General features: G+C 28.9%; 4 protein-coding genes and 1 pseudogene across 7 annotated transcripts; 1 reads left to right on the forward strand and 4 right to left on the reverse strand.

Annotated features, from left to right (window-relative positions):
* Positions 1-651: 651 nt before the first annotated feature.
* Positions 652-5,802, reverse strand: LOC149060625 (uncharacterized; annotated as a pseudogene). The gene is made up of 4 exons (XR_016192204.1): positions 5,663-5,802; positions 2,804-2,920; positions 2,424-2,693; positions 652-1,867 (listed from the first exon to the last, which is right to left on the reverse strand). The product of XR_016192204.1 is annotated as an uncharacterized LOC149060625 (transcript).
* Positions 5,803-7,891: 2,089 nt separating this feature from the next.
* Positions 7,892-8,899, reverse strand: LOC149060626 (uncharacterized). Its single transcript, XM_089229871.1, has 4 exons — positions 8,663-8,899; positions 8,335-8,532; positions 8,197-8,276; positions 7,892-8,120 (listed from the first exon to the last, which is right to left on the reverse strand). Exons 1-4 carry the CDS (start codon positions 8,897-8,899, stop codon positions 7,892-7,894), a joined length of 744 nt encoding a protein of 247 aa, XP_089085997.1.
* A 2,396-nt stretch (positions 8,900-11,295) lies between these two features.
* Positions 11,296-30,435, reverse strand: LOC107166751 (Nna1 carboxypeptidase). 3 transcript variants are annotated; one of them, XM_089216798.1, is made up of 13 exons: positions 30,283-30,435; positions 28,555-28,730; positions 27,769-27,930; positions 27,442-27,668; positions 23,059-23,205; positions 22,832-22,970; positions 22,257-22,370; positions 22,075-22,185; positions 21,000-21,169; positions 16,202-16,361; positions 15,906-16,133; positions 15,703-15,794; positions 11,296-15,139 (listed from the first exon to the last, which is right to left on the reverse strand). In XM_089216798.1, the coding sequence occupies exons 1-13, from the start codon at positions 30,359-30,361 to the stop codon at positions 14,956-14,958; spliced, it is 1,989 nt and encodes a 662-aa protein (XP_089072924.1). In that variant the 5' UTR covers positions 30,362-30,435; the 3' UTR covers positions 11,296-14,955. The 3 variants fall into 3 exon arrangements, with proteins under 3 accessions (XP_089072924.1, XP_089072925.1, XP_089072926.1); XM_089216799.1 differs by lacking the exon at positions 30,283-30,435 and adding an exon at positions 29,947-30,068; XM_089216800.1 differs by lacking the exon at positions 30,283-30,435 and adding an exon at positions 28,906-28,969.
* A 12,586-nt stretch (positions 30,436-43,021) lies between these two features.
* Dph5 (diphthine methyl ester synthase) lies at positions 43,022-50,885 on the reverse strand. Its single transcript, XM_015515551.2, has 5 exons — positions 50,629-50,885; positions 48,165-48,398; positions 47,080-47,200; positions 46,878-47,018; positions 43,022-46,817 (listed from the first exon to the last, which is right to left on the reverse strand). Exons 1-5 carry the CDS (start codon positions 50,761-50,763, stop codon positions 46,627-46,629), a joined length of 822 nt encoding a protein of 273 aa, XP_015371037.1. The 5' UTR covers positions 50,764-50,885; the 3' UTR covers positions 43,022-46,626.
* A 7,975-nt stretch (positions 50,886-58,860) lies between these two features.
* LOC149060627 (uncharacterized) lies at positions 58,861-60,777 on the forward strand. The gene is made up of 3 exons (XM_089229879.1): positions 58,861-58,939; positions 59,457-59,651; positions 60,366-60,777. The coding sequence occupies exons 1-3, from the start codon at positions 58,861-58,863 to the stop codon at positions 60,659-60,661; spliced, it is 570 nt and encodes a 189-aa protein (XP_089086005.1). The 3' UTR covers positions 60,662-60,777.
* The last annotated feature ends 3,992 nt before the right edge of the window (positions 60,778-64,769 follow it).

Here is a 64,769-nt window from a genome sequence, read left to right on the forward strand (position 1 = left end):
TACAAACAGTGTTGTGCTTAGATAATTTTTTTGTATCTAGATATAGATAAGATATCTGAACTCAAAATATATCTAAATAGAGATAGATAATGATAAATTAAAATATATCTAGATATAGATACAGATAGAAATCAATTTTATCTAGATGAAAATGAGATGATTTTTTATAAATGTTATTCTTAAAACATGATTTTGTTAAATTTTATTTTTTATATTAGGTTTGTAGAAAATATTAATACAATTATGAGTTATGACTATATATAATTTTAGTTTAAATTACTAATAACTATTTGTAAAATGTGTTAAATAATTAAAATGATCATTCCAACAACAATGTCAATACTTACTCCATTTTCTGAAAAGGAAGACTAGTTATAGTCTTGTGGATATAGAAGCCAAATGATGGCAGAATACATTATATAAACTATAAAGGTATATAATTATTATTTATTTAACTATTATGTGGAATTATACATACACATTTTCTTATGATACATATCAAATAGATTTCAAACTAAAAAGAAAAAAAAAACAATACTAAACATAAATTTGTTAACATTTGAAAATTAAAATAATCATAAGTAAATACAATTTTGATATTTAATATAATAACATAAATATTTGCCTTTATTCTTTAGTCTTTAGTCTTGTTAAACTTGTACATTTGATTCATTTTCTTGACTTAAGTCAATTTCATCACTATGGCATTCAGAAGAGTAATTTATTGAACAATGTGAGTATAAATTATCATAAAACTCTTTATCACTCGTACAATCACTTTCTTCATTTGCAGAGTCTGGATGTATAATAGAAGTGGACATAGAATTACATTCTTCAATAAATATTTTCTTGCATGAATCTTTGTATCGAACAGGCACCCAATCCAATTTAAATTTTGGATGACTAATAGAAGCAATTATAAAATCTTTGCTTTTTGGATCATTTAGAAAAAATTAAATCTCTTCTCTAGACTATTTATAATTGTAAGACTCAAAGGTTTACAATATATTAGCTGTTCAGATTGATTCAGTATCAATAACTTTCTTAAAACTAATATAGTGGGAGCCACATATCCCAAGAAACTTTTTGATTCACCTTGCAATTTGTCTAATGAAAAGGCCAATGGTTTCATAACCTTAAATATTCATTTATGAACCCCAACTCATTATTTTTCAATTTGGGCAAATGTAACTGTTCAAATATTATTGCTATGTCTAGTTTATGATCTAAAATTTTTTGGGTTGCATCATATAATGAATTTCACCGGGTCACTACTGGAACTGTAAACTTGCACTTACAAATATCATACACTTTATCAGATGCTGCGGTACTTCGACTTGCTAAATTCCAAAAATTTGACAATTTAGTAAAAGTAGATTTGGATATTTTGTTATAATTGTTATCAGAAATTTTTGAAATGTCACTAGCTGCAATTAAATTTAACGTGTGAGCACAACAAAGCATATGTTTTGGTAGACAAAATGTACCATCGTTCTTAGAGTTTGATTCAGAAGTTAAAAACAAGTTATTGAATTCTACATTTTCTAACTCCAAATTTGAACAGTCTGATCCACTATCAGTATTTGAAGTAACTGAACTGTTTTCATCAAAATTACCTAAATCTTCATTGTTTCTTTGTGAGCAATGTTTGGAGAAGTAGAGTACACCCTGAATACTTTTCCAAAGTTTGCAGCATTGTCCGTAACAATATGGGTTATTTTTGAATGTTCAATGTCATATATTTGTGTAATTTTTGATATAACTTCAGCAATGTTTTGGTAGTTGTGACTTCCTTTAATACGTCTACAACCGAGGACATATGAATGCCGAACATATGTGTTTTCATCAATGAAGTGGCATGTCATTCCTAGAAATAAATCAAAATAACATATTTAGTAATTTAAAAAATACTACCTAGAGAGATTGTCTCATTAGTTATAACAGAATAGGAACAAAGTCATTAAAACATAGTCATTTGAACTTTGGGATAATTGGAGAAAAAAAAAATATATAAATCAATAAATAAACAGATTTTCATTGAAATTTAAAATAGTACATTATTATAATAATATAATAGATCAATATCAAAATATATTAAGAAAAGTAGTTATGTTGGTTTATTTATATTTATAAATTATAAAACCATTGATATTATGTTTATAATACAAATAAAAAATATAGTATTCTATCATCTCGAACCTTACCAATTATTATTTATTATTATTTATTTTTTAATATTACATATTACCCAAAGACAAGTATTAACTAACCTATTGGCATATTATAATTTATAAGTGTTTCTCTAATATTAGTATAAAATGTTGATTATTTTTTAGTATAATAATACAAGATTTAGATTTAAATTTTTTTACTATTTCTACATTCAAATAGCTATGTTAAAGTGTCCTAAATCAAGTCATTACCCATGTAACTTCGGTTGTTTGTACTCCATATGTCAGCCGTTGTACAAACAAAACTACTTTTTGCCATCAAAATCATCAACATAGATACGTATGATTCATATTTGTAATCTAAATGTTTTGATAGCTGTCTTCTGTTGGGTATAATACCCAGGGTATTATTGATTCGTTTGATCCAGTAAGTCCAGTTATTAAACGTTTAAAACTTGGTTTCTCACATGTTCTTAGTGGACACATTTCGTTAACAATGTAATCAAATACTAATGTCTTAACCTGAAAATAAACAAAATAACAGAAATTAATATAATTATCATTATCATTATTATCAATTACTAGAACCTGGGATACAAAAAACATTTAAAAATTACACAAATAAATTTTACCATTTCCTTTGTTACTGTTTTTGACGGTCATTAAACATTTTTGTTTGAACAGAATTAGAATTATTTTTACTTCTTGTTCTGGCTATCTCAACTTTGGAGTAAGAATGAATGTTGACTCTATTAAAAAAAAAAATTGAATAATTATTTTAATGTTAATGGGTAGGTACGTAGGTTACTTTGTATACCTTATACAACAATTTCATAAGAAAAAGAAATTGATGACTTATGAGTACCAACAATTTGTCTAATATGTACCTACCTATGATACAGTTTATAAATTATTGGTGAAGTACCTACTAGATAGTGGATACCAAGGCTGGGCATTAATGAATTAAAAGTTAAAATTAAGTTAAAACGTTAAGTTAGTTAGCTCCTTACTTTTATTTCAAATTAACTTTTAACTTAATTAGTTACTTTTTTTTAAAGATTAATATATTAACTTCAAGTTAATTTTATTCAAAAATATCTAAATTAAGTTAATTTTTGTCCAAAGAATAATGAAAATTTTTTAATGAGGATTTTAGAAAAGTAGGTTTTTTGATAGGCAGCTAGTTAATACTTTGATGTATCATTTTAAATTTCCCCAGTAATTTTCTTGGGCGTAAATAAACATTATTAAGTATGTGTCTGGAGGTTTTTATTTCACAAATTAGAAAATTTTAACTTTAAACTAAGTTAAGTTACTTTTTTTTCTAAGTCAATGTTTAACTTAACAAGTTAACAAAAAAAAATATGAATAACTTTTAACTTAATTTTATTATTTTAAAGCAACTTAATTTAAAGAGTAAAAAAAAAAATCGTCAACTTGCCCAGCCTTGTTAAATACTAACTTGCAGTATAATATGACTAATACAATTAATTATAATGCACAATACGCACCTATTATACGTTAAGGTACTAGGAAAACATTAATTAACTTTGTAAGTATTCTACTTGATAAAATATTTAAAAATATAGATACTCGTTTTCTCATAAAAAAAAAATATTGGTATTTATTTCAATTTTCAAATTTGAATTTGGACAAGTATAATTTATTTAAAATGCTTCAATTATTAAGAGCTAGGGAACTAATTAGAATATTTTGTAAAAATACATTTTTCAAATTGTATTATGGTTAGGTACTTGGCTGTAATACATAAACAAAGTAATAGTAATAATAATAATTTAGGTGCCCATTAGGCAAACTAATAAATAATAATAGGATTTATAAAATTATTAATAGGTACAAAATATGAAACATTTTACTCTAAGATCTAGGTATGTTGTAATATGTTAAAAAAAATGAACTGAACACTATACGGCGTACGCGGACGGTTACGAATGAAGTCATTAGTCAATTATGATGTTATGATACTTTTTCCATAGGCAATGATATATTCATAACTTACAGTGGTTGTTGGCGAATGGCGAGTGGACTGTTTATTCTTATTAGTTGTTGGTATTTTTAAACTATTATAATACCAATATTACCAGTACTTTATTCTTAGACCTTCGACTTGAATTATTTAATATTAGGTACCTATTATATAAAGCTTATCTATTGTCGACGATCAACAATTATTATAATAAGCTATAATAATACAATTATTATAATTAATTTCATATTAGCGACAAATGACAATAATAATACTTAATATATTTACTAAATATATTTAGGTACCTAAATATATATTTATAATTCATTATGTAATTTAATATTATACAATTTTAAAAATAATATCGGAAAATTTGATGTTCGTATATTTTTTAGACTACGTCTCGTGAACAATCTAGATAAATTAATATAGATGACGAAGTTTTCTATCTTAGATAACTGGTAGATACCAATTGTGTAATTTATCTAGATAAGATAAAAGATACGATTGTTTTATCTAGATAAGGTATCTAGATAAATTTATCTAACTAAACAAGATTAATGTGGGTACACAATTTTAAAAAACCAATTCGCTTGAAAGATTAAAAAAAAAATTGCACTAAAATAATTACTTATATTGTGTTGCTTATATTTCTTAAGTCGACAACCATTCAGCAGTACTGCAAAGAATAATATGATAGTCAAAAATGAAAATCAAGGGTTAAAATAAAATTAATTTGGTCAAACTATAAATCAGTTATAATGACTGAAACCTAATGATTTGCACAACACAGGACTTCCAAAATTTTAAATTAAAATTCTGTTCGTGTTCGCCTATTTGCCTTACTTCGCACATAATACATTTTATAAATAAATATTAATTTTTGTACTTAACTTTTCCATAATAACTAATGATTTGAAATAGGTTGCCATATTTTCGATAGCAGTATTTATGTATAAAATCAATGACTAGCATGGAAAAAAAAATGACAAGCAAATACTCAAACATTTTTATCCAAATAAATATAGAAAGCTAGATGCCTTAGGCATGGGCCCTACTCATTTTGACCTACATTTGGCCTTGTTCTAATACAGTGGTTGACTTGGAAACAAAGTAGTAGAGGTACTCTAGCTACTTTTAAAATGTAGCGTCCCTAGCATTTTAATAAAACTTACATAATCATGGCGGTGGGGGGGTTAAAAGCTTACATAACAAGCCGTCCCAAACGTTCCCCTTTAAAAAAAAAGTAGGGGTACGCTAGCGTATCCAAAAAATTAGTTGAGGTACTCAGTCCCCCCACGTCCCCCCCCAAGTCAACCACTGGTTCTAAAGCGTGAAACGTCGGATATACGACTATACGGTGTCCATTGAACCATGTAATTGCCCTTCAACTGTGTTCAAGTATTTTGAAAACCATGTTCAGAGTTAGCAAGTGTGAATTATGGCAGTTATCGGAGGTAAGAAATATTGCAGGGCCAACTTCATGCAGCCATTAAATACTAACCCGGAAACTGTGATCGGGTATTCAGTTACTGATGAGACTGAAGACTTCACCAATACATTGATATAGAATGAATAGGATAACTGACGAGGATAAAATGTTACATCGTCCACAAATAATTTGAGCTCAACCACAGTCAGCATTCGTTCTCTGAATAAGTCATCGCAAAAGAGATTTTACAGGTCGAGTACAAAGACCGATTTCTATGGCACTCTAAAAGTAATTTCCCTTGTGTACTTGAAGCAAATGATGAGTTAGAAACCTCAGTAGAACTGAAAACAAGTTAACTTCAAGCAGCTGAAGTAGTTCAACGCCATATTTTTTTCTGATTGCTTCGAGAATAGCGCACTATGGAGCTGAGTTATAGACATTTTTAATGTCCAGGATGGGCATACTAGTCAGTAGGCAATTCTACACATGACCGAACGGTCCGAACGTTAAGTTCTAAGTGACATTCTTCAGGTGCCTAAGTGTGTTAGTGGTGGACCGACGAAAAGTGAGGACGAGCTTATCGTTAGGTTAAAAAAAAAGATTTGCTGCAGTCTGTCACTCATTATAGCTATAGCGTCAGGACCAGTTGCCAGAGATGAAATGATGAGAAAAGCGCGTTGATTGTAGGTACTAGCTTTCTTGAGAGGTGAATGACCAGGATAGAAGTATTATGTATAAATGTTTCGAAAGAAACATTCATGAGTATCTTGCCAATAAAAACGAACGCGGCGTTGTTTAACGAGTCAGAGTAACACTGTCAGTTTACGGATGGTTTTTGTTCTGTTTTCTGATGATGAGTATTTCCTAACTTCTTTTAATCGTGAAAACTTTATAGGAACTTGAAAATTTTGTGGAATCCTCATATACTTTCCATAATAGTAATGCAGACATACTTTTAATACCATTAAAAGAGTCGGCGAAAGAAAATAAAGGACTGACTGCATGGAGTGACAATTTCGCGCTTTTAAAGGCCGTCGAACCTTCTAGAGGCGGTGGCGGTGGCCATACAGAGTGTGTCGCACAGCATGACTTCTTGATGCTTGGGCGCACGAATGTTCCAGAACATTCGACTGCCACCCTCCCCCTGCGGAGTGGAATTAGCTGGCGTCAAAAAGTCTAGGAATCTTACTCAACGACTTAAACGAGCTGTTCGCTCTGGCAGTGTCGATGGATCGATTCTAGGCGATTGTTGTTGATTGGGCGTATGCGGAGATGTAGCTGGTAAATCATGATCCTGACTATCAGTTGTTTTTTCGTCTGCCGTGAGACAGGTGGGTTTTACTTTATCAATTGTAACTGTAACTGGTTTTGAACTTCTATTATGAAAGTCTTGTCATTTCGGTACAGTACATCGTAGGGGTCTTAATAGTTAAATAGTGTGGTTGAAATGCTGCACGGACACCTCCCACGCTGAGAAATACGTGTGAGCAGTCAAAAACAAATGAACGTGAACTTGAGTGATGAGATGCATGCACTGGACGAGTTTTATTTATAATAATACGAAGACGGTCGAGTAAACTAGTAGGATCTTTCATACTACTATTTTCTTGATTATTTACAAAATCACCAGGAAGATTAAGAGGCTCACCATAAACAAGTTCCGTAGACATGGCCTTTAAGCTTTCCTTAAATGAAGAACGTACTTCAAGAAGCACGATGAGCAGTGACTCAATCCATGAATCTTTGGCGTGGGTTATGATAGCTGCCTTAAGTTGTCTATGCATTCTTTTGATGAATTGGTTTGCAGCAGGATGTCCACTGGAAGTGAGGAAGAGCGTGAAACCAAATCGTTTTGCTAAAGTTTTCAAAGTGGCTGAAACAAACTGAGTACCATGGTCTTTTCAGCAATTAAGGAAACCCTTAGTTACGTCTTCTGCCGTTATACGTTTGAGTGAGTACATTGCCGACCTACGAGTGTGAGATGGCGACAATGGATCGATGATATCGAAATGAGCGTGTTCTAACGGGTGTGAAAGTATTTCAAAGTTTCCCAGTGGGACGGATACGTGTCAGCTTATTTTTGATCAATGGCAGTGAAGGCAGGCATGTATCCAAGAACGGCAATCCCTTTTCATTGCTGGCCATACAAATCGTTCAAAAACTAAGCGAGTTGTCACGCGTGAACTGGAATGACTAAGGTTGTGTAATTGATCAAATGCGTGACGCCGGAATCGTTGTGGCAAAATGGTCGTGGGCGTCCCGTTGACGTGTTGTAATAAATAAAGGTCGGAGATTCAGGCACTAGTACCTTCTACAAATGTAGAGATGAACTGTTATCAATAAAATGTTTGAGTTTATCATCTGCATCCTGGGTAAAATAAGACCTTGATAGGCCAGTGGGAGAGACATAGCTTCAATGCATGACATGGTATCAGCGACAATGTTTTGTTCACCTTTTACGTGTTGAATGTCAGTGGTGAACTTGGAGATGAATGTAAATTGGTTAAGTTGCGTAGGAGATATCTTTTCTCTGCGTTGAGTGAAAGCATATATCAGTGGTATAATGGTCGGTGAAAACGGTACATGATTGTGTTTTGACTATGTACCTGAAATACTTCACAGATTCATAGATGGCAAGCAATTCACAGAAATAAACAAGCCATGCACCTTGTTTTACCGGAAGTTTCTTCGAAAAAATGTTATAAGTTGCCAGTTGTCATTGACTAGTTGCTGCAGTCATGCACCGATAGTTTGACTAGACGCGTCGGTAAAAAGCCCGGATGAGAATGGGCTAAGACTGTAGCGGTCGCAAGACTGTCTTTGCATGTGGTAATCGCTACTTTCAACTCAGAAGTACATTTTATAGACAAAGATCCTTTTGCTAAATGGCCTTTGAGAGTGTCGTGAAGTAGTGTTTGTAGGTCGGTGGCTTTGGGAATAACCTAACCAACGTTAAAGTTTAACATTCCCAAAAACCTGCGTAGTCCCTGCATAGATTTTGGTGATGGATACTTCCGTAGGGCGTCAACGCGTTCCGGTGGCGGGGGGAGTGGAGGTGCCCTCAGAAGATACTAGGCATCCGAGAAACTTCACCTCAGGAGCATCTAAAACACATTTTTGCGGATTAACGATGACACCGTAGTCAGAAAGTTTTCCGAACAAGACGCGTAAATATTGTAATTGATTTTCTTCTGATTTAGTGAATACTAAAATGTCATCAATATATGCATAACAAAAGTCCAATCTGTTCGTAACTTCGTCTATGAAGCGTTGAATAGTTTGTCCAGCATTTCTCAATCCGAACGTCATAAAAGGAAATTCAATAAGTCGGATTAACAGGTATTTGATGGTAACCCTTTACCAGATCAATCGTAAATAATTCTGAGATAGACAAACTTTAAACCGGTTTTGTGTGCGAATGTTTGTAGCGTTCAGTAAACGTCGGATCAATAATAATATCTTCTACTTCGTCCGCGTAACGCGTATCAAGCTGAGCAACAAAGTAATTAAATTAAGTATCCTCTCTTGTTAATCCCGAGATTGTAAATTGTGAGTCCACCTGGGAAAACCATAAGCTCCGTCTTTCAGCCCAAAAAGATGGCAACTTAAATGCGATGCAGTTTACTGAAGCTGTTAAATTTTGCTGTGCCTGTAGTGCTAAAAGGTGAGCGTTTTCTTGGCGTAACACCTCCAACTCATTGCGTAGTTGTTCTTCAGCTATACTTATTTATCGTCGATGTCACCATGTAGCAAGATGTAATAGGTAGAAGGTAGATGTAAATAAATAAACACCTTTACTGATTACAACTATATTACATAAGCTAATAATTTACGTATGAAATTCATGTTAAATGAAACGCTGAGAGAAAATACAGAAATCAACTGCATGGAGCGACGATTTCACATTTCTAAAGCCTGTTGAATCTTCTAGAGTCAGCGAAGGGAGCAGTGTAAATCTTATATGTCATATGTGGCGGTGGCCATATAAAGCGTGCCACGCAGCACGACTCTTGATGTTTGGGTGCATGAATGTTTCAAAATATTCGACCACCACAGGTTAGGTGGACTTTAAGGCGACTTACTTTTCTGCATGGACATAAACGTATGGTTAGCGGCGTGGCAGTGATGGCACGAATGTATCTCTGATGGCCACGGTGATACAGTGATAGTCATGGATTTAATTGATTGGAAAAATCATTTAGTTCTGAATAAAGTGGGCTATCGTTCGAAGCGTAGGAACCGTGGATCTACGTGCTTGGATGTTATCCAGACGCCTAGAAACGTCCGGATGACGGACTGGTTTGATGTCCACGATCTTACATCGAGTGAAAAACTTTGGCATCATAGCGCAGGACGAAACACGGCCGTCTAACAGGGTGACGGTATCCAAGAAATATTACTTAAGGCAGATGAATTGGAATGAGTTCTGTAAGACCTTAAGGAGAGCGTGATTAGGTAAATCTAAGTGCTCAGACGTAGAGACTAGTGCAATTGCTCTTTTACAGCGGCGTTTGAGGCCCACATGAGACAGGTTATAGTCGGTAAACATAAGTCCTTCTCGTGGTGTAACACCAAACTGGAAAGAAAACTGAGTTCTCTCGGACACTGGAAAGTTAGGATCAGAAATTTGTCAAACGTACTGAGAAAAAGATCTATATCCGTACGATTTGCGCAAAACTGAAGGCCTCGCACAAACGGAACTACTAAAAAGCAAGTTGGGACACCTAGAAAAGTTATGTCATGGACACGGGTAACGGAGAACCGTGGGGTCCCTTACAAATGGATCAAAACTTTCGGCCAAGGCCTTCAGTGGACTTTCAGTGTTGATCCGCACTGCAGACGGATTATACATCAACTACCTGAGAGATATCGTAGGGTAGAAGATTAGGAGATGAATGTACTAGTTCCAGGTGAGAGCCTAGAACAGGCCACTATCTAAGGGAAAATTGGGGTCTCTGTGGGTACATTCAGGTCACCGTTCACACCTAGGCGTTACTCGAGACCAACTCACCTGCAATATACGACGCCAAAAAGGCACACGGGAATGGATGAGATCGCAGCCAGAATTCTCTAGCAAACCCGGGTTTCTAGCAGGAACCACCGAGCATTTGTTGAATAAATGCCCTATATTCAATGAAGATAGGAAAAATCTTATATTCGTAGTCCGAGCGTTTGGTTTGGTTATTCGAGTATTCTTGACTTAATCCGAGGTTGTATTTAGTGTGCTTCAGGTGTCGACACACGAGACTTTGAAGTGTACCGAAGAAGGGTGATCTCGTCAGACATGGCATGAGGTTATAAGTAAGAATCCGGTACAGAGTACTAACTAATTACGGTTCTTGAATCGAGAGTGACAGATCGGACTAGCTAGGGACCAGTTACATACGAGAGTAATCGCTCTAAGTGAGAAAACTAAATAGAAGACTTAATGTTACCTCAGAAAAACCAATGTCTGAGTGAATATTGAGAGAGGACCGGCCCAGGGAACCACGAACTGTGCTCCAGTCCTACCTATGGACCCCAAATAACACACCGGCAAATCAGCCCAGCCGGGATATAGGGAAGCCTTCTGGAGATTTGGAGTGTCCCCACAGAAAGCCCGATCAAGGATTCACAACAGGGTCAGCACCCCCATGAATGAACTATTGCAAGTATAAGGCTAGCTCAATGCTATTTAGTAAAAAAAGGCGTCACAAAATCGGCTATCCGATAAAAACAAAACTGTATTGCTTTATTTTCTATTTAAAAAAAAAAAATTATTTAACATCAAACGGCATAATAATAGATACATTGTAATTATTAGTTGATTAACAAGAAATGATAGTAATGAAATAATATATATTGAAAACAGTAGTTGTAATTAAAGACTTAAGCTTAGACTTATACTAAACAGTATTCAGTTAAAGTACATGTTAAAATAAAATAAAACTAAGGAAGAAAACATTCAGTAGAGATAAACATCAGCATAGTCTGCTATAGATGCAGCTATTGAGCAGACGGGAAATTTTATCTAACGGATCATTATGGGAGTAATAAGTATGGTGAGAGGAGACAAGGTATAGGAAGTGATTTCTAGTGAAGTGCACAGGTACGTGGAAGGAGATAGAAGACAGTAGGTTCGGGGCATCTATTGAGCCGTTTAAGAGAGAGGTTATGAAGGAAAGGTCAGTATCTACACGGTGAGAGGCGAGAGTAGGGATATTTAAGGAAGTTCTAACTGATTGGTAATCATGGGGTGGGTGATCAATATTGAATTTAAATGTGGAGTAGGAAAGAAAGAGGTTTTAGACTAGCTCTAAACGCAATTGGTCCTTAGCTAGATATGGGTTACATACACTTGAGCCACATTCTAGGTCAGAGCGAACAAGGGAAAAATAAAGCGAACAAAGACAGAAAGCGAATGTAAAAAGACTAGTTTTGCGCTTTAAGAACCCCAGAATTTTTAACGCTCTACCAACAGTAACATCAATATGGAGTTCAAAGGAAAGAGAAGGAGTAAGATAGAACCGAGATCTTTGATAGTGGAAACACGCTCGAGATTGGAGCCATTAAGAGAATAAGGATGGATTATGCAAGTTCGTTTCTTATGAAATTACATAATATGACACTTGTTGAGGTTGAGTGTTAGGCCTATATGCTGAGCTCAGATAGAGAAAGTATCGAGATCAGTTTGAAGTTGAAGACAGTCAGACGGAGATGTAATTTTTGAAAAAAAATTTATATCATCAGCGAACAGAAGGACTCTAGAGGACGAAATATACCTGTTAATTGAGTTGACGAAAAGGATGAACAGAAGAGGGATTGAGATGCCCTCCATGGGGCACCCCAGATGGAGTTATAAATAAGTCAGATACAACGCCATTGGACTTCCTTTGACTTAAATAAGATGGGATCTATGAAAGTAAAGGATTATCGATACCAAGTGAATCTAATTCAGAGATAAGGCGGCTTTGAATGGCCGTGTCTAAAGCTTTATTAAATTCCGTGAAAACAGCATCAACTTGACAATCAAATTCAAAGCTTTTTAATATGTATGATGTGAAAGATAGGTGACAGTAGATTTTCCACTACAGCAACCATGCTGCTTATCCATTAGAATATTATAGTTAAGACTTCTTTTGATAGAGGAGTAGACAAGGGGATAAAACAGTTTAAAAAAGTGTGGTATGATGGAAATAGGCCGGTAATTGGAAACAAGCGAGGGATCTCCAGATTTAAAAACAGGGGTGATAGAACATGTTTTCTAAGCAGCTGGAAAGATACCCCCTTCAAGAGATTGCCTAAAGAGTAGGAATTAAGGATAAAGAATAGAATCTTGACAATTAAAAAGTAAACGTGCTGAAATCTCGTCTGGGCCATTGGAATTGGTGTTTTTTAAGGAGTTGAGAGCAAGTTGTACATCGTCGAGGGTGAAGTCTAGAAGGAAGTTCAAACGAAATACTATTAATGTTAGAAATATTCCCAGGTGGAGAAATTGAGTTATTATACATAGAATAAATGTACTTAAAAAATAGGTTAGCCAAACCAAGAGGATTATCAATCGTATTACTGTTCCAGCGTAGAGTGGTGGGCACTATGCTTTTCTGTTTTAAATTTTTAATAGATTTCCAGAAGAGTGAAGGGGAGCATCATGACAGAATACCACTCATGGTCACTGTTCGCCACCTGGACACGATTATTGTGAGTACTGGGAATACGGATTCAAAAATCTCACACCATGGGGATAGAATACAGACACAGCTACTGGCCACTGGCACAAACGGTAGTGCACTCTGGTCAGCTATGGAGCACACATCCAATAATCGACTACGTCAAACGGTCGACCTCATTGTGTGATCCTGTACCGTGCCAAGGCTGTCACGTACCATTGATTATGGTAATGAATTCGATAGAGATTCGAGAACCACGATAAATTATAATATTTAAGTATGGTAACTTGGAAGAATTTTTCGTTTTTAATTAATGTTTTTAAAAAAAAAATTTAAATTTCCGTTTTTTTTTTATGAAACGCCAACAAATTAGCTCAGTCGGATTGTAAAAAGGTGTTTTATAATTAATCACATATAAATAATTCGTGTGCTACTTATTTATAATCAGTAATAACATGTACAAAATGCACATACAAATATTATGTTTAAATACAATTTTATCTTTCATAACTTTCGATAGTAAATGGACATTCTAAAATAAAAGAATACCTTTATAATTTGCTATATTTCGTTTGATAACCAAATATCAGATAACACACTACTTATTTAAGCACTGCTAACAAATTCATAGTCCTGAGTATATTTATTTTATTATTGGTACAGTATTGAGAATTATCTTGATTAATAGACAGAGGTCACTTTTTGTATTATCTAAAATAGACTATTATGTATCTCTTAAAATTTACAAAAAATCCAAATTAATTCATTTGGGTGGATAAACGTATGAATATTTGTATTATATAAAATTAAATATCAAATTGTACCTATGTTTTTTATTTTTTATTAGTATCTTGTGCCTTTAGATATGAAAAACATAGCTTTTCAATGGAAGTATTTACTTGCAAATGCAATAATGAATTTTATGCTTTAACTGTTCCCTTTAATTTTAAAATCATTATTTGATTTTATTTTTTGAAACGTACATAGGTATTAACTTTCAAAGAAAGTTTTTACACTGGATGATATTTTTAACGTCAGTCGTAACTATTTCAGGATGTTGATAAATTTAAAAAAAATAAATTTAAATTTTATAAAAAAATGTCTCACGATATTAATTGATTTGTACTTAAATGTAAGTAATTAAGTAATCGATATTTAGAATTTAGAATTCTAGTTAGTTTTTTGAAAATTTTCAACATAATATACTACTAAGTGAATTGTTATTAAACAAATAGATATCACTTATTAGTTGCAAATTTGTACAACCAATACCATTAGCATTTAAAATTTCTAATGATGTATAAATGGGCAGTATAGCGATTAGAAATATTTACATTTGAATGTCATTCCAGCTATTGGATTATTAAATAACTTTGTACAAACTGTATATTATATATTTACTTTAAATTAAGCATTAATGAATAGACATTTTCATAAAAAATTTTATGTTTAATATATTACAAATAAACGCCTCCGAAACTAAAAAAAATAAAAATAAATGAAAAATTACTTATTATTAAAAATTATTGCAATTTTCTTTGTTTCTACTATAACAATAAGGTATAATTTTATTGAAGATAAAGTATTTCACCTATATGAAAATATCATAGAAATATGCAAAATATCTAGATAAAAATTAGAGCATTAATTAGATGACCCTGTACATAAATGTTACTGATTAGAACGTTATGGGATTTATCAATAATGACAAAAGCATTAGGGCGTAATAATTTTCGTATTACAATCTTTTGATTTTCTTTTTTTTTTTCGTGATTTTCGTTTCGGCACAACTGGTGTGCTAGGAGGTACAATTATTGATAGTTGCGTCATTGATGAGGCGTCTTCTTCGAAGTTCAACTTGTCAACAATTTCTTCGCATACACTCGATGAACTTTCGTCGCTTAACATATAAACGTAAATTACATTAAATAAATAAGAAGACAGATAAATAATTAAACTAACAAGTTATCCTAAATAGTAACTTAAATTTTATGTAAGGTTATTTTTATATAAGCAAGTAAATATTAATATGTACTTCGGTTTGAATGTACCTAACCATAGTCCATACCCTATATAAGTATAGGACCAGTATCTTCGACCTCTATCTTTAGCGTATAGAAATAACTAACAATTGATAGATAAAATATAATGTAATATCAATTTACATATTTACATTAACTTTAATGATTAAAAGTAGTTAAAAATTATAAACCTATATGTAAATTTAGAATGAATAAGAGATTATCTTCATTTTTCACAATTGTTTTTATTATCTGCTGTTTTTACTACCTAATCGTACCTTATGATACATTTTGTACTTTGAACACTTAAAATATAAATAAACCACATTTTGGCAGTGACACAACACGGTAATATGGTTCCATGATTAAATATTTAATTGCTTATTTTAATTTAATATGCTCTTACGATATAATATTGGTTATATATATTTGTAATTTTTACCTCGAGTAATCGGATATGTCTATATTTTTTGGTTGTTCTGCATTGGATCCCTGTTCCATAAGTCGGCTGCATATTTTCAATTTCATTCTTTCCTATAAATGAAAAAGTCAGGCAATTATTATAGTTGTCAAAAAATAAATATTTAATAAATGAAAATATAATACGAGCATATTATGTAATATTGATATTTTAAAAACACAAACATTTCGGGGATCTTCATTATAGTAGTCCAACAGCGTTTCACAAAACGTCTGTCCGATATCTTCAAAGTCTTTGACGGTGAGATGAGTGTTTGCTCGAGAACCAAGAGATGAACCGCAAAATGATGCTTCCATTGTGTAACTGTTCTCGACACCCATCAACCACACGACTACGCGAGCCGTATTTTCCTTTGAACGCTGAATGTTGAAATTGCAATCTTCAAACGAAAACTGTGACATGAACACAATAAATTACGTTAGTTTCCATATTTTTTCTTTAAAATATGCAACTAATATACTTTTTCTGGAGCATTTTTGTGTAGCAAGAGTGGAAATATTTGCTCCTGCAGTTTTCTACCTTCGTGGCCTTTTCCTTCGCATCCATACATGAAAATGTTTGATTTCCTCGAATGTGCATGCAAATCGCAAAACATCACTACTTGGCGTTCTTCAATTAATCTTAAAATATTTCATTTATAACATAGGTACATTTCTAAAAGGTTTAATTATTTAATTCTTCATTCAAATTGTTGTATACGATTTTAAGTCTTCAGTTTTTAGAAGTTTTTTTTTTATTTCATAAAAATAAATATACGAACAAAATACTGATATATATATTTATAACTATAAGTCATGTTGTCTTAAATGAAAAATCATTAAAATGTAATTATGTACAATAATAATACATATAATATAATATTACATAATTAAAAAGTGGGTACCGCTCTACTGTACATTACTTGCCGTATGAGTCTCTGTTATGAAAGTTGTATAAAATTTGAATTCAATGTTATTAAATGATTGTATACGAAAAAAAATTCTGACCGAAGACGGTCTACTTGCATAAATTACCAAGTATATATTTATGTTAATAAACTAATTTATTTTACTATAAGTAAAAAAGTATGTAGAATTAATTTTCTCAGATATACTTTAAAAGTTTCAAGTACCTGCCTACAAATAATATTTTTAAATCATTATTTATTATTACTTTATTATGAATTTCTAAAACTTAGACAATTTCCTTGATTTTGACAATGTTTGTCAAAATTATAACTTCAGACATTAACATATTTGAAAGTATTATGTCAGTAGGATACCACTACTAAAACTGTCCTGGAAAAAATTCAATAAATATTTCCATAATATGCACATATGTACCAACTGAATTTTCTATGAAGGTAGACGCTTTTTATTAGGATTTTGCCCGAACTTAGGATAAGCTACCAGATAATGAAATTAAAGATGTGTTGGGGTACTTAGGTGATTTAAATATCAAATGTAGATGTGCGAAACAATTCTCCATTACGATAGGAAATGAAAACCTGTATGAGATAAGTTATGAGAATGGAATTATATTATTGTAATTTTTGAAAAGTAATAACATTATAGTAGAAGCACGACGTTCGCACGTCAGAAAATCTATATACATTCACGGATTTAGCCAAACAGTGAACAAATTAATCAAATAAATCACAGTCTGATCACATGAAACTAGGGCAAATAAACAAACGCTGAAAAGAATACCTAATTTAACGAATAACTGATTGCGTAGATGCCACAAAACTCAATATGAATTCAATGATACTAAAAAATGAACAAATTTTAAATGAAACGACACCAAAATAATCAAACTGATTTATACTAAGGCTATGCAAAAGGATTTCTTTGATGAAATTGGTTCTATCAAGCTGAATCGAAACAATAATTATATCATTGTATAAAAAATGAGATAAATTATTCTGTGAAAACTGCAGAGGCACTTCATGATTAAACGCAGCTTATACAATTTTTCCAAAAATTTAAGTGAACTGAAAATTTCCGCTTGTGAAAGGAAACTTGGAAGGTACTAATGTGGTTTTAGAAAAATAAGTTGGTAATAGAGTAGCTGTCAAACATTTAACAAATAATAGAAAAAAAATTACGAATACGAATACAGACAGATTTGGTAGCTTTTTGTTGAATTCAAAAAAAACTGTGATAGTGTACACCGAGAGAGCCTCTTTAATATTATGGAGGAATTTTGAATACCGATGATTAGCTTAACCAATACACAATATTGAAGAAAATCAAAGAATACATTGTCAAAAACTTTATAAATACAATTCATATTGAAGGAAGGGGATGCACTGTTCTCTGTTGTTATCCAGCATGGCGCTGGAAAAAGTTAGAAGAAAAATATTAAAAGAGTCTACAGGTGTAATAATAGAAAACCAAAAAATTCCGGTACTTAAGTTTTCAGATTACTTTAACTATCTATTCTAAACTAACTGCTCGTTAATCGACAGTAAAAGAACATCAAATGCCTTAGAATATGCATCCAATAAAAAGAACTAAAAATCAACAGAGAAAAAGCAGAGAAAAAACGAAGATAATAAACTTGTTTATAAAACAATAATAATGTTAGATGACAACGACGATTATGAAGAATTAGCATTTGGAAATGTAAATAATAATAATAATTTAACTATAAATAATTATAACATAATTCACCCTAAATAAATTCATGAAATTAAAATATTTCTCAAAAATGGCACTAAAGATTGGACATTATGATTGAATATACGCAAACGATTCTTACTGACTTAGTTCATCCCTAAACTTGCATCATGCAGAATATTATAAAAGGGTTTACACCAGTATCCAATTTTATAAGTGGCCAACAAATTCAATGGCTTTGACATATTAGGCTCAGAAATCAGTAAAAGAAGTTTAGATCATTACTTGAATAAAAACTTACAAAAAAAGAGACTTCGTAAGAGATTTAGAAAAAGATGGATGGATAAAATAGAAAAAAATCTCTATAAATTAGAAGTGTGAACATGGAAGACAGTAATCCAAAACAGAGTTAAGTGGAAAGAAATTTTGATGATAGTTCTCAGAAGGTTATAAAAGCCAACAGAATAGAATAAAAACAAATTATACAAAACTATTAACTACCTACAGACAGGGCCGGCGCAAGAAGTTTTGGCGCCCTTAACACCCCCCCCCCCCCCCCGCCAAGACTAGTTTGAGTAGTATTAAAATTAAGTTTTTTAGTAAGTTAAATAAAATAGCATGTATTTTGTATCATAACAATATTGTAATAAGGTTAGACATATTATTTTATTAACTTATAAAATTGTACAACGAAAATAATATTAAATTTATATTATCATATTTATAGATACTCTGAAAAACGTGTTAAGTTAATAATACTAATTTTCATAATAATAAATATGCGAATGTGCGATTCACCTCGTTATATCGACCGTTGCGCCATATATTAATTATTATATATCATCATATATTAATATCAATTATCAAAATTCAAAGTATATTCATTAACATAAAATATCAAATCAAATAATATAATATTATTTCACGCCACCAGCCCACCACTGCCTATAATATAGGAATATTGTGTTTCTGGTTTCACTAACTACTTATTAATTAAAACGGAATTTATTGTAAAAAAGAAACCAAAATACTATGCACAAATTTACTAAACAAAATATATCATCATATGAATATTGATTACCTGTTGGCGCCCACAGAAATTTTTCTAGGGGGGGCAATGTTAGGATTTGAGGATAAATATTATAATTTTACTAGGTATTTTAAAATAATAACATTTTTTATTATACTCGTGTACAATGTAGTAATATATTTTATTATATTTCAACTTATTTTATACTTTAAATTTGTTGTATAGTATATATAGTCATTTATCTTAAAACATTCAATTAAAAAAAATATTTTGAAAAAGCCCGGGGGGCAAATGCCCCAGCTTGCAGCCTATGGTTGGCAGTTACCTACTTGTTAGCTTATACATTTGAGTATTTGACATTACACAGCAGACCGTACGGAGCGAGAGCTCGTCGAAAACAATAAATTGAATAAATAATTGTGTGTGTCAGACAATTGTGTCTTTTTGATTTACGCTATATTCTGCGGTATTTTCACCGTAAGGTCCGAATGAGTTTTACCGCCACGGTTTTTCACAAATGCGGTGGTATGCTTCCATAATTCCATGTATTATTTTTACATCAAAACCAGCGGTATCGATGCACTGTTATATTATTCTTATATTCTACAAATATGACTAATATGAGACAATTGAAGATGCATCTTCAATTAAAACGACATTAGATAATGAATATTTCAAATTGGGTAACGGTCCAATATGCGACCTACACACTGATTTACGGTCCAATATGCGACCTACACACTGATTTACGGTCCAATATGCGACCTACACACTGATGGTTCAATACGACACCGTCTTTCACCTTTATACATGTCATCGGATTATCAGCCAGTAATAGCCCTCGGTCTTTTAAATATTGAACACATACCACTTCATCTCTAATAATGTTCCTATATAGGTGACCAATAGTAGATGTCATGTTGAGTTTGAACATAAAAATTCACACGCACAAAATAAAACTCAAATAAAAAATCACAAAACGAGCGCTCGACACATACGAATGAAATCGGAACTGTACTAACTGAGGACAGTAAAGTATTATAAAAGATTGTAAGTAGGTATACCTATCGGAGAACAAAAATAAAATAAAATAGAATAAAATGCCCATAATGACAATTATCGCGATAAAGAAACCTGTAGATCAACTCAATCTTATCGGTAGGTCGAGGAACATTTGTAGGTCGCATATTGGACCGTTACCTCAAATTGTATAGATTGTTAATGCGTTTTAAAAGATAAATAAATAAAAATAATTTTCAGTTTGGCGCCCCTACGTGCTGGCGCCCTGGACAGTCGCCCAGGTCGCCCATAGCTTTCGCCGGCCCTGCCTACAGACACAAACAAGAAATACACATTTCTTGTAAATATAATTTAAAATAGTATCTAAGGGACAAAGAATTCAGTCAACAAAGCCCGCCTTCTTTACCCATGTTCGCTGGTATTCATCATAATTCATAAAAAATGGACTGGCTTTGGGAAAAAATTTGCTTGTTTAAAATGTTTACTATCTTGTTGAAAGTCACAGGCTTATTGTTACAACTTAATGGAATCACTACATGTGTTTATAAATACCAAATATATATAAATACAGAAAATATATTATAATATTATACATGAGCAATACATACCTGCGAAGCATAAGTTTTGTATGCCAAATAACCGGATGGGCGTCTCGAATAACACTACGATATTGCCGATTTAGGTCCCGTCCATTTAACGAACATCTACTATTACCGACAACCACGCCGTCTGGGTTCAACATTGGTATCAATTTGAAAATAAAACGATTTCGTAATTCCTATAAAATTTGTAGTCAAGTCTTTCGTCCTATTTCAATGGCTTTATTTTTTCTAAGGGGTAGATACAGATATTGTATTTACAAATTCATAGATGCTTTAGCCTCCCCTCATGCCACTATGCCAGAATGTGTCTTACAGATGTGAAGATATATCACTGACTTGTTTACAACCCACCTCACTTTTTATAAAGAGAACTTAATTAAAGGAGCCCAAACTCATACACCTACCAAGGTACCAACTAATTAGATTAAACGGCCACAGACTGCTCTGCAACGTTATGAATTATAATATAATTTATTTGATAAAGAAAATTTCTATTTGGTTTTAAGTTATCAGATTATGAAAAAATTTTCAATTTATGATTCTGATATGCATCTCAAATATGTACAAGATACAAATTACAGTCAGTGAGGTGGTTTAATCTGTTTTCTAGGGATGATTTTTCCAAAAATCTGGAATTTATATCTTCTTTTTTTCCATTGCACTTCTTTCATAACTATAAAGGGTCGGTGGTTATTATTTTATCTACTATACTTTCACAAGGATTTTTCCTTTATCCCTCTACTTAATTCAAACTCTTGCTATATTCGTGGCAAACTTTATTCTGTCTACCCTTCTGTTTTTTGATTCTTTCTCTACTCCTCTTTTGTTGTACATTTATTTTCACAGTCGCTGTTACCACCTCTTATCACCTTTCTTTATAACGTGACTGAAATATCTTAATCTATTCTCCCTCATTTAATTTACAGTTGGCCTCTCATACACTAACCCTAATAAAAACTAATTTATTTTTCTATAATCTTGAATTATACAGCACACCTCAATTTTACTACCAAATATATTTAGGTATATCATATATTATTATATAGATTAATAATTAATAAATTGTCTATTGTTAAATTACCTTTGCTTGTGATGAATCTCCGGTTAAAAAATCAATAAATCCTTTCATCATCCAAGACGATGGAGTTTCAGATGGATGGACACGTGCTGTTAAAACAATTACTTTTTTTTGCTAAAATAAAATGTAAGAAAACAACAATTTTATACAGAAAAACAATAAAATTAATAAATCATAACATATACTTTAGGATCTTCTTCTTGGCAAGGCTCCGTTACAGTCAAATAATGTACATTATTTCCGGCTAATGTTCGGCACAAAACTCTAAGCTTTGTAAACACCGCTTTAACCGGGTCATCCTAAATCGTTGACATTTTTAATAAAAATATAAATATTATCCTAGTTGTTAATTTTTAATTATCAATAATGATTATTACACTTTATTAAACTTATTGTTTAATGACAAGGATTAGAAATATTAAGAACAACTATTAGTCGTTAAACATTTATGTTATCTAAAAATCGAGATCTTAGAATAACATTTTTTAATTAATATTATAATTTATAATCATAATCGATTATTCCGTAACAGTGGCGTATCTAGGGGGGGGGGGTTATAGGGTTGTATCCCCCCCCCCCCGAAAGTTATTCAATGTTTAATTCATTTAATGATCGATCAACACATCACAAATAAAATTCAACACAATCTAATGTTATATTTTTTTAACCCCCCCCCCCTCAAAAAAATGCTGGATACGCCACTGTTCCTTAAAAATATATTATTATAAAAATATTAAGAACCACTGTCCTAAAGCATCACCTTGAGTTTTATTAAATAGTCTTGTAAGTTCGTATATGTGTATGGATAGTTATAGGCCAGGTATACAGTGTCCATATCGTGTGGGAACTCTAAGAGAAATGAAAAGATGTAACGTGGGTTATCCTCGCTATCACCATTTCTGAAAATGCCAAAAACAATGACGAAGTAAAACCAAATGTATAACGACGTACATTTAAAGAACACAAATAATCAATAAACATAATTACGGTGCATCGTTTTTGTAATAAGCAATGTTTTCCCCACAACGTCTCCAGCCCACGTTTTTTTGACTTGCATCCTTTGTAGAGTACAACAATGGTTTCATACCAGCAGTGAAAAGACTTTCAGACTTATACATATTGACAATGGAAAATCTGAAATAAATAATAATTAACCATTTAGAATCAATAAAGGTGTATTTATTTTTTTATATTTTATTAAGTCGTGTTATTATATTTATTAATTTATTATATACATAGGTATATCTGTACATGGGTATAATGTGAGTGTAGCTTAGAATATCTGACAGAAAAATATTCAGTGTAAATAAAATTTATATCAAAAATGACAAAGTATGGGTAAAATGTCTAACGAAAATTGCCAGGTGGAAAAGAATAAAAAAATACACATTTTAGTAAAAATATAATTTATAAATTACATTTCCATAAACTATTATTTATATTATAAACACTATGTGATGAAATTATTATATAATCTATTTATACCTATCACCATGTTTCCAAACTCCAAAGCTTAGAACAAAACATTTTATATTCAAATTCTTCAACCGTCAATAGATTAGTGACAAATTAGACGAACAATAATATTAACATAATAATATATATATTAAAATGTATATCAATTGAAAATGGCTGGACAAATTTGGCTCACTTTTTTCAATTTTTTTTAAATTTTCTAATAGAATATACTAATAATATTTAATATAAATATATTTTTGTTTTTTATATAGGATTGCTATTGGTTGTACAATTTAGTATGGGTGAATAAGAAATTAAAAATTTGTTGTTAGATACCAATTTTAAAAATTGTTTCACCTTAACAAAGCTAAACATGCGAAAAATTATTATGATTGAATATAATTTTAGTCCTGTATTTTATAATATGACTGTATTAAAAATCTTGATGGAGATTAAGATAGGGAGGAAATTCATAGGAATTTTTCACGGGAAGTTTTGAATATAATTATTAATTAGCTACACCGAGTATTAAATAAAGAATTAAACACAAATTTTGAATCATATAATCGAGTTGGTATTTTTAACGGGCAACTAAGGGCACCCATCAGCTAATTACCTATAATTATATTTTGACTAAAATGTGTAGTTATTAGCAGGGTATGTTATGTACAATTGGGTATTTTCAGATTTGTTTGTGGTATGTCATGTACAACACAAATATTATCATAGGTTGCGAGTATTTTAATGGTTTTCTATTTCCAAAATTTACCATTGAAAATAATATTTTTTTTCGATTCACCTACATAAGTCATAACGTTGCAAAAGGAATTCAATCAAACTTCACTCAATTTTTAGAGATTTATTAAAATAATTATCAATAATATATTATATAATTTAAATTTAGACTCCATAATATAATACAATCAACCAAACAAATAAATTGGTCTAGAGGGTTGAGTAATGAGTTCAATGTATTATTTATTTAATTGATATTTGGTATTATTATTTAAGACAATACCATCATACTGTTAATAGATTATTATAAATAGTTTAAAATACCAAACACTTAGAAAATAAAAATTACCTATATTTTTACTATAGATATAATATTTTCCGTTGTTTTTTTGTCTTCAAATATTGTTTCCTGTATTTTTTTATTAAATTTTATCAAGATTTTATTTTCTGATGTATAATTACTATAATTGCGGGATGTTATGGTTTTTTTTTAATATTAAGAAATTATTTTCATAGGTGTTTTTCCTTTCCGGTTCGCTGAGTGAAGTGACGTTAGTGATAAAAATTCGTGAGAACCAAGATACTCATATTTTATAGATCTTTAAAATGGTATCAAATCCTTAGGTTGATTCTTCTAATGAACCATCAATTATTTGAAATTTATGATATTATATTATAGTGCCTAGATTGCCGCGGTATTGTGCGCCAAACACGCAAAATATGTTATAGATAAATAAAAGGTTTGCTAATCATAGGCGTGCGCATGGGTGCAGCACATGCAGCCTAGACTGCATCTGCTCTTTCTGTGGTGCCAATTTTTTTCTATTTTTCTGCTTGTTTGTGATACAATTGTCGATTATACTTATAGTGATTATGGCCTAAAACGGAACACGGTTCCAAGGGGGCGTGGTAAATAGGCCGACTTCGTAGTGGACCTCGCCATCGTGACAGCAACTAGACTTTTTAAAAGAAAATCAAAGACAAAATGTATTTCCAAATTTTAAAAAGGTTTTAATACATTTTGCCACTATACCTGTCACGAGCTGTAGCTGTGAGAGAGTATTTTCTAAATTACCTATTGTAAAATCAAAACTTCGAAGTACAATGTTGCAAGAAAGACTGGAATCCTTTTTATTATTGTTTGTTGAACAAGAAAAATTAATGAACGTTCAGATTGAAAAAGTGATTGATGAATTCAAATCTATGAATAATGAAAGGGAGCGCATATTAGTATTATAAGTTTATAAATTAGGTGTACCTATTGACTAATGAGTATTTAAAAATTAAATTGTAATTGTTAAAAATTATTTTATTGCATTTTCTGTGTAAAAAATTGTTTTAAATACGAAAAATAAATAGCTATTTATTTTTGGTGTTGACAAATTTACAATGTACTTTATCACTAAAAATGTCTAAAAATGTGCTTAAAATGTTCCTTGAAATAAAAGTTATATAGAAATATATGCTGCACGCCTATGGTTTGCTTTGGTGAAAAAACAATCCGACCGTTATCAATATTTAATTTGATGAAAAAGGAAAATCACTTAATGCCCCAGCGACTTAAATTTTTTCGTAGAGACTCACAAAAATAAAGAAACTAGGTATAACTTATAATTACAGTGTGAGTGTTTTTTGTGTTAAAGCTTTCCAATTGAGTCCAGTTTCATCACAATTATAAACTTGTTCTCTAACGAGTTTAAGATCATATTGTATTTTCAATTTAAATTGTTCCTTGAATTCAGCAATGACTGCACTATTCGCACTAAGTTTTTCTCCACTTATGTCTAGTTGACGAATTCCGTGACGAAATTTAAACTTATCAAGCCATCCCGTGCTTGCTTTAAAGTTTGGATCGCCATCTAGTTTTTTATTCATTTCACCTGCCTTGGTCGTAATAATAGGACCAGAAAGTGGAATTCCTTGACTTTGGGCTTGAATAAACCACTGATACATAACGTTGTCAAGTTGTTCATATTTTGCCGATTTCATGGTTTTACGACTTCTGACATCTCCATCGTTACTTTGCATTTGCGACACATGTTGCTCAATTTTTTCAGCATCCCGTTTTATGTCATTCACTGTTGTTCTCCCCACACCATAAATCTGAGCAATATTTGTAGCAGTTTCACTTTTCTTCAAACGTTTAATAATTTCAAGTTTTTGATTGAATCCTAATACAACACGTTTCCTCTTTTCTGCCATCTTCGAAACACGACACATAATTTACGAAAACACTAATACACACGGTACACACTTACACGTAGGCTGTTCGTCGGTCACTGATTAAATTACAATACATACACACATAAATTTATAGTTCGTTTATCATGTTTATCGTTCATATTGGATATGTACATATTACAAACTATTTTTATACACTTTATAGTTACTATGTTGGGCACCACGACGAGTTTATCACAATCGTCTAATCGCCTAATTATTTTTTTTTTCGGCGATGACCGATGACGGATAACAGAGAGTGACGGTTAATCGAGTGACGGTTAATCGAAGTTCTACTGTACTTATTTATTATAACTTACGAATCATGACAATTTAATTTAATTATGGTACAACGAATTACCTATGTTGGTTATACATTTAGTATGGAAGAATAAGAAATGAGCAATTTGTTATAAGGTACCAATTTTAAGAATTGTTTCACCTTTACAAAGCTAAAAATGTGATAAAATATTATGTTTGAATATACTTTTAGTCTTGTATTTCAAATGGCTGTGTTAAAAATATTTTATGGAGATTAAGATATGGTAAATTCATGGGAAATTGTCATGGGAAGTTTTGATCATGACTAGCCGGGTATAAACGATGAATTAACCAAACATTTTGAATCATATAGAGTGGATATTTTTAACGGCCCACAAAGTGCACTGATATCAGTTAGTTTGAGATAAAAGAGTACCTACCTAATGTTTCAAAAATTAAATTACTCTTCTATTAAATCACAACTAAATTATATCTGAAGTAGCTTTTTAAACATATTAAATTAAAATATATATATATATCAAAAAAATATTACAGACCTATATAAATCCAATTTTCAAATAAATATTTACTAATTTTTAAATTGCATGTATATTGAAGGTATAATTCCGTTGCTATTTTAATATAATACATTACATTTAGTACGTCTCAATTAATTTATCAAAATAGTTTACTCACCTATATTTAATGTTTTTTTTTGTATTTTCTATTCTAAAATAAAACCATTGGGTGTGCCGATTGGTATACATATCCGATCTTAGCGATAATTCATAATACGTACTAGTTATTTTGACAACTTTGGCTAGGTTACCGGATTCAAAACGTGATTCAAAAATTAAATCAGAAGGGTCTTGGCTACTATGTGCTTGAGTACACGCACTACCACCAACGGCTGAACGACAAAACTATAAATTGCAAGAATTCAATCAATGAACTTGTGTTGGAAAAAAATGAATCTATGACTTATGAGTACTGTCCAATACAGTATTCTAATTTTAAACTCACATAGTTCACGCTACTGATAGGATAATATTTGAATATTACTTCTCCCGAATCTTCGCCTACTTGTTTCGGTTGTATTTCTCTGCCTGTAAACTTGTAAAGAGGCTCTTTTTCTGAGTAAGACGCAGACGTCGGGTGAATGTGAATAACAGGATCGTCTATAACCTAGATAGATTGAATTGAGTTAAATTCTAAAAATCATTTAAAACAAAATTAATTTAAAGAATAACAATGGACCTAAAATAATTAAAACTAAATGGAGATTCACAATTAAATCGGGCAAACTTTTCATTAAAATTTAATATGCATAGTTAACCTATAATAATTCATATCAAAAGTAGAAATTTATAAAATTATTTTTATATTATTTTGTAAATTGTAACTTTCAAATTAAGAAATGTTCAAATATTAAATTAACATAAATATAATACTAGTAAAATTAATTTACAAAATAATAAACCATCTTTTTATACCTATACAATTCACATAATATATATTATGTCCAAAACATTAGTCAACAATCACGTTAAATAAAAAGTATAGATTAAAGTTAGTTTGTTTTGTTTCAAATAAAATATACTAAAAAATCTCATATTATTTAAAACAAAGTAGATTATCTTAATATAATATTAACATGGATAAAATGGAAAATGTATCAAAGCATAGGGTAGGTAGGTTATGTTAGATTAGAGTTTTCCCATAAATTATAATCATGTGATAATGGCTCTTGAGCTTGCAGTGTTTAGTAGAAATTATATTAATAATGCACTTAATAGTTCTTTTTCTCACTTGACACTCCATTGGCCATCTTGCAGCTTGGTAAGGACAGTCTACTTCTTTCATTAATGGAAAAACTTCTTTAACGTCTCGTAATTTAGAATCTAACTGCCTTGTGTCGCCGTCTGAGTTTATGTCCACCTGACTATTCCTCAATGTACGATTCAGTAAATTGTTTAAAAACGACCCTTTAAAATAAAAGATTCACATATCATGAGAAATAAAATTTTACAACAATATTATATGTATTTTTATTTAATCTATTTTGTTTTCGTTATTAGAATAAATAAAATTATTTGTCTCTAAATATTCCATAAACTCGATTTTTTTTTTATGTATTTGTTTAATTAACTTATATAATACCTATTCAGTATTCTGTAAGGAGTGCGCCTATATCCAGTATGAAAATATATAGCTTATAATATAATGTTACATATAGCTCAATGAGCTACGCTGCATATAAATCCTGTTCAAAATTGTTATTAACTCATAATATGGAAAAGTATTATTTTCGAAAGTAGTTTATCGAATGGTTAATGCTTCTTCTTATCACTGTATGTATACTGAAGAATAAATGTTAGACAACATTCGAGATATCGAATTGCGTTTAAAATATTACAGTAACTGTTACAGTTATAATATATTATTATTTATTTATTATTATTACTCGACGTGACATAATACATAAGAAACACAGACGAATAATATAATATAGTTATAGGTTGTAGGTACTTTAAGTGAAAATAATTTTATTCGTAAATTGAATCCGTTTTAATACTGAAATATGAATATTAAAACAATGGCATTTTGGCATGTAACACGAGCTATTAATCAAAAACATAACATATTATACTCGATGATAGCGTCATACCTATTAAATAAATTGATTGAGTTTGAAAAGATACTGCACAACATTTTATCGTGTGATGTCACGAACTCGAGAAACAAACATAAAGTATGGGTAATACATATTATTGTATAGGCGCATATTTTATAACGACATTAGGATTAAATTTTTATCGTACCTACCAATAAAGCGTGGCATTTGTTAACGATTTATCAACAGTTTAAATGCAAATTATGTAGAATGTAAAGTATTGTAATATACCTATTGCGATCCTACTCGTGAACGAGATAGTACGATAAGTATAAATTGTAGTGATGTGTTTCTTGCAAACTATATATTTGTATAATATGACTGTATATAGCCATATAGGTATTATTCTAGAAATTATAATAAAGTAAAAATATATTTATTTTTATTACTAATTATATAGATAGTTTACGAATATTCATCAATACCTACATTTGAGGTTGAGGGTATAGATATATAATTTATATTTATAGTACCTACCTAAGCGAAATTCATATAAATACAGTGTTTGTAGTAGGGCAGGTACCTACCTATTCAAATGTGTAACGTGCTTATACTCATGAGGATTCATTATTTGAATGTTGAAATTTTGACATATGAAACCGATCGACTAACTTTAATACTAGGTATAGTATAATACTATGAGTATTGCGCTGTAACGAAAATACAACATAATATACATAAGTAATGTGAATGGTTGAAAAAAACGTCTTACTAGAAAATAATATTATTATTATAATATTGTCGTGAGTATTCCCCGATCGCACAGACACACGTGTGCTCAGATACATCATTATCAAATATCATTATTATTATTAACAAGACGTATGTTATTATTATTGAAAAAAAATAAATAATGTTTGTACCTTTCGTACAAATCGGGAATAGCGACGCTTGCAAGTCTCTGACCTGTGCCATTTTAACGTCCGTGTTGGCCCCATCCATGTTTTAAACTCGCGATACACCGCGCTTTCACCAACATTCGTCCGGTTACTACGGTGACACCGGTATAGACTGTGTCCAATCGATAATATTATTATTGTGTGTATTATGCTGCTGCGCTTGCATTCGGTTTAAGCAGTAACAGGCTATAATGACAACAGTACAATATTATGTATATAATATCTGCAATATAATATGTGTGTGTGTGTGTGTGTGTTATGATAAGTACACGGGTAGTGCGTGTTCCTACCTACTCCATTGTACAACCCTTTTTCATAAACTCAATCTTACGTATAACGCACTCGGAAGTTTAATACACGGAATACACTATACATATAAATACCCTAATCCTCACCGTGCTCCAGACCTACGTCTGAATTATCCACAGAAATTCGTCCTAGATGTAGACATTCCTCGACCGTCGACCTGATTTTGATTAGTATATAGTATAATATAATTTAACGACTATAATAATAATAATAAAATCAACAATATTATTAATAATTATTATTTTAATGATGTTTTCACTTTATCCGTGTGACATTTGGTAAAATGATAAAAATATTTGCCCTTAAATACAACAGAATATACAGACACATTTTACTGAAATTCCATGACTAACCGACACAAGACGGTGCTACCAAACATTTAACATAATAATTTATAATACTAAAATGTCTATATCAGTGTTTCGTTTTTATAAAGCAATCTTTTACATAAATTAACTGTATAAAATTATAAATAGTTTTTATTCTCGAGTGTGTCAATAACTGTTAATTGTCATTAATCTATAATAGTCTGCTATATTATACTGTCTATATCTACTGTGAAATATATATATATATTATTGTTATATACAAATTATTTTATAATATAAGCATTAAATATTAATGAAGATATACATTATAATTCGAGATTTAAATGAAAAATGCATAATTTTTTAGTGTTCTAGAACAAAGTATTCCAAGTACCTACATAATGCATTTCACGTAATAGAAACTTTAAGCTGTTTTTTTTTTTGTAATTTTATTCATTTTACTTTTCATATTACACTTTATTATATTAGCTTTTAATGTATATTCGGAGATACAAACTATTATGTTTAAAAATATATTTTCTTTGATAATTTTTAAATATTTTACATCCATACCAAATATTGGTTCGTTCTATATTTACGAATATACCTAACGTCTTATTGTATAACACTTTTATTGTGATTATCGGATATGTTGCTTTACTTCATCAAATGACAGCTAATTGGTAAGTTTAAATTATACTAAAATCTATATTTTTTGAATAATAATTATACTTTGAATGTATTGTGCATGTCCAAATTCCTTATTTTAGATTCTGAGCGGAGCGATGAATGTATTGATTTTACCATTGTGTCTGTCATCACGTTTTGGGGCAGTAAAAATGCTTCGATTTTTGACTTCAGTACCTCGTTCGATCAGAAAGTGAATCTAATTGGTACTTTGGGGGGTCAAAAGTAAAAAATTATTTTCTAAATAATTGAGAAAAACAAACTACAAATTAAGGGGAAAACGGGAAATTTTACGCACACTCATTTTTCGACAAAATCGATTTTTGTTTTTGATGTAACTTTAAAACAAATGGCCATAGATACATGAAATTTTCACCTAATGTTTATATAAGTATATTCTATCCACCATGCTATTTTCATAAATTTATGACTTAAGTTGAACTATTCATAGGCATTTCAAATTTTCGATCATTATTAGTTTTTTTAAAATTAATATCGATAAAAATTCATTTGTTGGGTAGAAAAGCTTGAAAATTTAATACAAGGATCTTAACATATTGTTACAACAGCAGTTGAAAAATAAAATAAATTCATAGTCACAATTTTTTTTATAACCATTCAAAGTTTGAATTTTGACAAAATACGTAAAAATCACAAAAATTCCCAAATTATTTTAAGCTAGAAATTCAAAAAAATTTTCTTTTTAAATCTAAGATTTGAAATTTTAATACAAGATTCCTTACAAGTTTTTCAATCTTTATTGCAAAAAAAATGTCCACTGGAAATTCAAATTAAATTTTTATGAGCATTTGAAATTAAAATTTTTACAACATTGGATTTTCACTGGAATTCATATTTAGCGATTTTCTTATTTTGGTGTAACTCAAAAACAAATTACCGCAGATACTTGAAATTTTCACTGAATGTTTTTACAGAACTTTTTCTATATTTGATACAATTTTCAAAATATTTAGATTTGTTTTGAGCTGTTTACTGACATTTTAATTTTTCAACTTTTTTAGTTTTTTTTCTATAAATATCGATACAAATTTATTCGTGGGGTAGAAAAGCTTGAAAATTTAATACAAAGCTTCTAACATATTGTAACAATAGCAGTTGAAAAATATTAAAAATACATAGTCACAATTTTTTTTTACAAGCATTCATAGTTTGAATTTTGACAAAATACGTAAAAATCACGAAAATTCGCAAATTATTTTAAGCTAGAAATTCATAGTAAAATTTCATTTTAAATCTAAGATTTGAAAATTTTTAATAATCTATAATATATCCTAGACAGATAAACCGTCTCCGCTCAGAATCGTTTTTCGTATACAAATTATACAATGATATAATATCATTGGATTCAAATTTAATTCCATCCATTACAGTAACCCACTTATTGTAACCTATTGTACAGCAGAGCGACATCCACGAGTTACCCGTTTTTTTTTTTAAATGCAGTATTGCACATTTGGAATCGATGGTTACAATTTTAATACAGGTTTAATAAATGATATATATATGTAATTTGTTTAAGTAAATATATTTTTCATTTTAGTAATAGTGGTTTTTAGTAGTTGGTGTATGTTATTTATTATATCATATTAAAAGTAGGAAAGTGGCTGAGAAAAAAAAGAGAAATGTAATATTATGTTAATAAAAAAGTTTATTTTCAAGGTATTTGAAATTTGAACAGAGAAAGTGAGGGCTGAGCTACCAATGGTTTGTTTCATTTAAATTTATAAAGCTCCTCCAAGTCAGAAACTGAAATTTCATTTATACAAATTTTTTTGTAACGTCATATTTTTCAATACAATAGGGTCCTTAAAAAATTAACCACATTTTTTTTGATCAGCACGCATTTGAGAAAAAAACAGGGATTTAACATTTATTATTTTTAAAACTTCTTTATCTTGTCTAAACTAACAATAAATAGTTAATACAATAAAAAAAAAGGCGGGTAAGTCGTGTATGTCGCTCTGCTGTACAGTAGGTTACAAGTGGGTTACTGTAATGGATGGAATTAAATTTGAATCCAATGATATTATATCATTGTATATAAAAAATGATTCTGAGCGAAGACGGTTTATCTGTCTAGGATATAATATAGATTATTAAAAATTTTCAAATCATAGATTTAAAAAGAAAAATTTTTATGAATTTCTAGTTTGAAATAATTTGCGAATTTTCGTGATTTTTACATAATATGTTGTCAAAACTCAAACTTTGAATGCTTATAAAAAAAATTGTGACTATGTATTCCTTTTATTTTGCAACTGCTATTGTAAAAATATGTTAGGAGCCTTGTATTAAATTTTCAAATCTTAGAATTAAAAAGGAAAACTTTTATGAATTTCTATCTAAGATAATTTGAACATTGCCGTAATTTTTACGTATTTAGTCAAAATTTGAACTTTAAATGCTTATAAAAAAAATTGTGACTATATATTTCTTTAATTTTTCAATTGCTATCGTAAAAATATATAATGAGCCTTGTATTAAATTTTCAAATCTTAGATATAAAAGGAACATTTTTTATGAATTTCTAGCATAAAATAATTTACGAATTTTCGTGATTTTTACATAATATGTTGTAAAAATTCAAACTTTGAATGCTTATAAAAAAAAAAAAAGCGGGTAAGTCGTGTATGTCGCTCTGATGTACAGTAGGTTACAAGTGGGTTACTGTAATGGATGGAATTAAATTTGAATCCAATGATATTATATCATTGTATAATTTGTATACGAAAAACGATTCTGAGCGGAGACGGTTTATCTGTCTAGGATATAATATAGATTATTAAAAATTTTCAAATCTTAGATTTAAAAAGAAAATTTTTTATGAATTTCTAGTTTAAAATAATTTGTGAATTTTCGTGATTTTTACTTATGTTGTCAAAATTCAAACTTTGAACGCTTGTAAAAAAAAATTGTGCCAATATATTTCTTTTATTTTTCACCTGCTATTGTAAAAATATGTTAGGAGCCTTATATTAAATTTTCAAATCTTAGATATAAAAGGAAATTTTTTTATGAATTTCTAGCATAAAATAATTTACGAATTTTCATGATTTTTACGTATGTTGTCAAAATTCAAAATTTGAAAGCTCGTAAATAAAAATTGTGACTATATTTTTATTTTATTTTTCACCTGCTATTGTAAAAATGTGTTAGAAGCCTTAAAATGAGTTTTATATAAAAAAAATTTTTTGTAAATACATATTATTATTTTGATACGTACTATGTATAATTTAGATTTGACTGATTTGGAACTATGTGTGTAGTACGAAAATTTGAATACTTTAGGGACTGGTGGCATATACGCATATATAGTCCTATAAGTTAATACTTATTTTTATTTATTACTGCTATAACCAAAAGAACCGGTAAGAATCATGTAAAGAAAATGCCAATCTTAATAACTGGTAAAATTTTCAAGTATCTAGGACTCATACTTTTTGAATAATAACAAATATTTAAAATCGTTTCAGGATAAATCGTTATCGTTACGCTATTTCGTAAAAATTTAAAATTCAAACGCAATTAAAATTTTTCCTATAATGACGCTTCGAGTTTTCTCTATAGCTACTTGAAGTAAAACTTATGGAAAACTTAGTGATGTATTCTTAATCTTTAGTTATAAACACAAAAAATTTTATAATTTTTCAGCTTCAAAATTACTTGCAAATTTTCACATTTTCGACAGATTTCGTAAAAATTTGAAATATAAACGCTTATAAAAAAAAAATTGTGCCTATGTATTCTTATAATTTTTTAATCACTTTAAGAATAACTTATGAGGAACTTTGTATTAAATTTTCAAGTATTTTGATAGGGCCAAAAAAATTTTATCGACACTTCAAAAAAAAATTTTCAGACAAATTGAAAATTTCAGTCGTCTATAAATATCTCAAAAAAAGTCAAAATATTTTGAAAATTTAATCATGTAAAGAAAATACCAATCCTAATAACTGGTAAAATTTTCAAGTATCTAGGACTTATACTTTTTGAATAATAACAAATATTTAAAATCGTTTCAGGATAAATCGTTATCGTTACGCTATTTCGTAAAAATTTAAAATTCAAACGCACTTAAAATTTTTTCTATAATGATACTTCGAAATTTCTCTATAGCTACTTGAAGGAAAACTTATGGAGAACTTAGTGTTGTATTTTTAATCCTTAGTTATAAACGCAAAAAATTTTATGATTTTTCAACTTCAAAATTACTTGCAAATTTCCGCGTTTTCGACAGATTTCGTAAAATTTTGAACTATAAAAGCTTATTAAAAAAAATTGTGACTTACGATTTTTAATTTTTTTTAGCTACAATAAGAAAAACTCATAAGGAACCTTGTATTAAATTTTCAAGTTTTTTTGGTCGTCCAACATTTTTTTACCGACACTTCAAAAAAAAATTCTCAAAAAAAGTGTAAATTTCAGTGGTCTATAAATAACTCAAAAAAAGTCGAAAATGTTTGAAAATTAAACTTTATATAGAGAACACTAACATAAACATTTGGTGAAAATTTCAAGTATTTAAAGTGATTATTTTTTGAATTACAACCATATAAAAAAATCGATTTGGTCGAAAACTGATTTTGCGTAAAAATTCCCGTTTTTCTGTCATTTTTTTTTTTGTTTTTCTCGATTTTTTTGAAAACTGTTGGAAAATGTTTACTTTTGACCTCTATAATGCACCAAGGATCTTCAATTTTACATCGGAAACCACCCCCAAAGTTTGAAATCGAAGCATTATTTCGACTAGTTATGCTGTACACAGACACAAAAAAAAAAAAACACACATCATTGTAAAATCAATACATTCATCACTTCGTTCAGAATCTAAAAAACACAACATGCTAAAATCAATACATTCATCGCTCCGCTCAGAATTTAAAAAACAAAAACACTTCCATAGCGTATACACTATAATCTAGAGATCTATACAATATAAAATTATTAAACTTATATTCTGTGGATGGATCCGATACCTACTTTGGAAAATACGCAAATACTTAATTGTTGCTTAAACTTTATGATATAGTTATTCAGACAATGTTTAATTTAGACAATATGTAGTAGTCATGTAGATTAGATAATTAAAAAAAAATGTAATACTTTAATTAAAACACAAATGTTTGGAGGGGTTTAGCCTCTCCACGCCCCCTTCCCCTTGCGCCTACGTATACAATTGTTTCTAAATAATTTCCTCACGACTCTTCATTTGTATATGAAATTCTACGTCATACTGTTTTAATTGTTTATCAGATATGTGTTTATATTTTAATTAGGTAGGTATGTAATATATAATCGTCGAGATTGTTGAAATTATATGAGGCACCTATATCATTTAGCATAACACAAACTCACGTGTCAAATATATGCATATAATACAGTACAATTATTGTAATATCGATTGCAGACTAAGACAATATTCAATTTAACGTTATAATATTGTTTATAGTCACTGCAAGAATTTATTTATTTAAAATACATTTGTGACAAATATATATATGTAGACTGTAGAGCTGCATGTAGACACGCTCTAATTTATTGTTTCGATATATTATGAGTTTTTATATGCTTATACAAATAAGTATAAATCTACTGTCTACTGCCACGCTATATATAGTTACTACTTCTCTGACTCAGAAACTATCACTATAATAACTTACAAGTATTGTTAGGTAGGTAGTAGGTACCTATTAAGTGAAGTATACAAACACGCAATCATGCTATTTTATAATTATTACTGATTAATAAATCATCAATGTACTTTTATATCATCAACAGAATCATAACTATGCGTTTGAATTAATTTTAAAGATAACAATCTATTAATGTAGATATTGGAAGTATCAAAATTCTAGTACCTAAATATCTTGGGAATTTATGAATTCTAGTTACTTAACTTTAACGCGATATTAATAGAATTTTAGCTAAATACCTACACCTAAAAATACTTGATAAAAATCCATACTTAAAAAGTACCTATCTATTCAATTGAACAGAGAACCTAATAAATTAGGTGCCTAGGATATGCATAAATCGAGCTTTTTCCACTGTTAATTTTTTTTCTATAGAATCAATCATAATCTGTATCAAGTCAAAAAAGATACTATTTTCTTACTATTATGCCGTCAGCCATTTAAATATTGTATAACCGTTAAAATAATCATAAATGATATCAAAAATTACTAATTATCAAAACGTCCAAAACATATTGTTCAAGCATATTTCAGTTTTAAAAAGTAGGCAGGCAATTAGGTACCTACCCTTGTTCAATATTCATAATACAATGTACATACTTTTCCCATTTCTCCCCTTCACAAAAGTACCTACAAAAAAAGCACGGGATTCACTCTCTTGGTGAAGTAGCCAGTAGATACTATAGTAAACCTCGTCATTTTGTAGGTTACTCGCCTACCTACTCAACTGTAATGGATGAGTTAAATTTGATTGATTGATCATTGCGTACAAAAAACGATCCTAAAAGGAAGTAGCTACAGCTTGTAATTTATAGGATATATTATGATATAAGTAGTATACTCTTATTATTTAACGATAATATGTTACGTCGCAATCTCAAACATTGAAATCTCCTTGAAAACTACCATTACACTAAATAGCTAGTTAATTAATGCAAGACTTTCGATAATTTTATTTAAAAATAAATATTTTTTGTTATCTTGAAAAAATAATTAGACAATTAGAACATGATAAATTAAATAAATTAAATTATATATGATAATTTAAATTTATCACGGGTAATAATGAATCATTTTCTTTAAATATACTCTTAGCAATTAGAATGCCCTATAAAGCTTTTTAAGTGTAACACCACAGTCTATATTAAATTTCTTCAATTTTCAAACATGGTGTTTTAGATGGTAATCATGCAAACATATTATACATACAAAAAGTTGTACATAATGCTAGGTAGTAAATAAGTTACAACATTATAAAATTATTAGAAAAATTACATGTTACTATTTATTAAAATGTCAAATGTAAATATGTCAACGATTTTTGTTGAAATACTTGTACGACGAAAGCCTGTACTCTACATCAATACTTATTATTGGTGCATAATTAAAATAAGACAATCATTCTGGTAAATCAATTTGCATGGGAAAAACGTAAAAATTATAAATCTCTCGTCTAGAGTTATTTTTAAGATGCCTTACGACAATTTTAGTTCCGTATTTTTAATGATAACTACAAATTTGTTTTTAATAACTGCACTAGTTGCATTTTTAAGAAGAATATCTAGGTTCCTGAAAGTGACATTAATTTTTTTATTTATTAAATAAATAATAAATAAATTCACACAATAATTTGAACATCCATATCGCGAGCAAATTTTAAGTTACGTCTTATTATATTGATGTAGTGGATGCAAAATAATCTTGTATATAATTTATCATAATTCTTGACGTATGGGTGAGACTATACCTTAAATAATAATGATTGGTGAAATGACAACTTTCAAAAGGATTTCTGCTATGAGACATATTATACTTGAATGGTTTAATCCTTATTCCTTACAAAGTAAGCTACATGAAGAAGAGTATAGAATCAAAATTGTTGTGCATAATATTTTATCAGATTTGTGCAGATAATTTTGTTTTTAATAGGTACTTACGTTAAAAAATGTCTCGATGGACAAGACTTAATAAATGGTTATAAAATATATTACCAATATAATATTATTTTCATTTTTGTTTAACAATTTATTGAAATCAAGAAACAGACGAATAAAAGATAAATTAAGAGTGAATTAAATAAATATAAATAAGGGAATGCGCTTTCTCTAAAAAAGTTTTATTATAGAACTGTTCCAACTTGTAAGAAAATTTTCAGTTAGTATAGGTACCTACATTCAACCGACTTAATGGATTATTAATGGCTACAATATATACGTAATCTTAAGAATGATTATAATTATAAGATAATAATAGTAACGTTAACGAGATGTATAAACGCGATGTAATAACTATTTTTTCTAAAATAATAATACACCTAACAGTTTGAAAGTCAGAATAGTTTTAAATAACTTGTCTTTTATTTACCATTTGTATTATATATTTATACATAGGTAAACAAATAGTATATATATTTATAATATCATGTTTAAGTTTTCAAATGAACTAACACATATTTTAGAAACATAAAAATAAATTTTAATGCACGAACTTTGTACATAAAATTGATAGCCTATGTTTTGTTTTTCTTTGGTTAGGAGAATTACATACAAATACAATGCATATTAGAACTAGATAGGTATGTAATGAATAATGAATTAAAAACACGCACATTTGCGAAAATAACAAAATTCAAATTTAAGGGATAGTGATTATTATTGAGAACTTATATGGTTAAAAGTTAAAGCGAAAAGTTGATAAAAAAATGTATGACTAAAATAATTGAATAGCAAGTATAATGTATATTATAAGTAAGTACCTACGATCCGCCCACATAAATAAATAACATTCAGTTAATACCTATATACTATATAGTACCTATATAATATAAGATTTAAACAGAGAGGAAGTTAAGGGTATTTAACCTTCCTATTAAATATTATGATCCCTCCCACCTAATGAAATGTTCAGTTATTTAAAAGTGGAAACGTGGGTGCTCATATACAGGCTACTTAGTAGGTATGTAGTATGTATTATAAGATCACTTAATCATAAAACATTTTATAGAATCATATGTATGTGTAATGTGTATAAATACACAACAAAACATAACCTATATATTTAATGGTTATTTGTAACATAAAACAAAAAACATCATTTATTGTCATAGTACAAATAATTAGTTTATTAAATTTTTAAGCTAGTTCATTCCAATGATTTTTCGACACACTTATAAGAACTTAAAGAACTACGTCAGGTAGGTAATTAATTATTTTTCATAAGCTATATTAATTAGATAATAATTAAACCTAATTTATAGTATATTCGACCTAGTTACTAAGGTAGTTACAATAAATTTTATTTTATTAAGACACCTATAAGTTATACTTGATTTATAAATTAGGTATAAATCAATAAATAACATAAACCTAACCTAAGAAAAATAGAACTGGGTGCTTCAGCCCTACCTAACTATATATATTAAGCTTAGTTAATAAAGATAGGTTAAACTCAGTTGAAGTTATACCCTCTCCCCCATTGGGTTTTGATCGGAGGGGGAGGCTTGGGGGGCTATAGCCCCGGGCTGCAAGTTGGAAGAGCCAAAATGTACTGACAGTTTTTTTTCCATAGAAAATGGCATAAAATAAATACAATTTTATAATAATTTTCAAATTTAATATGATATGGAAATAGACTTCAATGCTTTATTAGCGACACACTATTAATTATAGTGCTATTATAATAATATATATATATTTTTTTTAAATATTTATTAGAAAATAAACAATCTATACAAGAAGTGTACAATAAGCTTATGTGTTAAGAGAATACATGGCATGAAAAATTGAGTAAGAAGCCACCCACTGGCAACACTTAGCATAATAATATATAAAACATAATATATATAATAGTAAAATACTAAAATTACTAAAATTATAGTTACCTATCGTCATCCGTCGTAATCGATGCGATAATAATGACCGTTCGGAACAATCGATGAACGACACGCTGGTATCTCCAATCTATTTATAATATATATTTTTGAGCAATGCGATGGTATTTATAGAAGTTGTTATAAAGTTATTATATGGAAAATATTGACGGCATTGGAAATAAATAAAGATCCAGCATTGTGTCCGGAAATGAGTGAAAATGTATGAAAAAAATGTATAAAATTAGGACCAGCATTATTTCCATACGTTTCATCTAATTGGAAAAATGAAGAAAGAGTGATGAAAAAATTTGTGGTCGTGAAGGCAGTTCTATTCAGCCAAATGGGTTTATTCTTCATCGTTTGTATAATAAAACAAATACAGCCGAACCGCGATAACTCGAAAAACTTGACAACTCGAATTTTTTTTTATTCCCCTAAAAAATTCCTCCCATATAAATAAGTTAGATAATATCTTGAATATTAAATATCTCAGTGGCGTATTTAGGGAAAGGCCCAAAGCGGCTCGCCCCCCCCCCCCTTTGGTCCGTGTAGTGTATAGAATTATAGTTGGAGTGACCAGACGTATTTATTTTATAAGGACGGTACTGTTTTTTGGTAACATGTCCTGTCCTAAATAAATGGTCGAAGTATACTTAAATGTACTTATTTTTAATAATTTCATAATTGTAAATGGAAAAAATTTAAGGGATTTAATAGGTTTTAATAGGTACCGTGATATAATGTTAATTTTGTAATCACGGCTTTAGATACTATATAATAATAATATAAATATAATAATAATAATCTAAGTTCTAAAGTTGTTTTTTATTAAGTATTTATTATTATAAGTTTTGTTTTTCATGAAAATCACATAATGAGTTGAGTTATATAAAAACACATATTTTATTTTTCACTGTTAGTAAGGTTAAAAATCTGTGATGCATATTTATGTTTAAAAATAAATAAATGAGTTTAAATTGATGTTATATTGTTAGGAAATTATATTGATATATATATACACACATAATGTATTAGCCTATATTATAATGTACTGTTTTTTCTTTTTTAATATCTGGTCACCATAATTATAGTATAACACGGCGGTTCCCAACCTCGGGTCGCGACCCAAATTAGGGTCGTAGAGGTTTTCATGGTGGGTCGCGAAAGCTTTTCTTACATTAAAAAAATATATTTTATCATATTATAATTTTAATTTCGAAAAAAAAAATTATGTTCTTTTTTTTGGGTCGCCAAAAGTTAAATTTAAAATTTTAGGGTCGCACTCATAAAAGGTTGGGAACCACTGGTATAACACAATACTACTCAGTACTCGTATTATACAATTTATTATATTATTAAACCTCGAGGCGATTTCTTATGACAGTTATATCTGAAATTCTACCGGGCTGATTTTCACGATTTTTTTTTTTAAACGCAAGTATATTTTGGTGTGTGCAGATAAGCCGTATTGTTGCATAGCGACGCGCGTTGCTTGCCGTGTGCACTTACACATTTTTACAACCCTCACTACTCCTAGGTCTGCTGCAATAATGCTGTGTCGTCGTCGGCATGGCATATACATTTACATTGTTGTCATAACAGTGAAATTGTTGTATAATATTATTTTTAAATTTAATTTTTATTTAAAAAGGAATACCAATTAATTCCCATAGTAGGCTTCATGACATATTAATATTACGTACGTAAGAAAAACATTGAAATATTCCATTGAGTTGTTAACTTGGTGATATGGTGGTTACATTTATTATTCGACCGTCAGGATGTTAATTTAGAAAAAAAACAATGACAGCATGTAAAAATATAAAATAATGTCCATATTACAACGTCATATTGCACGGTCTGAGCTCGGCAGATGGTGACAGATAGACTAACTGCTATTACAATTACAAGATATTAAAATAATTAAAAATGGTCTCCGTTTTCGTACACGGCAATAACACAAATATAAAAACATAAATACATAGTAACAATAATTAAAATCACTACATTATATTTATTTATTTAGATTTTATTTATCATTGCCTTTATATATTGCCTGTTACTTTTGCACATCTTACTATGGTAATCCATAAATGGATTTTCCTTTTTTGAATGTTCAATACATGAATTGAATGTAGGTATACTATTAGCCTAATTTGAGTATGACTTCCCTAAAAATGTATGACTAATTTTTATTTAAAGTGTAAAAACAGCATTTTTCTCGTATAGAATAAATAAAATGATTACGTCTCTGGATCATCACAAGTGAATAAATATTCAGATAACTCTGAATAAAACAAAATTCTTTAAAAGCCAAATCATTAATTATTTTTAAAACAAAGCGAATCATCATTGTGAATGTATCCAAGTACCTTCAATGACCATAATTATTTATAAGTAAGTGGATATGAACTATGTCTCTGCTTAAAATTTACAATATTTAATATTTTCATCACCAAATATTAAGCCAATGTTTTTTTTTCTACAGTAGAAATAGGTAAGTAAAATGGCTAGAACAATTTATATATATGATAATATATTATTTTAAGTTATAACACTATTAACACTACATTAGTCCAGTGACGCCAAAAGTCTGAAACCAGTGATATTAATATTAATATAGAACATAGGTGAACATAAGTGCTAAAATTAGATATTAGATCCTAGTACAATGTAAGAGTGCCAAAGTATTATAGATATTTGGGAAGAACTGACCATCTAGGACCTAGGTATTTCACTTTGGGTAAGTATTACATTAAAAATTGTAGTAGTTCAAAAGTGCCTAAAATATTATCTAAATTATCTAATTTATTTTAAGTGTTTAATTTTAATTAATATAAATTAAATGTTGATTTTCTGTTTTAATTAATTTGGACTTAGAATAATTCAAGCAACCTTATATTTGGCCTTAGAAAATAAACAAGTCAAACCAAATATTTGTTTTGACACTTGGAATATTTTCACAAATCAAATTATTCAGGTCTTCTGTTTTAAATAAAATAATTTTACTTTGCGACTGTGTTATGAATAAAATTACATCTTTTATAACTTAAACAATTGTTTGAGCCTATACAAGTCACTTTATTCATCATTCTTGGTTCTGACACCTGTAGACGACGAGATCACTATAATACAGAGTGTATGCACAATTATGAGAATGGAAAATGTGGGGGTTTCAAATCAAGTTGATTTCATAGACAAAATTTAGTTTTGTATTTTGATGCATATTTCAGGAGTTAAGGTACACTTTGTTAATAGAGTATATGGTTTAAAACTTTATACACTTTCAATAAAAAAAATAACTTTTTAATTTTTTATTAGTCCTTATATGTTGGACAACAGTTAATTTTAAACAGTTACTAAAATCTTCATGATAATCAAAATTTATATTACCTTTTTGTTTAATATTGTTTTTTTCAACACTGTATTTACAACAACTGTGCTGCTCCAAAAAATCCAGAAAAATTGTTTATAAACTATAATGGTGGATCTTTGATTGTATCCAATGAATTAAATATATTAAAAATACAAAATGTATGCATATATAATTTGTTGGTTAAAATTCCATGCATTAATTAATGAATCCATATGTGATTTATTAAGTTTTTGATTATTTTATTATAAAGATAATTTGACAATACAGTCTAGTTAAGATATTCTATATTTATTATACTCTGTAGCTTAAAAAAATAAAAATATTTAAACTGTTATTTTTTTATTTAAGTCCAAATTTTTAATGCTTATACTGCATATTTTAAATTTTTTGTTCATAAAGGAACAAATTTCACCATTTTGATCATGAATATTTTCCTTATATTAAGAACATTTTTAGTGCATATAACTCCAATTTATATTTATAATAATTATTAAGGGATAATAAATTATGATAGAAATTATTTCAAAATGGTTTGAATTTTGAAGATACGCTCCATTACCTCTAGTCACAATGCTGCCATAGATGTTATGTATAAGATATGATCTTAACACCACACCAAACGTTCACAAACACTGGCTAGTCTAATCTTCTGTGTCAAATGTTTTAAAAAATTTGGTAGTTAATATTTTATCACTTTTTTGAGAAAAAAAGTATATTTTTTACATGCTTTTCTTTAACTCGCAATGTTTCATTCATTTCTGTTGTCATCAAATCTTGCGAGTTCAATTTAAGTAACTTCTACATAACCTAGGAGGCTCAAATTTTGTATAGAGGCCTATGGTCGGTGACAAAGACAATACATGACCCCGTTGTCAATTCTTGACCTGACCAACCAGATCGCTGATAACGGGTGTACCTTAAGATCATCTCCAGAGGCGCAACAAAATAACAAAAGGGCGCAAAAGACCGATAGAAATATGATTTTATATTTAGATTATACTCAAAATTGTTTTCGATTTGTGCCTATGTTTATAAAATAATATGCCGTTATAATAATGAACCGAGCAATAATTTGATATGTTAAGAACTGTTAGTCATTGGTGGCCGATAATGTGTTTTTATTTATTAAAGTTTGTGTATAGTGTATATTTATTAGGTGAATATTATAGATAATAAAAATAGGATATTAATAATATCACCGAGACACAGAACAATATTATTATAGATAGATACTTGTGTTTCAATATTTAATCGTTTTATACTAGTTCGTGAAGCATGAAGGAAGCTCTTCAAGAATTTCTACCGTGAGTTGTTGACTAATATAATTATATTAATTTTAATAAATTATAGTTCATATATTAATATGAGTTGTAGATATGTTTTATTGATTTTATTACAAAATAAAATTTTTTTTTTTAAAAACATGCTTTTTTTAATACCAATTATTACATGAACGAAAAAGTTGAAAATAAACTTACTTTTAAAAAAATGTCTTAATGAAACTTCAAGGTTATCAAGATATTACTAAAACTGTGTCTAAAATTTATTTGTTGCAAAATTTTTAAAACTTGTGAATAACAAAAAACTAAAAGCATGGGGCTCGTATGCGTCAAGAATATCTCTTACAAAATTGTAAGTATGATCAATAATCTTTAAAATATTTATCATAAAGTTTATCTAATGATTCAGTTGTAGAGTGACTTTAAATAGGAGTTATCATAAGTGGCCCATGCTTTTCGTTTTTGGAATTCACAAGTTTTAAAAATTTTGCAACAAATACATTTTAGACACAGTTTTAGTAATATCTTGATAATCTTGAAGTTTCATTAAGAAATTGTTTTAAAAGTAACTTTATTTTCAACTTTTTTGTTCAGTAGTATTAAGAAAGCATGTTTTAAAAAAAATTTTTTATCTGTATTAGTGATTATACTTTATAAATATGTGAAATAATTACTACTTAAAAAAAAGTTATTTTTAATTTTTAACTGTAAAAAATATTTAATAAAAACTTTAATTTACATGTTAATCTTATTAAATATATTATTATTTGCTTTCAATGTAAAACTGTTTAAGAAACTGTTCTTCAAGTGGGTGTAGTGTACCAACAATAACAATAGAATGTAATGGTGGTCCCATATCCACATTGACCATTTCAGCTAATGTGCCCACCACAATTTTTTGATCAGGCCATCCTATACGTGCTGCACCCACACATAAACTTTCTCTCGTAACATCTATAAATATCAACATAAACATAAATAATAATTACTTAAAATTGAATCATATTGACTTACAATTTTCTCCATCAAATTCATTGCTGTCAATAATTTGTAATAATTGTGAGCAGGCTTGTTTCACTTCCATAAATTTTGATGGCTGATATTCTTTTTTTTTTTTTGTAATACTTTCCCATGTTGGTTCTTTTACTTGAATATCTACAAAAAGCTCATTATTATAACATTATCTTAGAATTTAGAAAATTAACTTATGACTCACCAAGTAAACATAAGGTGTGTAATCCATTTGATTTGTTTTGATTAATTTTTTTTAAGAAACTCGAAGGTTTCCAAATATCTGTCCAGAAAGGTATAGACACTGTTTCCCCAAAATGATACAACTAAAACAAAAAGTTAACAATTTTTTTTTAGACATGTAGGTAGGTGTGTTAACAATTAATATAGTTTATTCATAGATTATTTATTTTAACATCGAATACCTTACAGTTTAACTATACAAAATGTAATAACACAATATTTTCTTAATAACAGATATATATATATCAGTTATAAATATGCACATTATACATAATAAAAAGATTAAACTATCAAAATTTAAGATTCTTAATTTTTGAATATGCATAATATTAGATAGAATATAAGAAGCAAAAAATAGTTGGCAAGTTAGATGACAAGATAATTATAATTTATACGAAATTTTCTTTCTTTGGAAATATAAAGAACATATTTTAAATTCAAAGCTATTTAAGACTTAAATAGAATAAAATAAAAATATGGTTCAGGACTTTTGCATTTGTATATTTTTTTGTAATCATCGTAAGTTATTCTAGGTAAACTAAAAATTTGTTCTATTAAATTGTGAAACTAAATACAAAATTTGAACTTGTATACATATTTGCAATATTTATAAATAATAGGTTTTATGCGCTTTTCCAAAAAAATAATATTAGCTGTAATTTTATAACATATTTTGATCATTTTTAATGTTTAAATCAAAAATATGCTTGTAATCATAACATGCTTGTGTTAGTCATGCATTTAGGGCCAGTTGTACCGTCTCTGATTAAAGTTAACGGGAGTTTAATCGGCCAAATTTGCACGGTTACATATCTGTTATCAGTTGATTAAGCGTAATCGAAGTTTAACCGTAGACGGTACAACTGGCCCTTAGTCATGTCTAACACAAACCTATTATTAGGAGAAAATCTAAAATTGTATGAGTAGTGACAAATTTAGCTTTAACTGTAGTCTTCAATATTTTAGTGTATAGATTGCAATATATTTTTAAGTTATAAATGCAAATATGAAGAATGTTAAGATTTTGTTATTCAAATATCAACTCACTTGAAGTCCACAACATCCTATAGCATTCATAATAGAAGCATTATGAATTACTTTAGTGCCAATATTTAAATCTCGTGCCCTCAATAATATATCGGCATGTGTAGTTGCACCAAAAGGATCACCAACCACAAGTAAGACTACATTATCCTCATCTGCTTTGTCTAATATTTCATCTGCGCCTTGCTCAACTAGCTCTCGATCAGCTTCAATCAATTTCCTTTCATAAAAATTTTCCTATATAAATCATATTGTATAATTTTAACTATTACAAATAAGTGTGTTACAAATAGTATAATATGTCTATTGCAATATTTTGGGTAATTATTTATGACTTGAACTGCCATTGTATTAATATATACAAAAATAAAGGAAAAATACATAATCAGGGCTCAGATTTTATAGCACTAAAAATAAATGTAATATGTGGTATAACATATGAACAAAAAATTTTTAAAATAAGCGCTATATCTAATATGCCCTAAAACATGAAAAATAGCAAAATGTAAAAATGTACCTATTCTGTTCAAAATTAAAAAAAACTTATATTTATTATTTTATTAACTAAAGATTATTTAAGAATTAATAAGTACATTTATAATATGGGTGTGATATGGGCAAAATGTGGGTGTTTGTTTCAAGTATTCAAAAAAAAAAATAATACATTTTTATAATTTCCACATCACATAATATAAACTAGATTTATAAAAATACAAAATAAAATGTTATATTATGTAAATTAGCAAAATAAAACACCAAAACGAAAAATAGCACTAAAAACCTAAAATACATCAAATATGCAAAAAATTGCATTATAAAATTTCACATTTGGAATCCATGGTGCATAAAACAAATTTATAGCTCTCTCTGCTATTTTTATCTCTATCCTATAATAATTAGTAAATGCTATAAAATCCGAGCCCTGTGCATAATGAATATACTAATAAAGTGCATATTGGCTATTATTATATTATTATATAAAATATATTACAATTAGAGATGTTACGAACCATAATATTTAAGGTTGAATAGAACCCGAACCGAACTTTCCTTTAAATCAACGAACTCAAACAGATCCGAACCTACACACTTTTAATCGAATCCGAACCGAACTGAACTCTTCAAATATTTTATCGAACTCGAACCGAACATTAAAAGTTAAATTGGATATTATTTTATTTAAAATTTAATATGTATTTATTTATCATTTAGCCACCATATCTCAGAATGATTGAATAAAAATTTTACTTCTATTTACTTAAATACTTTAAATACTTTAATAGTTAATAATTATTATGCATGAGATTTTTAATTTTTAATTATTAATATGATGATAACTGAAAGAAAAAGCTAAAAACATCAATATTTAAAACAAGCAAACATTAAACAACTAATATTAATCTATTAATTATTAATTATTTAATAATAATTTATAATTTTATCCGTTACTCCGTTGACTTTTATTTTTATTTCTCTGGTTTGATTATCGAATGGAACTATTAGATATTTGGTTTGGTTCGATTATTTGGAATTTCCAGTTCGGTTTGGTTCGAAAATCGAACAGTTCGTAACATCTCTAATTACAATATATTATTTTATCAATGACTTCTTAATGCATTATAGTTACATTGTATTATAGACTACACTAGATGATATAGGTAGTAGTCAATAATTACAGAACAGTTAAAAAATTCAAGGGATAGAAAAAACTATTGAGTTGTTCTAAATATATGTAAGAGATATAACTAAGGATCGATATGCAATAAAATGTGTTATATCACTTTAAGAATGTACAAAAACTACTTAAGGTACAATACAAAAGTAAAAATAAAATTTATTTATGGACTGACGTTTTATATTTGATTCTATACCTGAATAAATTAATACTTTCTATTGTGAACTGTAATCAAACCAAACAACTACTCTCAGATAAATGTGAAAACTACCTCTTTTGAGTTTTCTCAAAGTAATAATAAATGGCTATCATAAAAATAATATTGTTTTAAAAAAATAATATTTTCAATTATTTTATAACTTATTATTCATGATTGTTATATATTTCTTTTTAGAGTAAAATTTATTTTACCTGCCTATATATATATTTTTTTTTTATTAAACATAAAAGACCGCGGCAGCTCTGGCCATTGGTCTGACAGTGACTAAAATAATTTCATTTGTCTGAAATCAAGAACTATTATTGATTTTATTTTAACTAAATGTATTTTTAATAATATTTCTCACAAATATTATTCAAATCAATAATACAATTCTCCACGGTTATTATGTGTGATTCATTGAGAATAGCTAAATATTTAAAAATGTTTAATCAGAAAAACACTTAGTATTTTAACCATGTGTATTCAATGAAGATTTTCTGTTGATTTTATTAAATTATCAAAAAACATTTCTAATATGCATCATAAAACTAACAATTACAATATTTTAATACTTATGGATATTTACCAACCAGTTGAAGTTTATTCTCAGGTAATATGGATGTATATGATTCTAAGTACACTCGTTTAGCACTTCGAACGATCTCGAGACCTCGAACTGTGATGTCTTTGACGTCCCCTAAACCTATTCCAATGATGTAAAACATTGTTGTTACGTTAACGTGGGTATATTGATTAAAGTAAAACAATTCATAAACAGTAGGATACCTCAAACGAATATTTTTTAGTTTAGAAAATATCAGTAATCAGTATAACATCGTGACTACTGATATCTTTCTTTTATCACTCTAGCCGGGTGTAGATTATCTACTGATAACAACACGCGGCTACCACACGATTCATAAAATCGACAACCCATACACCTCGTGACAACTTGGACAACCACGACTACTGCGAATAATATAATGAAAATAAATATGAATTTAATAATATGATAATATTGGTTTATTGGGGACCGTACCAACTGGCCGTATCAGTGCAACAAATAATTAATACATAACTATTTCAGTATTTTATGTATTCAATATTTGATTGTTTCTGTATTTTACTATCACATACCTAATATTATACAAACATCTCGAATCGAAATTGTAACGAATGTCAACAACTACAATATTAAAAAATTGCATTGAACGGTGAACCATTGATATGATCATTGTTATCTAAAACTTAAATCCTTTGATCATATTATACATTTTGAGATTTTGACCGTGATAATGAAAAACAAAATTCCAGTTATTTGTTCAAATTAAAATTTTAAGCTAAAACTGGATTTTAAAATACAGGAACAAATTCCAACCCCCTCATGATTTTCATTTTTTTTTTTTTTTGTAAATGACTTGTTTTTTATGCTTAAAACGATAGTGTAATTATTTTAGCGGAAACTTTTGTTTTAGAAGTTATAGCCTTCCAAAGTTTGCGATTTTACGTTTATACACGTCATGTGCGCAACATTTAAATGCCGCGCGCATCGCTTTTACAAGGTTATCCGCTGGGTTTACAGCACGTCTGCCATAAGTAAAACTGTAAAAGTGACGTAACAAGTAAACTGAACCTTTAGGGCCCCTTATTACAATAGTTGAACTCCGGTTAAACCACGGAATTTAGCCGATAAAATCAGTGGTTCAAGCATAAGGGTCGCCACACACTGCAGCGGTGGTAGTGGTGGCGGTAGCATTGGTAGTGGTGGCGGTAGCGGTGGTAGTGGTGGCGGTAGCGGTGGAGGTAGCGATGGCGGTAGCGGTGGCAGTGGCGGTTACGGCAAAATGAAGCTGGACTCAATTTTACCGGCACCGCCAAGACAAAAGTATTTTACTGCCACCGCTGAAGTGTGTGGCGACCTTAACCGAGGTTTAAACTATGATTGTAAAACGGGTCCTAAGTAACACAAATGACTCATGTCTTCAAACTCAAGGGACCTCCCAGCTCTGGTCGCCAATTACGATAAGTAAACTAGTATTTATCAAACAATTTTATAAATTATTTAGTAGTTACCTATTGTAATAGTGTTGTGGTTTATGCTTAAAATAAGTGAGTTAAATTTATTTAAAATATTTAAAATCTTTAACTGTAATACAACTGGAGTACTCAATGAAGATGTTCTGTTGTTGCTCCAAAATTGGTGTTTAATTCCTAAAGAAGGATTTATTATTTAGGCTTATGATTGCTTGGAAGAGGAAGGATATAAACACTATAAGGTCAACCATTCCGTAAATTATAAGGATTCTGAAAGTGGCCAACACACCAACACCATTGAAGGCCTTTGGCGGTACTCTAAATTTTCTTTACCTCAATTCCATAGAAAAAAAATGTATTGCTGGATATTTAGCAAAGTTAATGTTTCAAAAAATGTGTAAAGCACAACAATTGGATTCTCTGGTTGAATTTTTTTAATTGGCTGGATCTATCTATGATGCAACAACAGTTGACTATGCTGAGATAGAGGAGAAGTTGGAAAGTGAAAATGGGTCACTCAGTGGAGATAATGATTATGAGATATAAATTTGAATAATTTGTATGAATTAGTATTACTAAATGTGTATTTTAACTGGGCAATACCTACTACGCGGCGCGCGCGTAATACGTGCTGATGTCATAAAATTGCAAAATTTGGAAAGCTATAATTTATAAAATAAAAGTTTCCAGTGAAAAAACACACGATCGTTTTAAGGATTTAAAAACAAGTCGTTAAAAAAAAAAATTGAAAATCATGAGGGGGTTGGTAAAGTGAATTTAAACCAAAATAAATATTTATTTATTTTTTAGTGATTATTTAGAAATAATCATTTTTTAAATGTATAATTTATACAAATTTTCTATAAACATTAAACATAAAGTATATTATTAGTATAAAACTAAATATTAAATGGCATTATTATTACCACGGCATAGTTTAAATAGGTACCTGCGATCTACAAAATTATCCGTAATGAATTATGAAATATGATTATTAATTATTAAATATTAACTACCTATGGACAAATTATGAATTCACGTAAATAGAAAATACGTAATCACTAATCACATAACATAATACATATTTTTATTTAGTAATATAACGATTACGCATGCGTAATAGATATCAGTCACCTTAATAATGTTGTCTTCAACTCGTAGTACACGTTTATAATGCAGTAGCTCTATCCATATTATATGATCAAAGCTTAAATCATTATCATATAATTAATGCGTTGTCATTAATATCTATTCCGACTTCTGAAAAATTCGAAATACAAATAAAATATATGATATACCTGAAAGCATAATCGTAATTTAAATTATCAAAATGTATTGGGAGAAGATAGATGCTGGTCAAATCTCTACTACTAACAGATCCATGGAGTCGCGGCGTCATGCCTCTCCACCAACTCACCAATCAGTTATATAATATACCTACATGCAAAGTATAAAATAAAATAGGTAGGTAGGTCGTATAAAATATCAATAAAAGCATGAATTATATATTTATTTGTATCAAAGTCTAAGACCGATAAAGGCCGTATTACGTATCGCTTGTATATTGAAGGGGTAACATTTTGAACAATCAAAATTAAATAGATACGTATCGATACACTCCAATGGCTTCTTTGAAAATATTGTACGATTCCCATAAAATTGTATACACCCATGACCCATCATATATGTATATGCCATATCACATTAATTTCGTTTGATTATATAAATTATAATTTAGTAGAATATTATATTGTGGGTAGCTATGTTAATGTATTGTAAGTTATTGTAATGTTGACATAATCACATAATATTGTATTTCTTAACAGAAAGTCAAACTACATTTTTATGAGCAGAATTACGACATTGAATATTCATTCAATTTATCTTATACCGATATTCAAAAACGAATAACAGTAGAAAATTGAAATTTAGACAATATTTATTCATAAATTATTCCTATACTTGATAAATTTTTTTTAATTTTTCAACAAATTTTAAGCTACATTTGAATATATTTGAAATCTTCAATTTTTTATTCTATAAATTCCAATAAAATGTTATTCATTGGGTCATAAAACTTTAAAAATTTAATACAAGGTTCCCATAAGTTGATATTAATAGCAGTTGGAAAATCTTAAGAGTATACAAATACAGTTTTTTTTCATAGTTCTATAAGTTCAAATTTGGATGAAATTATATATTAAATATTCAATAATAACAATTTTAGTTATATCGTTGTAATTTAAAAATATTGTTCGTGAGTCCTTAAAATTTCTAGATTATACTTTATATTCTAATATTAATAATTAATGTTGTTAATTACTTATATTAATACTTTATAATAAATTATATTATAATATACTATGAATGACTGAGTGAATCGGGTAGGTATACATAATGAATTTAATTCGATTAATTTGGAATTTATTTTATTTTATACTCAAGGAATTATCACTAGTTCAAACCGGAAAATGCATTCATCAATTTTTAATAAAAATTAATTTATTAAAATAATAATAGTTTTATCGATTTTACAAAAGTATAATCAAATTAATTATAAATTTAATTTAATTAACAAATTAATTTAACAAAACAAAGACCTAAAACTAAATAAACATTTCCATATTCCAATAAGATATATCATTAAAATATTAAATTGATACGAAACTTTATTTAAAATAATTATACCATGTCTAAAAATACTAAAGATGGCCGGAAAAAGTTTATACGTAGGTTGCGATTTGGTAACCCCTGCCATATAATATAGACTTGACACCAGTATATTATATATTATATTATAGGACCTCCAGGCTTCACTTAAAAACAAAATTTCTTGGGCTTCGTGTGTGGTATTGGTGTGTCTATAGAAAAATACACTCAACAATGTTTAATATTATACATTATAATAACTGTCAACTGAAGAGCAAAAATACAGTACCCACCCGTTGTTGTCGTGTATATAGATTGGGATTCTTTATATTATATATGTACTGTGGAATTTCAGTGCGTTACAATTCACAAGATAAATGTTTTATTGGGGGTCTAAAGACATACTCGCTTTCTTTATGACTGGACGTAGGTACAGGATTAAAAGGGACCGAAAACGACCACAGGGGGTATTTTCAGTTAAAATCTTAAAATATATACCAATGGTATATAATTCACATGTTATGCTATATTCACATTATTTAATAATATACTGTACACAAATATTTTTTCGTGCCATTTTAGTATGTTACCTATATATTGTTAAATTTTATTATGTTATACTGTTGGAATACGACTGACTCTCCTTGGAAACGAGCGGGGTCGGCAGGCCTGCTGTGGCTATCAAAACTGTTCACACAGCGAAATGTCATTTGCTGTGGCCTTGCTCGTTACCACAGGTACTCGGATAGTCAGAAACATAAATATTATAATAATATTGATGGACACATATAAATAGATACCTACATATAGAATATACATATAATAAGAAATGCTTATATGACGATTTAATACTTCTAAATGAAAAAGGTTTATAAAACTGTTTAGTAAACGTAATAAGCACGTGGCTAAATTGTAAAGAAAAAAGGGGTGAGTATGCAACATGAAAATATGCTTGGTAAATACCAAAATACTACTAGGACTAGACATTTGTTCATTAACAGGCTAATGCTTGTTATACGCGTAGACAGTGACCCTGATCTCCCCCCCCCCCCCACAAAAAATAAATAAATAAATAAATAAAATAAAGAATTTTTAAAACAATAGCTTAAATCGGGTGGGTGGTCCTAGAAGCTTAGCACCTAATGGTCATAAGGACCTTCAGGCTGCTCATATAACGTAGATAGTATCATAAAGTAATTATAATAGTATAATAATAACCATAGTTTGAATATTTTTGGTGGGTGGTACTTTCTGAAAATAAATTTGACAATACTACGTACTTTTTTAAGAGCTCGGTGCAAATGCGCGAGGTAAAGCAATAAACTAAACGATTCGTGGAAAAAAAAAGTCCCGGTAAAAAAAGTCTCACACTAGGTAAAAAAAGTCCTGACTTACAACGTCCCACCTTTAATAATATATACTTGATTTTAGGTGTTACCTTTTATTTGTGTGACGATTGGCAGTCGTACGTATACTGATAATCGTTTCGATATAATTGATACCTAATATAATAATAATAAAATATAATAATAATCGATATAATGATAAAATGTAATAATAATTATAATGTTATAATGGAGTAACATATACAATAGTCAAAGTCAATAATACATAAATAAATATAAAATATAAAATACATAAATATAAAAATATAAAAATTATTATAATAATAATAATATACAAAATAATATTTTAATCACACCTATTTCTGATATCGTGACTTACGGCTGTTATAAAATCTAATACACCGATTTTGCCCTCTTGTATTTGTATACATAAGTTTTTTAGTCGAGTTTCTATTGTCCGAGTCACACCTATTTTTTAACACTTCTCGAATCTCCTACTGCATCTAAAGCTAATTTCGCATCTTCTGCGGAAATTTCTATTTTTATTTTTCTAATTAATTTCCATACTATTGGATGCTTATGTCCACGAGTTTTGCAAAACGGTTATTTAAACAGTCATATTATTTGTTCGATGTCCCCCTACTAATGTCAATAATTTGAGCGGGAAGGCCTAGCTATGGTAAAATTGTTATCGACGATAACTTGTTGTGCAATATAAATATATAATTTATAGTTTGTACCGTCGGAATTTTGCAGAAAGTCTCTTGTTAATCGGTAAATTTTTCACTAAACTTTTTTCTGGGACTTTTTTTCCGTTTACCAAACTAAACATACATTTCTTACTTTAATGATTGATAACTGATAGTAAATATCTCAATCGTTGAGATGTATCATAATAATAATTTTTTTATATTATAATGTCATTATATCGATGTACAAAAATAATGATATGAATATAATATGATAGTTGTATGAATATTTTTCTCTCTGTGATCACTGATCAACAGAAAAAACGTAGGTTGGTACATATTATAACATTCCACATCTAACCGTATAGTTATTGTGTGCGTCTACCTGACCACCTACCTAACTACCTACCTAACTACGTATAGTCAATGACTGATATAGGTTACTTCGAGACGCTGGTCGATTACAATAGTTAATCCCTCGATGACAGTCGTTTCCTTTTAAAAAAGGTCTAAAATAAAATATGGCCAATAGATATTGTTATGTTCATTCTACATTTGCACACAATTTATATAGTCTGTATCAGACATATGGGCCAGTATTGAATTTTTTTATATCTTTAGACACGACTTCCTGTGGCTTATCCGCTGTAGCACAGAAATACATTAAAATTATAATGTTTTAAAGTATATTATCATTGTGTGTATGAAAACGATTACAAGGGTCAAGGGTGTATATCGACAAAACAATATGGATTTTAAAAAGTAAAAAAAGTTACCAAACTGAGGAGGTTGGACCTATTGTTCAAATTTTACACCGGAAATCACCATAATATGTATATATATATATATATATATATATATACCTACGACATAGAATACAACAGTGACAATGATATAATATGAAAGAATAAAAAAAGTAGTAGTAAAATTAATTTAATGAAAACTATACTCCGTACCAAATAAGAGCGCACCGGGTGGCCACAGGCAAAACCGGTTTTGTTACGTAAATTTGGTGCGCTCTTATTTGGTACAAGGTATATAAACCTCTTATGTACTACATATTTAATAAGTCGTTGATGTTTATGCTAACTGTAAACTATAATTAATCTATATCTTTAGCTATATTTCTAGCAATTATATTTACTATATCATATTATTAGACCCAATTTTTGTTTGCTAATATTATTAATCGTTAATTTATAATTATAAGTATTGCACTATTGCTGAGACTCATGATTAAAAATTTCTTGTTCTAAAGAAACGCACGATTTAAAGATATTATTCTAAAAATCAAAAAAATGTATATTTATGATCAGTTATATTATCATTGATAAATCAGCCTCCACTACTCAAACATTTTTGAGCTAATTCCTTTAAAAAAAAACTTGGTTCTATAATTTGTATCTTCATTATAATATGTAAATACCTCTCTACAATATGTCTTTAATTTTTTTGTCTTACTCCCTTCTCATATCACTTATTATTATTATTTTTTTTTTTTGCAAATTATTCAATGCCAATATTTATTTTAGAATTAACATGTATTTGCACAATTTGGTCCTAAAACTCTACCCGTTAACTCATAAAAACTATTTCCCTAATCCATAAGTGTCTCCAGGATCTTGCAACATTATCTAGCACTTAGTTATCACGTATGTATTTGCAAACTAACTTGACCATCCTCGTCCCGCCAAAATCGTTTTCCTAATTTACACGTGTCTCCTAATTAGTGCGTATAAAAATTAGGAGGTATGGGGTCATAGGGATGGAAGAGCAAATGTTGAGTTTTTTTTATAGTCTTAAAATTTCGTAATAAGGAGTCATCAGGTTGACCACATGTAAAAATTGGTTAGTTATTTAAAACTACCTGTAACCTACTAGCGGAATTGATAGGTTTTCGTAGAGCGTAGGCACTGCACACATGCGCACACTTATGCGCATGCGCTAAATTACTCACCTTCCACATTCGGTTGTTGTAAGAGGGATTGTCGCACTCAATTCGAATTGTCACAGTCCATCACGTGAAATACGTCGGCCGCTCGTGTCTCCATAAATCGTCTCCAAGAAGGCTATTCTGTACTGTAGCAGAAAAAAAGATAAAACGATGCTCACCAACAACAAATACGTCCTGGGGCTGATAATAGTCATCATACTACTGCCAGTCGTCATCGCCCAAAGCAAAGGTATGGTACAATAATATAATTGTAAGGCATGATGTCGAATCAGCCTTCATTTATTTTTTATATTACCTAAATTATTTGATTTAAAGATTAAATGAATAATCTTTATAATATTTATGCAATACTAACGAAGGCGTGAAAATCTATACAGGTACACGGTACATTTTTATTTTTATAAGGGTAGTATATTTCTCTATTTTATAGTACCCTTTTAGAATAATAATATGTATGACAGCTTCAGTGTCTAACACTAGCGAATAATGATGATTTTTACGATAATTGTTTATTAATACAATTAATTATTGTCTTATTGATGAGTATACCGTAGGTATACCTACAGTTAAATTGTATTCTGATGACCATGTCGCGGTTTAAGTTCATTTGATATACATACATTTTTCAACTTCAAATGGATTTGTTGAAACCACATTTTGAATTAATTTTATAGGCTTATGTCATTTATCTCCTTAAGGGTACTGCAGATATATTAAGAATTATTTTCGTTTTTTTTTTTTTAAAGATAATAGATGTCACAGACCGGTTGTAGAAAATTGCGATGCTTCAGAGTCTTTTGTAAAAGGCTGGAAATTTACCGGGTGGTACTACGACACGGAAATGGGGGCATGCCGACCTTTGTACACAAAAAATGGATGGTATCTTTGCACGGAAAACTATAATCTGCCTTATACAAGAGAAGCTTGTGAAGAATTATGCGGTAAGTTACGCGGATATTTTGTGGATGTATGGGCAGGAATATGACGAATTGCAAATATTTATAATTTATAACTTATAAATTTTAAATTTGATTACTTTTTTTATTTTGTGTTTTTATCACCAAATAATATAACTTGATTTTACGATTATTAATATAATTTAGGAAAAATCCATTGATGACGGCATGAATTTATCGGATTTTTGGATTTTTGGACTTTTATTTAATTTATTGTTTTCTAAATCAAGTAAAACAAATAATTAAACAGTTGGTAAAAAACTATGTAAACGCTGAATCAGAAAACTTGTGGCGAGAATACAGGCATCTCAATTTGTAACTCCCCCTCATTTTGATGAAAGGATGTATTTGAACAACTATACATAGTTAAGTTACAGGTGTAAGCACTATATCTTGCACAATACTAAAAAAATATACCTAGTATAACCCACTCAAAAGTCAATTCATGATAATACTGTATAATGAGCTATAATGTAGATATAATATTATTATAATATTTAAAAACTGCCGGATGAGACTCCGCTAGGAATAAGAATAGGTACGCATTACGACAATAATAACTAATAAGTTAGTAGGTAAGCAGTATTTAAATGTCTGGTCGAGTACTATCGAAATTTTCAACAAGAGTTTATTCACTATTTACAAGGTATAACTAACAATATTGGTGAACTTATGGAATTTATTTATTTTTTGTTACAGCTGATCCGTGTACCATGACTAATGGCGCGCCCGGCATTTGCATGTACAATGAAATATGCAAGATGTATCATAATAAGCCCTCTGATTACATAGGATGTGGCAGTTCCAGCTTAAATTGCTGTCCAAAGGTACCCGACAAACACTTGAAATCACTTGGAGAACTTAAAGGAGACAGGGATGGTATCGTCCAAATTGGAGTCATTAACATCACAAACCCAGCGTATCCACCCGATGTATTTAGTTATATCTATTTTCTCCCTAGTAATTTTAGTATAGATGGCGTACGTTATTATTAGTTTCTTGTGCCAAGTTTGGTCCTCGTACCAGCAGCATTGCTATTCTGTGTAACAAAAAGTACCCAACATCGGTTTTTTCTTTAATTAATATTATTAACGCCATCATTTTTTAAATCTTATACCATTAATTATACTTTATACCTATATTATACCTAATAGTACCTATATTGGTATACGATACACAAATAATATTCTATTATGTATTATGTGTAACGTCTTATAGATTATTGGTACACTGTATCGAGTGTATCGTACAAAAGTGAATTATTGATCAAATGCCATACCGTTCGACCGCTTTTTCGTACAATATTGAATGTATAGGTGAAGTCTATATTATAATAGCTGACGTTACAGTATTTATTACTTAGCAGGTTTTTCTTTAGATTTCGTATTTATCATGGACTTTAATTTTTAATTTTTTAATTTATAATATTTCACATTACATTATACTTTTTAACGTTACAGATTATAAATATTAATCATTAATATTGTAACATTTGTATACATTTTTTGTTGAATGTTTTTGATAATAAACCAAATAGAAACTTGATAATATATTTGTCTTCATAGTTATTAGTCATTATAGTAATACACCATGTGCCATTTAATTATTATTTTACCATCACAATAATATACTCGCATTAGTGCCGCAAAATATATTCAAAAGGATTTTTACATACCCCAAAGTTCAAATTAAACTTTTTTTTTTTTAGGAGTAACTATTTTTATAATAGTGAAATAATATAATATCAATTTTATACTATTAAATTATAAAATATTTGCCAAAACATTTTTTTTTTAATTTAGGTATTTTGATCATAATTATGACTCAAGTCATAATAATAATAACAATATATTTATTGCATTTGAAGAAATATATACAAGTAAAATGTAAATAAATTATATAGATTATTGTCTTCAAAGCTCAATGGCTTGTTCGACAGTTATTATTTATAAGCTGAGTCTATTCACAATTAAGATAATAACAATAACATATTATTGTTTCCTATATTTTAATCAAATTACTTAATAATAATAAGAAGTAAATTATTTAAACAGATTATTTTTTATATATCTTACCGATATCGCTAGCTTGTTGCTACTAAATTGGAAAATAACAATACTTTCCTACTAAAAATAATATGTGACTATAAAATATTTTGTACAGAAATATACATATATTCAAGCAAGCCTGAACAAGTTAATGATAATTTTTAAACGAGTTAACTTAGGTTGATGGAAAACATTTAAAAAATTTTAACCTAATTTTTTTTTAACTCAGTTAAGTTCGCATTATTATTTTTAATATCTATATATATACCCAGAAATATTGTTTAAAATAATAAAATTCATAAATATTATTGAATGCAGAAAATAGGCAATAGCCAATAGCTTTTCTATGCATAGAATTAAATTATTATTATAAACTGATGAATATAATTGTATAACAGGTACCAAAAGCATATAAAAGGTATTTGAGCTTAACCCAATTAGTTTTAATTTAAAATAACTTATTTAGGACGAAAACATTTTATAATATTATGTTTTTAAGAATTTTACATTTGTAATTTGTATCTATATCAACATAATAATATTATAATATAATATTACTTATTAGTTATTTGTTTGCCCATATGTCAATAATTATATATTATTGTTATTATTATAATATACTCGTATGCTACAGTATGATATGGTGTATCTTTATATGTAAATGATACACCTATTACCTATATATTATAATATTTACCTATGGGCATATGGCTTATTGCTAAATCTAAATGCATTTAATAATGTTATTTTTCTTGAAAAATTCTGGTTAGTTGAAAAATAAAATAAATTTAAGTATATTTCTAATTGGTTATGTAACATGCATTATTAATAATAATTGTATTATTTGTATTTTATTTATTATTTATAAATTAACTTAACTTGAATTTGATTAAAAGGAACTCGTTATTTATTAAGTTAATATCAATAAAAATAAGTTAAGTAAAATATTAAGTTAGTAAAAATTAAATTTAAAAAAATTAAGATTAACTTAGCTTTAACTTTTTAACTCGTTTATGCTCAGGCTTGTATATAAGTAAAAAAGCAATTTTTGTTAGGAAAAAAGAATGAAATTATTTTTAAAATGTGATTGGACTCTCTTTTAACATACTGTATAGCAGAGCGACATCCATTTACCTACTTTTTTTTATGATTATTGGTTGTTAATATTACCTTTAATACCTAATAAGTAGCTATTTATGATAAAAACATTGTGAAATAATATTTAAAAATTTATTTGAGGTAAATAAATAATTCTGCTGGTGTATAATGTGGTTGTGACCAAATTTTAATAAGTACTTTAAATCCAGATGTATTTTTTCATAAAAATACTAAGAAGTTATTTATAAATTGAATCTAAGCATGAAGAGTGGGAAATTATAATATTTTTTATAATTAAAAACGTTACAAAATTTTAAATAAATTTAGAATCATTTTTGATGCTAAGCAATATGCAAACTTAAGTTAAAATATAAATATGCACAAAAGTTATGACCGTAAATACATGAATATTTAGTATATATTTTTTTAGCATTTATGTTCAATCCCTAGTTATAATATGAAGAGTCTTGTGTACACATTCTATGATATTGTTGTCACATTTTAATGTTGGATTAATTATATATTCAATAGTTATTAAAAAAGACATTATTAAAATGAATTTTTTTTTAGAACAATAAGTGATCAAAATGTGTAAGTCTTATAGTAATATTTTACTTATACAGTCTTACATATTAAAATATAATGAAATGTATGTTATTGGCTTTGTTCAATAGACTTTATACATAGACATGTGCAGGATTTTGTGTCAGGTGTAGCATACATTTTTAACCGGCCCTAAAGAACAATAAGTAGTCCACTTATATAGTTATATCCTTATATCCTTCATATAGCCTCTCCCTCCCACAAATTCTGTTTAACAACACTGTGTTATAGATATTTATACATTACTCATAAGTCATAATAACTCCTAATATACTAAAAATTATATAAATAAATAAATAAAATAAACTCCTAAGAGTTAGTTACGTAAAATAAAAATAAATAATTAGACTTACAATATGAGTCTTCGATATTACTAGGTAGCAAATGTTTGAACTCATAAATATTGCTTAAAAGTTCTTGTTCTAGAAACAAAAAAAGAAGCGCATCCAATCTTTCTTGTGACATAGTATTTCTTAATATTTGATTTTTACAATGCTGAGTTTCGAAAAACTATGTTTACAGCTACATCTAGTCACTGGAATTGTCAATAAACATTTGAAGACTGTGAAAAATTTTTTTTTAAATATCATGTCTACCATACTGTTTTAACTTTTAACTAATCTGGCCATTTGTGTAAAGAACTGAGTTTTTACCTTTTGGTGTATCTTCAGTAGATCTCAAAAGATTAACTTCAAAACATAAATCTTCAGCTGAAATTGAAAAATATGTGTATAGGTAATGTTTTATATGTTTAAGTTACATTTTCATTATGTATGTTGACTAATAGACCAATAGCATTGATTACAATCAATGTATCTTGTTTGAATCTCATAATCTCTCTTCTAATCCACTAATAAGTATATCCAAATTTGAATAAAATACCAAAATTCTCATTTCATCAAATATATGTGGTGTTTCAGATTTATCTTCTAGTTTTTTAGAAATTTTTTTTTTTTACTTCAGGTATTTCAATATCATCCATTTCATGGCACATTTTTTTGTATTTTCAAATATTGAATTAAAATGTCGAGAGTCATTCCATACTGAAATCAATGACTGTTTGAGCAAAACTTACTTGTAACTTGCATCATATATAGACAAAATATAAAATTGAAAGTCTGAAGTTGATGTAGAATACCTTGGCCTTTTGCACGCATTTCAGGAATTGAACATTTTACATTGATTGCTTTTAATGCTTGAAGTATTTCACCATGATTATTTTTTATTGCATTTATGGCTTCTGCGCTGCAAGCCCATCTGATAACAGAACATGATTTTAATGTTTGTATGAGAGCAACATTTTCTTTGGTGATTTTTTCAAATATAGCATAACGCAAGGGACTTCCTTCAATAA

This window comes from Diuraphis noxia, unplaced genomic scaffold, assembly GCF_037042655.1.
Source record: "Diuraphis noxia isolate RWA-SAM2 unplaced genomic scaffold, SU_Dnox_SAM2 contig0001, whole genome shotgun sequence".
In the NCBI taxonomy this organism is placed as follows: Eukaryota; Metazoa; Arthropoda; class Insecta; order Hemiptera; family Aphididae; genus Diuraphis; species Diuraphis noxia.

Bases quoted from the DNA above. Each gene is read 5' to 3' on its own strand.
- LOC149060626 (XM_089229871.1), bottom strand. From the start codon at position 8,899: ATGACGTTCGGATTGAGAAATGCTGGACAAACTATTCAACGCTTCATA. The intron at 8,533-8,662 runs GTATCTTCTGAG...AACGTTGGTTAG, and splicing joins TGAAGTTTCTCGGATGCCTA to GTTATTCCCAAAGCCACCGA. The intron at 8,121-8,196 runs GTACATAGTCAA...CACTCAACGCAG, and splicing joins GAATCTGTGAAGTATTTCAG to AGAAAAGATATCTCCTACGC.
- LOC107166751 (XM_089216798.1), bottom strand. From the start codon at position 30,361: ATGGATGGGGCCAACACGGACGTTAAAATGGCACAGGTCAGAGACTTG. The intron at 28,731-30,282 runs GTACAAACATTA...TTTATTTTAAAG, and splicing joins ATTCCCGATTTGTACGAAAG to GGTCGTTTTTAAACAATTTA. The intron at 23,206-27,441 runs GTGAGTAAACTA...TATTTATTTCAG, and splicing joins AAAAAAAACATTAAATATAG to ATTTTCCATTGTCAATATGT.
- Dph5 (XM_015515551.2), bottom strand. From the start codon at position 50,763: ATGTTTTACATCATTGGAATAGGTTTAGGGGACGTCAAAGACATCACA. The intron at 48,399-50,628 runs GTTGGTAAATAT...TGATTTATATAG, and splicing joins CTGAGAATAAACTTCAACTG to GAAAATTTTTATGAAAGGAA. The intron at 46,818-46,877 runs GTAAGTCAATAT...TGATATTTATAG, and splicing joins TGAATTTGATGGAGAAAATT to ATGTTACGAGAGAAAGTTTA.
- LOC149060627 (XM_089229879.1), top strand. From the start codon at position 58,861: ATGCTCACCAACAACAAATACGTCCTGGGGCTGATAATAGTCATCATA. The intron at 58,940-59,456 runs GTATGGTACAAT...TTTTTTTTAAAG, and splicing joins CGTCATCGCCCAAAGCAAAG to ATAATAGATGTCACAGACCG. The intron at 59,652-60,365 runs GTAAGTTACGCG...TTTTTGTTACAG, and splicing joins AGCTTGTGAAGAATTATGCG to CTGATCCGTGTACCATGACT.